Consider the following 72,089-nt stretch of genomic DNA (forward strand, 5'->3'; position numbering starts at 1 on the left):
TTGTCTGTGGTTAAAATATGGAGGAAAATGTTTACTGTAAAGGCCTTTAAGGTCTGAAGATGGGGATGTTTGTGAACATCTAGAAGAAAAAGAGGTGGAGATTGGGTCCATCACAGGATGCATTAAGAACCAAAAATCTTGATCTATCAAGCATTTGTCGTGTAACATAAAATTTCCACCAACTAAACTACAACTTGCTTCTCACACAAAAGCTATAAAAATATAAAAGAATTAGCAAAAACCTGTTGGCAAAATTATGGATTGAAATATCTTGAGTTCTGGTGCTAAGTTGTTCAATGATTTTATGATTAGCATTCTTCTTCTTTAGAACTTTTTAAACATGGTTTGCTTGCATCTCTTGAACACCTCTATGCTGCTGCTGCTAAGTCGCTTCATTCGTGTTCGACTCTGTGCGACCCCATAGACGGCAGCCCACCAGGCTCCCCTGTCCCTGGGATTCTCCAGGCAAGAACACTGGAGTGGGTTGCCATTTCCTTCTCCAATGCATGAAAGTGAAAAGTGAAAGTGAAGTCGCTCAGTCGTGTCCGACTCTTAGCGACCCCATGGACTGCAGCCCACCATGCTCCTCCATCTGTGGGATTTTCCAGGTAAGAGTACTGGAGTGGGGTGCCATTACAGTGATTTTGTTGAAGTTGTCATTTTTTAGGAAATGTCAAAATGACAGCTTGAAAATATCATTTAGTTTATTTAGACACTTCTAAAGCACATGGATGGAGAAATGTTTACTTTATGGATACTTACATCCTCTTCCTGGAGAAGGCAATGGCACCCCACTCCAGTACTCTTGCCAGGAAAATCCCATGGACAGAGGAGCCTGGTGGGCTGCAGTCTGTGGGGTCGCTAAGAGTCAGACACAACTGAGCAACTGCACTTTCACTTTTCACTTTCATGCACTGGAGAAGGAAATGGCAACCCACTCCAGTGTTCTTGCCTGGAGAATCCCAGGGACAGGGGAGCCTGGTGGGCTGCCATCTACGGGGTCGCACAGAATCGAACACGAATGAAGCGACTTAGCAGCAGCAGCAGCAGCAGCAGCACATCCTCTTCCTCCTCTTGATGGAAATTACTTAAGAATTCATGTCCTGGTGTCTAAAATAATTAAAATTACAAATACAGAAGAAAAACAGTTTTAATGGTCAAATTAGTTTCAACTAGACAGGTCCGTCTAGTCAAGCTATGGTTTTTCCTGTGGTCATGTATGGATGTGAGAGTTGGACTCTGAAGAAGGCTGAACACAGAAGAATTGATGCTTTTGAACTGTGGTGTTGGAGAAGACTCTTGAGAGTCCCTTGGACTGCAAGGAGATTCAACCAGTCCATTCTGAAGGAGATCAGTCCTGGAATTTCTTTGGAAGGAATGATGCTAAAGCTGAAACTCCAGTACTTTGGCCACCTCATGCGAAGAGTTGGCTCATTGGAAAAGACTCTGATGCTGGGAGGGATTGAGGGCAGGAGAAGGGGACGACTGAGGATGAGATGGCTGGATGGCATTACTGACTCGATGGACGTGAGTCTGAGTGAACTCCGGGAGATGGTGATGGACAGGGAGGCCTGGCATGCTGCGATTCATGGGGTCTCAAAAAGTCGGACAGGACTGAGTGACTGAACTGAACTGAATACACGTAAAAGCAGTAGGCTGAAAGTGTTCAAGGAAAAGGGAACAGTTTATGCAAAAGCCCTGAGGCGGGAAAGAGCTGGGCTGGTCCCAGGAACTGAAAGGACAAGAGGTTTAAGCTCTATGGGCGAAGGAGAGAAGGGAATGAGATAAGCCTGGAGGGGCTAGCGAAAAGCCACAACATGTGTGGCCTTGTAGGTTGTAGTAAGAAGTTCTTAAAACTTCACTTTCTAACTGGGTGAAGAGATGCAGGTTGGGGTGAAGGTGGTAAGAGATGTGTCAGAGAAGTCAGTCTCGAGGCTAGGTGTGATTAGACCAAAGTGGTAGAAGAGGAATATAGAGAAATTCATTTAAGATTTTTTGTGAAGGTAGAAACCATAGAGCTTACATATGGATTAGACGTAGGGGACAAGGGAAAGGGAGAGGCTTCCAGCTGGCACAATTACATGAAATTGAATATACCATTGACTGAGTTGGGAAGACTGGAGGAGGACAGGTTGAACTGGGAGAAGTTGAAAGAGAATCAGGAGTTTGACTGGGGCTGTGTTGGGCAAGAAGATCCAACCAGTCCATCCTAAAGGAGATCGGTCCTGGGTGTTCATTGGAAGGACTGATGTTGAAACTCCAATACTTTGGCCACCTGATGTGAAGAGCTGACTCATTTGAAAAGACCCTGATGATGGAAAAGATTGAGGGCAGGAGGAGAAGGGGATGACAGAGGATGAGATGGTTGGATGGTATCACTGACTCAATGGACATAAGTTTGGGTAAACTCCGGGAGTTGGTGATGGACAGGGAGGCCTGGTGTGCTGTGGTTCATGGGGTCACAAAGAGTTGGACACGACTGAGTGACTAAACTGAACTGATGTTGTGTTTGAGATGCCTGAGAGAGATTGAGAGAGAAATGTCAAGTAAGTAATTATTTGTACCATCTAGAGCCTACTGGATATATGGTCGATCAGTGTATATTAACAGTATTTAATGATATGTTAGTGGGACTCTGTATTTTAGAGATTGAAGAGGAGAGGGTAAGAAGACAGAGAAGGAATGGAGAAAGGAAATAGAAAGGAAAGCAGGAGGTGCAATGTACCGGAGGTCAAGAGAAGAAAACGGTCAGCTGAGAAGTGTGCAGCTCAAAAGCCACTGAGAAGTGTAAGGAGAATAAAGTGACTATTAGATTGGCCAACACCAAGGTCACTGGAGGCCTTAACCAGTCGTTTGGAGAGCATGACAGAGGTGAGCAATTTGAGACAGTATAAGCAGATAACTCTTGGGGGAGATTCAGAGAGCACATAAAAAGGAAATTCAAGAGGAAGAGACTGATTTGGGGAAGGGATATGGGCTGGAGATGAACTAAGTTTTTAGGTGTGGAGAGCTTCAGGTAAGTGTGGAACATCTAAGTGAAAATATCATACATAAGGCTAAATTATGACTTGAGAGGGAACTTTGGAACCATGTATGTGCAGTCAAAGCTGGGGAGCAGGCATCTCTGGCCCAGATGCCCTTTTAACATATCCTGTCCCCTTATACAGTCCCCGTTCAAGGTCCTGATGTAAAATAGGAGACTTAGCATCTTACTTCTCTTCTAGACCTAAGTCTTGGGAGACTATCGATGAACTCACCTAGTAACCACTGGCTCCTTCCTCTCTCCATAAGCCACCCTAGTCCTTTCTGTGACCCTTCTTCTTCTTTTTTTTTTTTTTTTAATAAGTGAAATTTCTAGAAGTAGCATTTCTGGGCCACAAGATACATATTGATCTGACACGTCAGAGGCATGATCGTGGGAGGTTGGAGATGGCTGAATGAAATATGCTGTCTCTCTCTGTTCCTGCTCTGAGTGGTACCCTTACTTCGGCTTGGTTTCTGTAGTCTTTGCTAAATAAATCAGGCTCTTCCTCTTTTTTAAGTCAGTGAGTGTGGCCTCTCGAGCCATTCAATGGCCCAAGAGTTTCTTTCAGTGTTGCGAAGGAGAGAATAGCTATGAAAATTAGAGGAAGTGGGAGGATTTTTGGAAGTGGAGCCCATTATGTATGATTGCTGAGAACTTTTCTCAACGCTTTGGTTTAGACTGTGTTTTAAGATTCCTCATGGGACCTCTTTCTTGTGAGAGTTGCATACAGGTTTATTTTACTGGCTTCTTTTCCTTTTTTCAAAATAACTTTAACACCCACCTACTCAAATAAGCTACCCGTCTTACATGAAATGACTCATTTGTCAATACTAAGTGCAGAGGCCAGTGTGGAGGCTGACTGTTTCATCAAGAACACAAAGTGTATTGTATTTCAGCTTAAGCATGTCAAGTAGTGAACTTTTTCTTGTTCTTAGGACATCCTTTGACTTACACTTGAGCTCTCAGTGTCCTGAGAGAGACTGTGGTGGTGGTGATGGTGGTGTCACTCAGTCATGTCCTGCTTTTGCAATCCTGTGGACTATAGCCTGCCAGGCTCCTCTATCCATGGGATTTCCCAGGCAAGAATACTGCAGTGGGTTGCCATTTCCTTCTCCAGGGGATCTCCCAACACAGGAATTGAACCTGGGTTTCTTGAATCACAGGCAGATTCTTTACTCACAGAGATACAAGGGAAGTTCAATGAAAAGGAGACAGGGACACAAAATGGGCAGAATGTAATAGAGATAGATGATTTATGGTGCATCAAGAAAGGACTATCTCATTGTATTCATTATTGTAGTAGTGTCCAAGGGCGATCATAACAAAGTACCACAAATGGGTGGCTTAAAACAACAGAGATGTGTTGTCTCCCAGTTCTGAAGGCTAGGAACCCCAAATCAACATGTCAGCAGGACTCTGCTCTCTCCTGAAACCTGCAGAGGAAGTCTTCTTTGCTTCTTTCCGGCTCCCAGTGGTTGGCTAGTGACCTTTGGCATTTACTGGTTTATAGCTGCAGAACTGAACTGAACTGAACTGAACTAGTCTCTGGCTTCATCACTGTGTGCTTCTGTGTTTGCCTGTGGCTGTGTCTTTCAAGGACACTATTAGATTGAATTGGCGGCCACCCTTCTCCAGTATGATCTCATCTTAACTCATTATATCTATTTCCAAATTTTTGTGGCCTTATTTCCAATTAAGTTCACCGTCTAACTTACTAGGGATAAAGATTTCAGCCCATCTTTTTTTTTTTTTTTTTTTTTGAGGAGACATAATTCATCCCATAATGCTCGTGTTCACAGGAAGGAAGGGAGGGAGAGGGAAGGGAGGAAAGAAAAGTGATAGTTATGGGTAATACACTGGAAGGCTAATGTTTACAGACCACTACTTCCCTACCCTTTTTTAACAAAAAATTGCTTCTAAGGGCCTCTGTTATTTGGGTAAATTGCCCTCTCTTCCTTTCTTCTGGTAGAAACTGTTATGTACTGAACAATCTTCTGTTCTTTGCACTAAATTTTGGGCAGTGGTTGTCAGACTCTGCTGGATATTCCAGATCACCTGGGAACTCGGTAAAAATAAACAGATATCCAGTCTCTATCTTATTTCAATAAGCCTACCTCTGTATCTTCTAAATGGTGCCCTCCAGTCTGAGAACCTCTGGCCTTGGGCATATATGGCTTGCAGTCTTTCTACCCCAATCTCTGCCAACATCGTGGATGCGTCATCATCCACACAGAAGACTCAGCTAACACCAGACTTTTCCTATCTTGACCTCTTCACCCTCAGTGACCTTCTAGTCCAGGCCTTTCTAGCCAGCCCCTCCCACAGCCACACGGTGTACCTCCTCAGCAGTATCACACTAAAGTGTGAAAGCAATGTCTCTTGCCTCCTACTGGCTTCCTACAATTCCTTCTTCAGCCCCAGGCCATCTGGTGGCCACTCTCTCTAGCCCATCTTGAAATCTGAGATAGCTCCAGATCGCCTATTCCCACAGGCCCACATCTGGTCCAGGAGCAATACTCCCCCACCTCTGGCCCACTGCTGGGAGATGGGCTTCCAGTGCAGCTCAACGGCCCCCACCACCTCCCATTTGGCCAGAGCTTCTTTTACCAGTCCTTATACTCTTCAAACTGAAGGAGGCATGTTGGAAGCTCTTCAGGTGCTTTCTTAAATTATCTCTCTCACTTGGTTTGAGAAGAGAGGAGAACCATTCCCTTCACCTAGGAGGGGGAGAAGAAAAAGCCAAGGTATTCCAATTCTTAAAAGAAAATGTCTCCCAATTTTTCAACTCCTGTGCTTATACATATGCCAGTTGAGTGGATTTAAGGTCACAAAACCAGTTTGACCCCCCCTTTACAAGTCCTGCATTGGTGATATAGCCCCTCATTATAGCACCTATTGTTTTCTTCTCAATCTTTAGGGCTTCAGCCAAAAGGAAAACAGAAAGAGCCCCTACTGAACATCCTGTTTACATACAGCACTGCTCCCTAATTTAGGAAATGGCTAGTTTGTTTGTTAAACAATTTTCACTGGGACCATTCCTTGATCTTAAGGGGACCTTTCCTTAATCCATGGTTCCCTTCACTTTCACCACAGGATTTGTCCTGCCTCCCTCCATCCCAGGTTAGATTTCATGGTTCATACTTTCAGTAATTCCCTTGTCTCCTTAACTCAGGGAGTTGGTGATGGACAGGGACACCTGGCGTGCTTGGTCCATGGGGTCGCGAAGAGTAGGACACAACTGAGCAACTGAACTGAACTGAGCTCTGGGCCCTCACTGCCAGCAATGCTGGTATCTTTCTTTGGCCAACGGGCTCTCTTACTCTCTGCAAGGGCCATTTCAGATCTTCTCCAGTCTCCTCAATCTCTAAACTCCTGCCTTGCTGCTCACTCAGAAAATATCTTATCTTTTATTTCTTAGAGAAAACAGAAGTCATTATACTGTAACACCTTCTCCCTAGCATATTTACCACCCAACTTACATGGGCACCCACAGTATTCTCTGTCCCTCCTGTTAAAATAGAGGTATTCATACTTTGGTCCAAGACCAATGCCTCTGTTTCTTCTTCAGATCTCATTCCCTCTCACTTTCTTAGGAAACATATCCATTATCCTTTCTTCAATCTGGATTCCTATGGTATCTGAATATATTAAAGTCTCCCCTAGATTAACAAACCTGCAATAGCTTACACTTATAAAGTAATTATTGTGTATCACTATTGTGCTAAGTACTTTATATATGTAACCTATTTATTTATTTTTTAAAATTTATTTTTTCTTTATTTTTGGCTGCACTGGGCCTTTATGACTGTGCTTGGGCTTTCTCTGGAAATGGCAACCCACTCCAGTACTCTTGCCTGGAAAATTCCATGGACGGAGGAACCTGGTAGGCTAGAGTCCATAGAGTCACAAAGAGTTGGACACGACTGAACGACTTTACTTTCACTTCAGTTTGGGCTTTCTCTACTTGCTGTGTGCTGGCTTCTCGATGTGGTGGCATCTCTTGTTGCCATGCCTATGCTCTAGGGTGCACAGGCACAGTTCATCCAAGGCATGTGGATTCTTCCCAGACCATGGGTCAAACCTGTGTCCCCTGCATTGGCAGGCAGATTCTTAACCACTGGACCAACTGGGAAGTCCATATACAACTTATTTAGTCATCATATTACCATGTGAAGTAGGTAGCATTTTTAACTCCATTTTTTTAAGAGGAAATCAATTCAGAGAGTACATAACTTGTCCAAGATCACACAGCTGATGGGTAAAGTGGGATTCAAACTGAAGCAGTCTAATTCCACAGCCTTTTCTATTCTCTGGATTCCCTGTTGGTTTGTTTTTGTCACCTATTGTTTCTCTTCATTTTCTTATTTCGTTGTTTCCTCCACGACCTGCTTCTTTTCCCGTCTTACTCCAATTTTTATTATGACAGATTTGAAATTACAGAAAGCTGCCAGAATAGTGCAATGGGTACCTATATATCTTTTATTGAGATTCACACACATAAATAGGTGTACACACACACGGAGAGGCAGTTACACAATGACATGATTCAAATTTCAATTACCATGGTATACTAACTGTAATTGCGTAAAGTACAAACTTCACTGCCAGCGCTTCAGTCTTCAAATAGTTACATAATTAACAGATGCTTGTAATGACCAGTGACGGGGCCAATCATGACACGTCTTTCAAATCTGTTAGAATGGTCACTACACATCTGTTACTCAGTTCATGCAGAGATAGCACAGCATACAATTGTACTGCTTCCTTGCCTCTCAGTGATAAATTCACATGACATTTTACAAAAAGGATATTGACCAAAAAAGATGAAAATGCAAGAAAGAAATGAAAAGTAATAATGCCAAAAGTGAAATTCAAATCAAACATAAATGGAGTTATGCAAGACTTAACTGGGAATATTGACACTGCTACCATTAGATATGCTCTGGAAATGCAGCCAGAGGAACTTAGTGAAGGCAAATCTATCTATCTCCTTAGTGAAGATTAATGAGGAAAGTGGTTGTGATGAAAAGGATGAAGATGTCCCAGGGAAGTGACAGTATCAAAAACTTCACATTATAGGAGCGTTTGGAAATATTTCACAACATTGTAAGTGAAAGAGATGAAAGGCGGCAAACTGACTCAAACTTAGGAGTATGACAATTTGAAAGACATAGAGAAGATTCTATATAGTTACATGATCAGAAGAACTGTTCAAACTACTCTTCAGTTTTTTATGAAGAAATAAAATACTTTAATCCTCAATATTTCTAGTGTTTTAAATTACAGTACCAGTAAAATAAAGTAAAAATTAAAATTAAAAAAAGAACAAAAAATAATAAATCATGTAAAGTAAAATAAAGTAAAAATTAAAATTTAAAAAAAATAAAGCATTAAAAAAATAATAAATAAATTACAGTACCACTTCATGGCAGATAGAAGGGGAAAAAGTGGAAGCAATGACAGATTCTATTTTCTTGGGCTCTCAAATCACTGTGGATGATGACTGCAGCCATGAAATTAAAAGATGCTTGCCCCTTGAAAGGAAAGCTGTGACAAACATAGATGGCATATTAAAAAGTAGAAACATCACTTTGCCAACAAAGGTCTGTACAGTCAAAGCTATGGTTTTTCCAGTAGTCACGTATGGATAATGGGAGTTGGTCCATAAAGAAGACTGAGTGCCAAAGAATTGATGCTTTTGAACTGTGGTGTTGGAGAAGACTCTTGAGAATCTCTTGGACTGCAAGATCAAACAGTCAATCCTAAAGGAAATCAACCTTAAATATTAATGATGCTGAAGCTGAAGCTCCAATAACTTTGGCCACCTGATGCAAAGAGCCATCTCATTGGAAAAGACCCTGATGCTGGGAAAGATTGAAGGCAAAAGGAGAAGGGGGCAGCAGAGGATAAGATGGTTAGATATCATCACCAGCTCAGTGGATATGAATTTGAACAAACTCCAGGAGATAGTAATAGACAGAGGAGCCTGGTGTGCTACAGTTCCTGGGGTTGCAGAGTCAGAGATGACTCAGCAACTGAATGATAGCATACTAAACAAAAAGTGAAAGTGAAAGTGAAGTCGCTCAGTCATGTCGACTCTTTGTGACCCCATGGATTGTAGCTACCAGATTCCTCTGTCCATGGGATTTTCCAGGCAAGAGTACTGGAGTTGGTTGCCATTTCCTTCTTTTCCTTTTCCTACATTTATAACTGAACATAAGAGTTTATAGTGTTTGGATATAACTGTTTAAAGGTCATAGAACAGTGATAATTTCCCCCACTGATCATTAAAAATACTTTTGCACAGTTTCACTTTACACAGTCATTTTTTAAAAAATTATTTATTTTGGTTGCACTGTGTAGGCTTTCTCTAGCTGCGGTGAGCAAGGGCTACTCTTCACTGCAGTGTGAGGGCTTCTCACTGCAGTGGCTTCTTTTGTGGCAGAGCACAGGTTCTAGGATACGTGGCCTTCAGTAGTTATGGCACATGGGCTTAGTTGCTCTATGGCATGTGGAATAATCCAGGACCAGGGATCACACCCATGTCCCCTTGCATTGGCCAGTGGATTTTTATCCACTATGCCACCAGTCTTTTTTTTTTTTTTAACGTGGTCATTTTTGAGTTTTGCACTACCAGGCAAAATGAGGACTGTGTATATGTATACTTTTTTTTTTTTTTTTTGCCTAAACCACTTGATGTCATGATGCTTCATCTTGTAAATAGTTCAACATGTATCTCTGTCTCTTAAGAACAAGGGCATTGTTCTACATAATCACAATACCTCTCTTACCACTCTCAAGAAGTTTGACATTAATAACATATATTCATTATGTATTCAAATTTTCCCAACTATCTGAATAATATTTTTTGCAGCATTTTTTAATATCTAATGTCTATATAAAGCTCAGACATGGCCTTTAGTTTCCTTTAACCTAGAATAGTTCTGCTGCTTTTGTTTTCTTTTCCTCTCATAACACTGCTATTCTTTACTGAGTTCTGCAGAGTGTTCCACTATTTGTGTGATTATTCTCTCATGCTTAGATTAAGACATTTATGTTCTAGAAATTGTTTCCTCCACCTACCCTACTCCCACTTCCCAACCAGGCCCCTGGTAGCTATGGGAAGGTATGCTGACATTTCTGTAATGTCCTTCTTTTCTTTATATTCCTTTCTTTCTCCTTAACCAAGTAACTAACCAGTCCTCTTCTCTCCAAAAAACAAAACCAAACTATTCTACAACTAGCTCGCTCAACCCTCCCACACATTCTTAAGAAGGACTGAAATTCCATCATGCACTTCCTCCATTCTATTGTTTCTAGAGCAGTTCCTCTTTTAACCCCTTGGGTGCTCAAATGCCTGCACATTCCAGTCAAAATGCACTCTTCAGAAAAGACTGAAAACTCTTTCACTAAACTTGAAATGACTACCAGTAGTTTTAAAAAGTCACATCTCCTAGAGGAGAGTTTTCCTTTTGAGAAATATGTTCAGTGCCCAGCCAGTTGCCAAGGCATAATAGAATCTCTAATTTTTTGTTCAGTTAAATTGCCATATAGCTCAGTAGGTGAACTAGAGATTTCCATATCAAACTCTGTCTTCATTAAAGCACTGCTTTCAGAGTGTTAACACTTTTTATTGATAAGTTCATATAGGAGAGAGCTAGAGTCTTGGATGATCAGGTGGGCATTTTGCAGATCTTTGTGATATTGTTGTTTTACCCTTGGCAAAGAAAATAATTCTTATAATTTTCATGGATAGCTTATCTCATGAACTATTTATTAACTTGAATTCAGAGAAGACAAAGTTTTATCTTAAGGTCTCATTCATCTAAAGCTCCAAACACATGCCTTACGCTATAATCAAAGGCAATATATTTGACAAGAATACTACATAGATGATGGTTTGTCTTCTTTTGTTCATCATATCAGAAGGTTTATAATGTCTGTTAGCAGTCATTTAAGTTTGACCATTGGGTTAAGCTGGTGTGTGATTTCTTTAATGGTCAGATTACTTCTTTACTTATTTTTTAAAAAATATTTATTTGGCTGCATCAGATCTTAGTTACATCATCTGGGATCTTTTATTGCCTTGTATGAAATGGCAACCCACTCCAGTATTCTTGCCTGGAGAATCCCATGGACGGAGGAGCTTGGTGGGCTACAGTCCACGGGTTGCAGAGAGTTGGACACGACTGAGCGACTTTACTTTATGGACTCTATAGTTGTGGAGTGTGCTGCTCCAAGGCATGAGTAATCTTAGTTTCCCAACAAGGGAACCCAAGTGTAGAACCCAAGTCTTCTGCATTGCAAGGCAGATTCTTAACCACAGGACCATCAGGGAAATCCCATCTTTCCTTTAGTTATTAATGAGTAATGTTTGGGCTTCTCTGGTGGCTCAGACAGTAAAGAATCTACCTGCAATGCAGGAGACCGAAGTTTGATCCCTAGGTCAGAAAGGTCCCCTAGAGAAGGGAATGGCAATCCACTCCAGTATTCCTGTCTGGAGATTTCCATGGACAGAGGAGCCTAGTAGGCTACAGTCCATGTAGTCATAAAGAGTTGGACACAGCTGAGTGACTAACACTTTCACTTTTTCTTTTTATCAATGTACAAGGAGATACTTGGAGACTATGTGAATGTTTTATTTTCCAACCTTTCACCCAGTAGTGTTAACATCCACTGATGATCTTTCCTTGTCAACTATTATATTAGTTGTTATGAAATGATGATTTTCTAATCCTGTCAATCCATCTACATTTATTAGCTGGAACCCTTCTGTAAAGAAGAGATTTCCTTCCTCCTCTGTACCCTGCCTCCACTCCCTGCCTTTTCTTCTTTCTTTCTTTTTTTTTTTTTTTTGAGTATTTTGATTGACTCATGGATTCTTTTTCATTCAATATATTATAATGAATTGCCATCATTATTTTTAGAATTCAAATTGCCCTGTTTCGGCCAGTAGGAGAACCTTTAAATCTGGCTTCTGTGTCCTTTGACATATCCCATTAGTTTGGAATGCTTATCTGGTTGCTTTTAATTGAGTGCCAGATATTGCATTTAGATAATTGTAAAAATAGTTTGAGGCCTACAATAATATTATCTTTCTCCAAGGAGGATTTATGTTTGCTTCTGGCAAGAGGTTAAGGCCGATAGCAATCCTAGATCATTTTAATCCAATTGCAGAACCTGAGAGGATTTGAAGCTAGGAGGGCTGGTCTATTTCTGGTTTACCCTCACTCCCCATGTAGTCCTTTGGGTCCCAACCCCAAACCTGGCGTCTCTCCTCTTGACCTTTCCTGAATTTCAGTTTTTATGCCTCGATCCCTGCTAGGCTGTCAAAAGTTCTCTTCAGCTTCTCAACCACCTCTTTGGGAAAAGTGGCTTGAAATGTTCTGCTCACCTCTGAGTCTTCTCTCAGGTCTAATTACCGTAATTCTTTATGTTAGGTATTGGAATAATTAAAAAAAAATTTTTTTTCCCAACTTTGTCTGTTGTCTGGGTAAGAGGGCTAGCCTGAATTACCTAATCTATTACTGGAAGTGGAAGTTCTCCTGACCCCAAAGCTGACTTTTAAAAACAAACTATGGTCACATCATTTTTCTAATTTAAACACTGAAGTGACTGCCTATATTTCTGCCGAATTCTTAATCAAGCCTGAAGGTCTATATCCCCACAGCATCTCTAGCCACTCTCCTTCTCACTTTCTACTTTCTAGACATACTTGCTCTCTTTGCATGCCACACCTTCACAATTTTGCCTTTGCACTTGCAGTTCCCATCTCCTGACCTCTGTTCATTTCTCCCACCCAACTCGCTCAGAGCTAGTTAATGCTTCCTTAATCTTCAGAGTTCAGTCATATGTTTCTTCATCAGTGAAGCCTTCCCTGGCTCCCCCAGCCTAGGTAGGTCTCAGTGATGACACCCTGCTGTTCTTCAAAGCATTTAGTAAAGTTTGTAATTTTAGATTGATTTGAGTGATTATTCAAGTAATATCTGTCATCTTCCATATCCTATATGAAGGCAGGAATCATGTCTGTTCTGCTCACCATTACACACCTAGCAACTATTTGTGGCAGGCATTCAACAAAATAGAAGAATGAATAAAATTAATTGTCAATCAACACTCCTTTTCTAGGTCACTTACATATGCAATTAGCCCACTTATTTTTTTTTACCAACGGGTCCACATACAGGATTTTGTTGATGCTGTTACAATTTCCTGGCGTTTAACTTTGAAGCCTGATAAACAGTTTCAGTTTCCTTTTCTCTTACGGTCACATTGATTTCATGTCTGTAGAAGATTCTTTTTAACCAAAGAAACATTTTGATGTTTTTTGATGACTTTACATAACTCTGAAACCAAGAGGTTTCCTTCGTTTCAGTGTAAACACACTGATGGAGAAATAACCAATTCAGAGCCTTGATTTCCAATTAAGTGAAGTCTTTAGAAAGTGAAAAATAAAAGTCAGAGTCTCAGGTAGGTGACAGAGTCAAAAGAATTCAGTTAATAATGTTGCAAATATTTTCTTTTGTTTAATATAGATTTCCCTGGTAAATTTTCATCTACTTTGCATTTGAAAATAAAAGACAGCTGCTTTTTAAAAGTTTGTAGGCAAGAAGTCAATAAATAATGGGAACTCTAATTGCTACTATAGGTTTTTGTTTTAAAACCGGACTTTGGCTTACATTGCTAGAAACTTGTATGCACCTGTGCCAATTTTTAAAAAATATTTATTTATTTGGCTGCTGCACTGGGTCTTAGTTGCGGCATACAGGATCTTTAGTTGTGGCATTTGAACTTAGTTGTGGCGTGTGGTCTAGTTCCCTGACCAGGAATCAAACCCAAGGACCCCTGCATTGGAAATGTGGCGTCTTAGCCACTGGACTACTAAGGAAGTCCCTCAATTTTTAAAAAAATAAATTTGTTTGTTTTTCATATTGTAATATACTTGACTTGACTTGGCTATTTTTCTTCCTCTAAACCCATAGAGCCCATACAAATGTCAGTTGTTTCTTTAGACTCAAATTAATTTCATAGCTTTCCCCAATGGGATCTTCATTAACAAAGTTAGATAATAAGAATTGTAAATTAGCTTAGATTTATAGATTTTTTTTTTCCTAACATGCCACGCTTGCCTCTACCTCAGATGCTATTCCACCTACCTGAAATGCTCTTCCCCTAATATCCTCATGGCTAGTGACTGTATCTTCCTCAGGCTTCTGCTTAGATGTTTCTCTTGAAGGAAATGCCTTTCTGAATGGCACATCATTTTTTAAAATGTCCTCATTACTTACTCAAACTATGTTTTTTAACATCTTACCCAGAGTGACTATATATCTTTATCCAGGACAGTCCTGGTTTTATTTGCATTCTCTTAACATAATTATAAATAATTACTCTCAATGTGTCCTTGTTTGATGCATTATGTGGCTTGTCTACCCTTGAAAAAAAAATGTGAAAGTGTTAGTCACTCAGTCATATCTGACTCTTTTTGGCCCCGTGAGCTATAGCCCGCCAGGTTCCTCTATCCATGGAATTCTCCAGGCAAGAATACTGGTGTGGGTAGCCATTCCCTTTTCCAGGGAAGCTTCCAAACTATTACCATGTCTTATTTTTATAGCACTCATCACTACCTGATACCATCTGTCTGTCTCCTCCTATTAGAATATTGATAGGAATTGAGCATTTTTTCTATTCTCTAGTATCCCTAGCACTTAGAAATGCTTAGAGCACAAATATTCAGTAAATGTGTTGAATGAATGAGGGAATAGGTCATTAAGTACATGCTAATGTTAAATGTTGAATCAGTTGGATCATAGAAAAAGCAAGAGAGTTCCAGAAAAACATCTGCTTTATTGGCTATACCAAAGCCTTTGACTGTGTGGATCACAACAAATTGTGGAAAATTCTTAAAGAGATGGGAATACCAGATCACCTTATCTGCCTCCTGAGAAATCTGTATGCAGGTCAAGAAGCAACAGTTAGAACCAGACATGGAACAATAGACTGGTTCCAAATTGGGAAAGGAGTATGGCAAGTCTATATATTGTCACCCTGCTTATTTAACTTATATACAGAGTACATCATGTGAAATGCCAGGCTGGAAGAAGCACAACCTGAAATCAAGGTTGCCAGGAGAAACATCAGTAACCTCAGATATGGAGATGACACCACCCTTATGGCAGAAAGCAAACAATAAAAGAGCCTCTTGATGAAACAAAGAAGAGAGTGAAATAGTTTGCTTAAAACTCAACATTCAAAAAACTAAGATCATGACATCTGGTCCCATCACTTCATGGCAAATAGATGGGGAAACAATGGAAATAGTGAGATACTTTATCTTTTTTGGCTCCAAAATCACTGTAGATGGTGATTGCAGCCATGAAATTAAAAGACACTTGCTCCTTGGAAGAAAAGTCATGACCAACCTAAACAGCATGTTAAAAAGCAGAGACATTACTTAGCTAACAAAGGTCCATCTAGTCAAAGCTATGACTTTTCCATTAGTCATGTATGGATATGAGAGTTGGACTATAAAAAAAGCTGAGCACTGAAGAATTGATCCTTTTGAACTGTGATGCTGGAGAAGATTCTTGAGACTCCCTTGGACTGCAAGGAGATCAAACCAGTCAATCTAACAGAAAATCAATCCTGAATATTCACTGGAAGGACTGATGCTGAAGCTGAAACCCCAATACTTTGGCCACCTGATGCGAAGAACTGACTCATTGAAAAAGACCCAACTCGGTGGACATGAGTTTGAGCAAGCTCTGGGAGTTGGTGATGGACAGGGAAGCCTGGTGTGCTGCAGTCCATGGGGTCTCAAAGAGTTGAACACGACTGAGCGACTAGACTGAACTGAATGTTAAATGCTCTCCTGTGAATTAGACAGGAGAAGCTAAGACAGTCTATGTTCAATGCACAAGTCCCAGCTGAGAGATTCTTGTTTGATTGGTCTTATGTAAAGAATATATATATATATATATATTCTTTATATATATAAACAGATATGTATATATATAGGTATATGTGTACACACACACACACATATATAATAAGTAGCTGAAGTGATTCTCAGGCCAAGTTGAAAACCTATGGTCTAGGTGTTATATGCCTAGAGGAGTCAGAGATGAAAGGCAGGTGGACTTTAGAGCCATCTCTTTTCAGTGAATGGCTAGCATGTCCAGTCTATCAAAATCAACACACTGAACTTGGATATTAGCATGAAAATTTATGCTCTGTACATGATCCTGCCCAGTGTGACTGGCCAGGGCTAATGAAGAATTAAATTCCTAAATTCTGTTTTTGTCACTGGAAAATGTTTAGTATAGACAGAGTACGGGCTTTGCAGGGCATGAAAAGAAATGGAAACTATTTATAGTCCAGAATGTCTTATGACAATATATAAGTGGGAAAAGGGAGGTTGTCCATGGAGAACTGATTCCGGGACTTGATGAAAATGAACACTTGGTCACAATTTATGCACTACAGGGAATAACTTTGTTATCAAACCTGTGCATACACGCTAATTATAAATTCACACAGTAGAAATGCTTTTAACTCAGATGCTGCTGCTGCTGGAGAAATGCTTTTAACTCAGATGATACTTGCATACAATTTTCAAGATTACTTGGGAATCTTTATTACTTGGGTATTCACTTTTTAAAAATATAAACTTTTTCCCGATTAAATTTAGGTGTACTTCAAGTATAAACAACTGAGTTGCTTAACATGCTAAGAAATAATATCAATAATACTAGATACAATAATTCTAGAAATCTTAGTAATTCTCTGACGATATGTAGTTCAGCTTAATTCTTCCTCACTATATATTCTTAGCACTTTGCATGTATAACTCTATTAAAGCACCACCACACTATAATGCATTTATTTGTTTTACTTTTTGGCCATACCCGCCAAGTCTCCCTTCCCTCCTAGCATATGTACCTTCCCAAGTCCACCCCTCTCCACCCCCCTGACATTCTCCTTTCCTCCAACCCCAGAGTGTTTTAAACTCTGAACTCTTAAAGCAGCAGTGTCTGGAACATCTTGAAAGTGCAGAATCCTCTGCCTTCTGACATTTCGATTTCAAGAGGTCTAGGGTGGGGCTGGGCAATCTGTAGCTGACTTTTCCAGGTGATCTGGGTGGTCAGTTCACAAACAACCAACAGAAAGTAGGACTTATCTTAGTCATTATTGCATAACTAGTACTTAGTATGTACACACCCAATAGAAGTGAATTGAATAAACTGAATGAATGGCCTGGTAAAAATGTGGGACTTCTCTGAAGGAATCATTTAATACAGATGAAAACCAATTAGATCAGACAGCACTTTGATTGTGTGCTGCATGAATTAACCAACAGGTCTAAAATGAAGGGGATTAAAGATTACACCTGGCTGTCATGGATTCTGTGAAGATAACAGTCCAGTAAGCAACTAAGCCTGTGCACCACAACCACTGAACCTGTGCTCTAGAGCCTGGGAATCACAACTGCTGAGCCCACATGCTGCAACTGTTGAAACTGTGTGCCCCAGAGCCTGTGCTTTGCAACAGGGAAAGTCACTGCAACAAGCCCACACACCTCAACTGGAGTAGCCCCTGCTTGCCACAACTAGAGAAAAGCTTGAGAGCAGAAACAAGACCCAGCATAGTCATAAATGAATAAAATTATTTTTTAAAAAAAGAACAGGTCAATAGATTATTAGGCACTTTACAAATAAAATTTGGATAAACACAATAGATTGCGATCTGGCATAAGCATTTTAGAATTCATTCTATTTTCTCTGTATCATTTTCCAGTAAGCCTTCACTTTTTCCCAGACAGAAGTATCTTGTTGCCTCATCAGAGGTGGAGAAAAGATGTGAGTTTCAAGATAAAAGGAGATTATAAATAAGAAATATTTTTAAAACTTGGAAATGGTCTGCAAAGTGAACATTCTATCACTTTTTGAAAATATGAATCTTAAGTTTACATTTATCAAAACATGTTCATGTTAAGCTCTAAGCCATCCTACCTCTGAGCTTTACATTAATTCACCCTTCATTCCTGCTGATGAAATTCTCTACTTTTAGTTGCTGTGACATATTGTCTAGTAGCATTTTCCAATCTTCTCCCACCAACACTATATTTAAGATCCACTTGAGGTAAATAAATTTCAGCTAGAATCTTTTCTTACTCTAGGATCCAAGAGTAGAGAACTGCCTCTCAGGAAAATAGGAAATCTTCCTTCAGATAAATTCCAAGAGTGGCCCATTAGTAACAACATCAAGATAGGGTTTTCACCAATAGGTTTCATGTTTTAAAACATCAGTAATTCAGTTGCATAAAAATAGTATGACTTTTCTCTCACTTTGAATATATCACATACATGTACTTTGAGTTAGAGAATAAGCTGTCCTTATATACACAGCCAGAAAAAATTACAGCTTGGACTTAGCACTCAAAGATAAGGAATTGTCAACCTGCCATTTATGCAAATTGGCTGTGTTCTCAGAACAAAATTGCTGAGAGCCAAGCCCTCTGTTTTCAAATCTCAGGTCTTCATTGTGCTTTCTGAGTCATGCTAGTCACTGTTTCCTTCTTGGACTGGTAACCAGAAATGATTGTCTTTCCACCAGAAGGTTGTTGGGGAATTAACTATTACTAATAATTGTGAAAACAGAAAGCAAGAAAGAGATATTAATACTTTACAGCACACATTCTGTTAATAAAAATGAAAACAGGAGATCTTCAGTCACTTGAAGTTTCAAGTAATCTCAGCTTTTACATGAATAAATTGTTCATTGGAAGTACTATACTGAACAGATCTGTCATACTAAAGTAAATCCAGCAGAAAAGAATCATGGGAATTAGCAATAAAAGGAGTACATGTGTGCTTGCTTAGTCGTGTCTGACTTTGTGACCCCATGGGCTATAGCCTGCCAGGCTCCTCTGTTGGAATTTTCCAGGGAAGAATACTAGAGTGGGTTGCCATTTCCTCCTCCAGGGAAAAGGAGTACATTGAAAAAAAATTGGAATATTTCAATCCTATAAGCATATTTAAAAACAAATGACTTAGGGCCACATATAGAAACTATGCACATACATCTGCCATATATATTGCATGTATGTTTGTTTCTTGTAGTTTTGAAGAGCATTCAAATAGGCACTTCTTCACGTACACGTACTTCTAATATTTAATCTAGTGACTTGAATGTAGTACTCAGTGAATAAATGATTTTTTTTAAGTGAAAAGAAGTTTTTTAAGTTAAGTTCAGTGACAAGACACCAGTTAAGTAAAACTTAGTTACTTGGAAAGTTAAACAGCTATTTGTTTCCACATGGAAAACTGCTTATAATATAATGTTAGGTAACATATGAATATACTATAATGTTATAATTAAAAAAAACTTTGAATAAAATAAGACAGAGTAACTATAGCAGGGCTATTCCAGGGCTTCCCTGGCAGCTCAGTGGTAAAGTATTTGCCTGCCAATGCAGGAGATGAGGGTTTGATCCTTGGGTTGGGACTATCCCCTGGAGAAGGAAATGGCAACCAATTCCAATACTCTTGCCTGGGAAATCCCATGACAGAGGAGCCTCATGGGCTGCAGTCCATGGGGTTGCAAAGAGTCAGATATGATTTAGTGGCTAAACAACAACAGCTATAGCAAAATGTGAAAATGGGACTTGGGAAGTTTCACCTATGGGTAGTCTTATGTCTCCTCTCTGCTTTCTTTTTCTTTAATAAACATGTATCATAAAATGTTATATAATATATGTACTATATAACATGTATATAATTTGGCATATCTGGAATTGGCAGGAAATGCTATAGGAGTAGAAATATTGCTTTGTGACAGTTCTTATGTTTCTGACATTCTAGGTCATGCTGCTGTCTAATTAGTAGAGCCTGCAAGCAGGAAGACTTAGTTAGAAGATAACTTGTGGCAGTCGCTGCTTTAGCCAAGAATATGTTTAGCTACATGTAACAGAAAACAAGTTTAACCAAATTGGGGGTTTATTTTTCAGATATAACAATGAGTCCAGGGGTAGCCACTCTAGGACTACTGTAGCAGCTTTAAGATGCCATGAATGACCCAGCTCCTCATATAATTCTGCTCCAGGGTCCTTAGCTTGTAGATACCATCTTCTTATTTTCCACATCATGTTCGCCTTCATTTTTGTCATGAGGTTCCAGTTCTATCTTCGTGTTAGTATTCTATCAGGAAGAAAAAAAAAGGAAGTAAAGAATTGGGGTATCTTTATACTAGGAAAAAAAAAATCTTTCTTTTAGAAATCATCACTCTACGTCTGGAACCATATCTCATGGCCACCTACACGTGTACAGGATCTAGGGAATGCATTTTGAGGCTAGGCATATTGCTAGCCCTTCTCAAAAAAAAAAAAGTATCAGAATATTTCTATTAAAAAAGAGGTAACAAGCAATGTCTTTCCTTTCTTCTCATATAAGGAATACTCAACCCCTCCCTAAGAGAAAAAAGAAATCCCAAGGTTTCTGCAATGAGCTTAGAATCCAAGATTCAGAAATCCCAATGATGTGGGATACTCTGCAGTAGCAATGTGTATCTTCATGTACTAGCATCAGTTTTTTTAAAAAGTTATTTGCAATGTAATGATATAAGTAATTAAGTAACGGTGAGAGTGGAAAAATTTGCTTAAAGCTCAACATTCAGAAAACTAAGATCATGGCATCTGGTCCCATCACTTCATGGCAAATAGATGAGGAAACAGTGGCTTACTTTATTTTGGGGGGCTCCAGAATCACTGCAGATGGTGACTGCAGCCATGAAATTAAAAGATGCTTACTCCTTGGAAGCAAAGTTATGACCAGTCTAGATAGCGTATTCAAAAGCAGAGACATTACTTTGTCAACAAAGGTCTGTCTAGTCAAGGCTATGGTTTTTCCAGTAGTCAGGTATGGATGTGAGAGTTGGACTATAAAGAAAGCTGAGCACCGAAGAATTGATGCTTTTGAACTGTGGTGTTAGAGAAGACTCTTGAGAGTCCCTTGGACTGCAAGGAGATCCAACCAGTCCACCCTAAAGGAAATCAGTCCTGGATGTTCATTGAAAGGACTGATGTTGAAGCTGAAACTTCAATATTTTGGCCACCTGATATAAAGAGCTGACTCATTTGAAAAGACCCTGATGCTGGGAAAGACTGAAGGCAGGAGGAGAAGGGGATGACAGAGGATGAGATGGTTAGATGGTATCACCAACTCAATGGACATGAGTTTGGGTAAACTCCGGGAGTTGGCAATGGACAGGGAGGCCTGGCGTGCTGCAGTTCGTGGGGTCGCAAAGAGTCGGACACGACTGAGCGACTGAACTGATAAGGAACATGAAGTTGTTAAAACGCCCATTCAGAAAAAGGAAGACATAAACACAGTGGTCACTGGTCCACAGAGCATCTCAAATCCTGTTGGCTAGAGCAAAGAATCCCTGCCAGTTAGTTAATCTCCTGGTCAGCTCCTGGTTCTGTTCTTCAAGAAGATCTTATTACTGCATTAAATTCCCGGGATCACATCTGAGGCAGACATTGTGGAGGAGATACATTTTCGGAGCAGTAAAATTTTAGCAGTACAAGGAGCCTAGACCCAAGATTGGTGAGTCCAGATTTTGGTGCCATTTCCCCCTTTGAGCCAATTGACACTCTGAAAACAGTAGAGAGGTTGAGAGCTAGTTAGAGTTCTCTGTTGCAGCAAAAGGAGTAAGTAGGGAATGGTGGGTAAAAACCAAGCTGGAATTCCAAAGGGCTACACCCTGGAAGTAACTTTTGATTATTAATCCTTGATTGGATTAAGGTGATCTGCTTTTATTCTAAGTATCTCCCAATATTCCCAGCCTCGCTATTCCCTCCCACTAGACTCTGAGCTTGGCTGTGTGATTTGCTTTGGCTCATAGTACATTACTAAGCATGATTCAACCAAAGGCTTGTGCATTGAGACTTGTCCCCTTGAAATGTTCCCTCTTGGAAACCCGAGAAGTTTCCATGTTGTGAGGAAGCCCAAGTTAGTCACATGAAGAATTCTTGTAGGAAAAAAAGCCAGGGAAGTCAGCCAAGAGCCAGAACAGACACATGACCCTCCCTGAACCAGGCCCCAGCCATCTGAGCCACCCCAACTGAGACTCCAGATATGGTGGAGCAGAGATGAGCCATCTGCCCTATGCCGTGACTGGATTCTTCAGCCAGAGACTCCAGAATCATAGGTAAATAAGAGTTGTTGTTTTAAGTCATAAGTTTTGGGGTCATTTGTTCACAGCAATAAGTAACTGAAACACTACTAAAAGAATAAAGAATGTATATGTATAACAAGTAACCTAATTGTTGAGAGACAATAGAATTTAAAATACTCCAAAAGGTATGAAAGGAAAAAACATAGAACAGATGAGACAAACAGAAAGCAAACAGTAAACTGGCAGATTTAAACTCAGATACTTGATTCTAGGAAACTCCACGTATGAGCAGGCACAGATCAAGATTTGTCTCAATACAATTAAAAATTTTTTTATTCATTTTTGGCTGCACTGAATCTTTGTTGCTGCACACGGGCTTTGTCGAGTTGCAGTGAAAGGGGGCTACTCCTCGTTGTGGTGTGCAGGCTGCTCACTACAGTGACATTTCTTGTGGAGCACAGGGGCTCTAGCTGTGCAGGCTTCAGTATCTGTGGCTTGCAGTCTCCTGGTTGCAGCTCAGGGGCTCGAGAGCCCAGGTTCAGTAGATGTGGCACATAGGCTTAGTTGCCCCCTTGCATGTGGGATCTTTCCACACCAGGGATCTAATCTGTGTCCCCTGGATTGCTGCTGCTGCTAAGTCGCTTCAGCTGTGCCCAACTCTGTGCGACCCCATAGACAGCAGCCCACCAGGCTCCTCTGTCCCTGGGATTCTCCAGGCAAGAACACTGGAGTGGGTTGCCATTTCCTTCTCCGTCCCCTGCATTGGCAGGCAGATTTTAAATCACTGGACCACCTGGGAAGTCCCTCAGTACAATCTTTAAAGTTTGGAAATTCTTGTCTTTTACTTAGTAGTTTCTGAATTCTGTCCATAACATTCTCACCTTAAAGACCCTGCCTTGATGCCATATGAAATAGGCCTGCTGGGGGAGCATATTGTTGTCACTGTGTTGTGTCTGACTCTATGACCCCATGGACTGTAGCCTGCCAGGCTCCTCTGTCCATGGGACTTCCCGGGCAATAATACTGCAGTGGGTTGCCATTTCCTTCTCCAGGAGATCTTCTTTACCCAGTGACTGAACTCGTGTCTCCTATATTGGCAGGCAGATTCTTTGCCATTGAGCCACCTAGGAAACCCAGGGTGCTAGGCGAGATACTACCCTTAATCTCTTCTTTGCTGATGTGTCACTCAGTTTGGTTTATAACAATTTAAGAAAGGCTTGGAACCATAGTATTTATTATCCCTTCTTATTTTTTAACAAGCTTGATAAAGTTATATTAATACTGACTTTTTCAGCCCATAATGCCTCCAAGCTATGGAATTAAGTCACTTTAGATTTCAGGTCACAGGTGAGCAACTCTTTGGGAGCTGTTTTCTTTTTCTACCGGCTGATGGGGATACAGTCATGATTAATTTTCACTGATTTTGACCAGGGCCTACTTTCTCCATAGTGAAGTGAAAGTCGCTCAGTCGTGTCCAACTCTTTGTGACCCCATGGACTATACAGTCCATGGAATTCTCCAGGCCAGAATACTGGAGTGGGTAGCCGTTCCCTTCTCCAGGTGATCTTCCCAACCCAGGGATCGAACCCAGGTCTCCCGCATTGTAGGCTGATTCTTTACCAGCTGGCCCACAAGGGAAGCCCAACTTTTTCCATATATAGTGATTATATGAATAGTGCTTCTTCCTCCACCGCTGAAGAAATTTTCAATAGATTGATTCACCATCCAGGATGTTTTACAATCCAGAAAATATGGCACATTTGGGATATACGGCAAATATTTTAGAGGCGAGTACATGGTGCTACAAAAGCTCCGTGAGGACAGGGAAGGTGTCTGGGCTGATCGGGACTGCTGTAGTCTAAACCTACACTTAGTCCTCAGCATACAATCCGCACTCGAAAAAATATTTGTTGAATGAAAAGACAAGTCATCATGGTGTTTGTATCCTTTAAAACACACATAAACGTGCTTATACCTCAACACCCCAAAACTAAGTTTCCTTACTGCAATGCTGCGAATGTTTCCCGTGAAACAGGAATGCCTGCAACCAGGTCGAGCAAGCGCTCGCCCCGGTGCGGTGCGGGCCCGCCCGTCCGGAACGGGGCGGGCGACCCCGTCTGGCCGCAGCAGCCATAGCAGCCGATCACCTCCTCTCGGGGTCGGCGGCTTCAGCGGCAGGAGGCCTCTGGTGAGGAGGCAAATAAACAAAGCCAACCGCACAAAAACGGGTTGTTCTGTTTCACATCCTCCCTCGGGTTTCCTCCGAACAAAGTGACCCTCCATCTGTCCGCAGGCAGGTGGAGTTCGCCCCTCCCACGCGGCGCGCGCCTCCCCTCCTCACAGCTGCTCGACCCTAGACGCGTGTAGACGCGGACCCTCCAGGACACAGCAGGCGGCGAAAGGACACGCCTCCTCCAGGGAGCACGCGGCCCCGCACGCACACCTCTCGCGCGCCTCCTCGCGAGTGAGCGCGCACGCGCACGTGGGGCGGGCCGCCTTCCCGGCACCCACTGAGCTCCCAGTCCCCTCACCCCACCCCACCCCCCTGCTGCTCAGGCTCCGCCTCCGCGACAGGGCTGCTGAGAGGAGGCGACCGGAAGCCACTTTAAAGCAGAGCTCGAGGTGACAGGCGAGCGAGCTGGTTCGGGAGTGCAGTCGCGGCTTTCTGCGCTCCCCGCGGCAGAATGGCCCGAGTGCCGCTCGCCGCTTCTCCAGCCTATGACCCCTAGACGCCGGAGCCCACCCTCCGCGCCCACCCCCTGGCGCGAACGCTGCCTGCGAACCGGCGTCGCCCGGCTCAGCTCCTGTGGTCCGTTCTCTCAGACAGCTCGTTTCAGGTAAAGGACTCGGTTCTGAGGGGCCGGTGAGGGACCCTTGCTGGGATGGTGGTCGCGGAAGGGGGTGCCGGCCTTGCTGCCTGCTTTCACAGATCTGGGGTGATTGGTGTTTAGACCACCTTTTTGTACCGAATTCACTTGGATCCAGTCAATATCAGGATGGCATTGATTTACACTTTTAGTCACTTCGGGTCTCTGGCAGGTGTATAAATTGGAGTGAGACGCTGGGTTTAGTCGAGGGCGCCGGCGGCTTCCCGTTTCCACTGTGTAGGAGAGGCTCGGGGGCGCGTCTATGCGGTCGCCCCTGCCGGGCAGACCCCTGGCGTTCTGAGGCGCACATCGCGGGGGAGAGCACGGCTGCTGAGGGGAGCCTTCCGGCAGACCCGCGTTACGGCTGCAGCCCAGAAGTTTGCAAGCTGCTTTCAGATTAACTTTAAAGTCCTCGCCTTCCTCCCCGCCAGCCCGAGAAACGCCCTCTGCGTTTCCTCCGCTCTGCTCAGGTCGGTCCTCCGAGCCCTCGAGCCTCGCAGGACATTCTCGCGAAGGTCGGTCGAGGAAAGAAAGAAATTGAGGCGCGGCGAGTGGCTTCTGGAAGGGGGAGGGCAGCCGGGGCGGGGGGTCGCTGGGTGGGTGGGAGGAGGCTGGCCCGGGGGTATAGGAGCAGGAGGGGGTGGGATCCTCGGGGACACCAGGGATCTGGCCGCGAATCGGCTGCGCCGGGCAAGAGTTCGTGCAGTCCCGGGCGCCGAGCTGCGCAGACCGCCGCGGCCGGCAGGAGGCGTCCCACGGACCCCCGGCCGAGATCCGAGCGCCGTTCTACGCCCAGGCGGAGTCCTGAGTTGGGAGCGGGGTGGTTTCCCCGACGGTGGTGGGGTGCAGAGTGCCTGAGAACTGGGGCATCACCCGGGGGCATCGTGAGGTGAATGGTGAAGCTCTAGGTCGCTGGCGGAGGGACTAGAGGAAGTGTCCTTCCAATCTTTTTTTTCTGTTATGCAAACTAATTGAGGAACTAGGTTCTAGTGACTTCCTCACTCCAGCCACTCCTCCAGTTCTCTGCCTCTTTCTCGGTTTTATTTCTGAGTTTGACAGAGGGCAAAAATAGGAAAAGTTGTGGCGTGTGTGTGCCCTCGTATAAATGAACTGGGTTTCGTGCCTGTTTTGCCTTGATTGGGTGTGATAGGAGTGGTTATTTGTGTGTGTGTGTGTGTGTGTGTGTGTGAGTGCGTGCGTGGGGGAAGGCACAGGCCAGTTTGGTGTGGAGAGGGAATACCACAATCTGTGCCAATTGTGCCTTAAGGCAAGAGCACCAAATGATGAATAATAACGCCTGGCTTGGCTGCTTTCCAGTTGATTTATGTCTTACGTCAAGTCCCTCCTTCGTGAAGCTTTCCCTAACAATGCCAGCTCACACTGAACTCTCCTTTTTCTACCTTTTCTTTTGTACTTGCCCTGTACATTAATTAACGCCTTGTTATATACTGTTTTTAATTTTTCTGAGTTTGATTTATTGTGCACTTTTTACACATGTAGACTTATAAATCCCTCCAATTAAATATTTTATTCTTTTTTTCTGGGAACTCAATTTTTTTCATTTTGTTGCTTTTCTTGACCCATAAAGGCTCACGGAACTTGCCATTTAATTGGTGCTTTTTCTTCAATAATTCAGCTAGAAAATATTATGGAGCACCCACTGTGTGCATTGTGCTAGGCACTGTACCCTGGATGCATACTTGGTGAAGTCATGAGCCCTTGCATCAAAGATTTCTTTCAGTCTATTGGATAAGGGAGAAGAGGATTAATTGCTCATCACCACCCCTTTTCCACCTGGCATAATGCTCAGTAAATATTTTCAGAATTAGTTAATGAATGCTAGATTGTGGAGGAGACACCATGCATCATTTTACAAAGTTTTCTTTGCTTTTTAAGTTCTAGTTTTTTTCAATAGGTCTGATTCTTCAAAGAAAGCACTTTTTAAGTTCCTGAGTAGTTCATTAGGAATCTGAAATTTGGTGTATTTTGTTTTCTTGTGTTATTTTTCTGTGCCTTCTTTTTTAAAAAAAAAAAAATTCACATATGTAGTTTTTCTGAAGACAGAGAGGCCCCTTTCTGTATTAGGAAGTTGCTTTTGGTTTCTAAAACAGTGTGCATTGGTTGTTGCTGATATAGCTTCTGTTGCTAAATAAACCCTGGTATTCTTCCACTAGTAGTGGTAATGTTTTGGGGATTGCAAAAGTAGACCCTTAACATCCTTAGGGAATATATTGGAACTTTCTGCATCTAGACATGAACAGGTTCCTGGTTTTCTCCCATGTAATATTTCAGTTGAGAGCCTGCTTCCTGCACATAGCCTCATACCGCAAATTCACTCACAGTTAATTTGCAGTTTTTCCTGCATTTGACAATTTTTTTTTTTTTACAGTTTTTGTCACCTCATGAGACAGGAGATACATAAATAGGTGTGAAGAGAACCACAAAGCAATAGAGATGTGGTTTCCCCACTGTCATAGATGCACATATTTCTACCCCTCTCTCCACTCCATCCTAGACTTAAACTGTAAAAATTCATATCCCAGCAGAATTACAAATCATTATCTGTTAAGTCCACAAATAAATGGAGCCTAGTGGAAGATGCTCTCTCTCTTTCATCTGTACCTGTTTGTGGGCTTTTGAATAACCTTGGCTCCTTTGGAGCCTTGATTCTCAACAAAATTAAAAAGTGACATGTAAAGATGAAATATAGTATAGGAGGAAGGATTTCGGGAACTTAGAGACTAAAACAAAACATGTTGATGAATGAAAAGGATTCCATTGTTGTCAGCTTGTAAATGATCTTCTTTCCTTTCCTGGTAGGATTTTTAGACTGAGGAGCAATTGGAGCTAATCTGCATCATGGAAGTGGAAACCACTGAACCTGAGCCAGACTGTGTAGTGCAGCCTCCTTCTCCTGATGAATTTTCATGCCCAGTGAGACTCTCTGAGAAGATCACTCCATTGAAGACTTGTTTTAAGAAAAAAGATCAGAAGAGGTTGGGAACCGGAACCTTGAGGTCTTTGAGGCCAATATTAAACACTTTGTTAGAATCTGGCTCACTTGATGGGGTTTTTAGATCTAGAAACCAGAGTGCAGAAGAGAGCAGCTTACATGAACCTATGGTGAAGAAACCCTTGGAAATCAATACATCGTGTCCACCTACTGAAAACAGTATGTCTGTCCTGATTCCTGATGGGACAAATGTTGGGGCCCAGATGCCAGAAGCCCATCCTCCCACTGATGCTCCGGAGCAGGTGGTTCCAATCCAGGATCATAGCTTTCCACCAGAAACCATCAGTGGGACAGTGGCAGATTCTACAGCAGGGCACTTCCAGACTGACCTTTTGCACCCAGTTTCAAGTGATGTTCCTGCTAGTCCTGACTGCATAGACAAAGTCATGGATTATGTTCCAGGGGTTTTCCAAGATAACAGTTTTACAATCCAGTACATTTTGGACACCAGTGACAAGTTGAGTACCGAGCTCTTTCAGGACAAAAGTGAGGAGGCCTCCCTTGACCTTGTGTTTGAGCTGGTGAACCAGCTACAGTACCACACTCACCAAGAGAATGGAATTGAAATTTGCATGGACTTTTTGCAAGGCACTTGTATTTATGGCAGGGATTGTTTGAAGCACCACACGATCTTGCCATATCACTGGCAGATCAAGAGGACAACTACGCAAAAGTGGCAGAGTGTATCCAATGACTCCCAGGAACACTTGGAAAGATTTTACTGTAACCCAGAAAATGATAGAATGAGAATGAAGTATGGGTATGTATTCATAACTACTCTAAAGCTATTGTTAAGTCCTAGAGAGAAGGTAAAAAGGCTAAAGGCTTAGTAGGGTGGTTTCTTTCAGTAGTAACCTAACAGGTTTTATCCTCTTTTTCTACTTTTGTTCTTTTGGCTGTGTGCTATCCTGATTTTTCATGGCAGTTGAATGCAGGCTATTTATCTAACCAGACAATGAAGGTTTTATGATTTGAACAATTCAGATGTCACTCTGCGCAATATGTGTGTGACTGAGAAGTTGCATATACATTGAATATTGTGAATCAAATACTATTTTAATCACACAGGAGAGCTTGCTTTTGAAAGAAAATCTATGGTGAATCTTATAAATTATGAATACTTAATTTATCTAATTTTAAAGTTTTGCATACTGAGAAGTTGCTATATTTTTAAAAGAAAGTAGTGGTAGTTGGAGGTTTTCATGACCCTCTTTTCATTTTGAATAGTTCAGAAAATTTTTCTGTGAATGACTCTGAGACCCTCCCAAACTTCTGAATTATGCCCAAACATGTTAAGTTTCTTTTTTAGTTTCCTTAAAGCTTTTTATCATTAATTTTATTATTCTATTTATCTTACAGATAAGTTGTTCCACAACTCAGTATTTTTTTAAACCTGAAAGAGTCTTTTAACAGTGAGTGAAGGGAAAATCTATGCTAATGGACATATTTATTTGTCATTTACATAAAAGCAGTTATCCTCATGTTTTTGTGGGCAAGACCTATATTGGGTTGACCAGGAAGTTCATTTGGAAAAAAGATTGTATAGAAAAACCTGAATGACCTTTTTGGCCAACTCAATAAATAAATTGGTTCTTTTAGTATGGATATCCAAGCATTATTCACTGATAGGGGAACTGAAATTTCCACATCTGCGTTCTTTAATGAACTTGGAAATAGAGAAATAATAGTTGCTACATATAAAGTTGCTAGTGCCAAAACGGTTGTATAATAAGCACTGATCTTTGTATTCTTAAGTTGTTTCTCTTGTAGTATAAAGGGACTTAAAACAGGCTGACTATCCTAACTCAAAAGTTCAGAAGAACTTTTTGGAGAGTCAGTTTTATTCACTGATAAATTAACGACCCAAGTGTCTGGAGAGTCTGAAGGCAAATGGTGGCAGTGAACCATTTCCATGTTGTCCAATTTTATTAGTTTTGATGTTAAGCTTCTGTGTTCTAACAGTGCCACAGCATTGTTGGCATCACAGTAACCTGGCCTTTATTTAACTTCTCTTGCTCCCCTGTAGTATTAGGTAAGTGGTTTTCTTTGAATATTTCAGTACACAGACCCGTCTGTCTTTTTAGCAATTTAATTACATGAGACTGGAATTTTGCATCTTGTGTTTCAAAAGCTACCTGTGGAGCAAGATGAGAAGCAATATAAAGCCCAAGTTTAGAGACATTGTTATGTAGAAGACCTCTTGGGATAAAAGTAAAGCTTATATCAAGAATACAGTTTTCCTGATCGTAAATGTATTCTCTTGATAATATAATGCACTCAAGATCCCGTCCTGCTTGGGTAGCAGAATTCTTAGATCCTGTAACTACTTTTGACTTATTTTGACTTATTTTTTTAAGCCAGCATTGAAAGAGAGAAAAATGTTTTCCATTTTGCCTTAAAAATCTTTTTAATAAGGTATTGTCCAAAATCTCTGTTGCCTGTGAGCTAGCAATTCTAATTGGTATGTCAAGGGTAATTAATTTTATATACTCTCAAAGCCACTCTAATCCTTCCATCTCCAGATTGCAAAACTGTACATAACAGTGGCCTCCCACTTCACTCTTATGAAGCAGATTTCCAGTCTGCTGAGTACTTGAGCATCTTGGTACATTAAGTTTCTGTCTATTTGAATTGGTTGGGAAGAAACTAGCAGGATTATTGTCCAACACATTATGTTCTCTTACTATGAGCAAGACAAGACAGGTATTTTGATCCCAGAAAATCCAGGAACTCTTAGGACAGCAGCGTATTGAGTATTTTATCCTTTGGTAGACTTTCTTTACTGAAAAATAGACATAGAGGAAAGCCCATATGCATTCATTGTTGGATCAGTTATAAAGTGGTTACCGTGAGTGCTTGATTTCCAACCCAGTGTAAAGGAAGTAAGTATTGATTTGATACTTCACAGAAAAAGTTTGAGAGAATTATCATTATAGTTACTGTTGCTGGCACTGTATTGTTACTGGTGGTAAGTGGTCCTGCCTTGATAAAAATAGCCAAAAATATTGTTAATTATTAGTAAAGTGAAGTTCGGCGTGGACTACAGTAAGAAATGTTGTAAGATTGTAGATAGCTAAGTGTCGAAAATGGGTTTTTGGGAAGTTGACCTGTGGTCACTGCAACCTGGTTTTCCTTGTATTCCAAAGCGATGTTGTGTTTCCTGGCAACAAGATGCAGATAACGGCATGTTGAGCCTTGCTGAGAGATTCACAAACAAGCTGGAGCAGCCCAGGTTCACATGGTTACCACATTATTTGGCTAAAGCTATTAATCTCTGTGGTCAGGCCTGTAAAGCTGGTCTATCTGTGCAGATTGCACATAACCAGGAAGTGTGTGTTCAGCTGTGTATATGCCCAAGTCAAACCTGGCAGTCTCTGGATTCAGGAATAATGAATGGCAGTTGTTTATCCCAGTTGTTTTCAGCAGTTTATATGACTTGGTAAATCATTCTTATATACTATACCCATAATAGTTCATTGTGTGGAACTTGGGGAAAGTTCATAGTTCTGCGTCTCTAGCAAGATAAGAGTTCATAGTTTCAAACTGTGTAGATGAAATTCTTTGGTTTTTGCAAATGGATTTAACATCTGACTTAAATGAGATGTGCAGTGTTCATTTTATTCTTAAGAGTGAATGGAAGGAAAGTTGAGCTAGATAAGTTCACAGGTACCTTCCAACTATTAGGATGCTTAGCTACTAAAAACACGTATGAAAATGGGATTTCAATAATAAAAGTGCTTATTTGGTTCATTATAATGAAATTATTTTAACTATTCTTTTCCAATTTTGCCTTCACTCCAAATTATATTATTCCACTTTGCTTTCTCACTGCTTTTGTACATCTGCAACATCAACTGAAAACTAGTTGTATGTATGAACTCCCCATATTTAGTTGTCCCCATAACTCCCCATATTTAGGCTTCTTTTGCACACAGGATGAGCTTTGGAGAATTTCCAAATCCAAATACACAGTTAAGAAAACAACATCGAAAACATGTTGTGTTTTCCATTAAGAAAACATAGTCTTTGACAGTTTAGGCGTTTATCCTTAGTAGAAAATGATAACTAAATGGCAGGACTAAGCGGTTTTAAAAGGGTCTCACTAACTGTGCAGAGTACCGTTGTGGAGGATGTGCAAATCTCCCTTTAGCAACTGAGATCGCCATTAGTTTTCACATTACATTCATTTTAAAGTGTGCCAGAAAAAAAAAAATAAATAAATAAAGTGTGCCAGAATAGTCTCCTAGTTATTATCACCCTTAAGGAAGAGGCACTGTGCTGACCTTATTTTGGAGGTAACCTATAGTTGAAAATATGACCAGTGATTATTTCTAACTCTGAATTTCCTGAAAAAGGGAAGGATGAAGAAGAAAGTTGCAAACACTGACTCCATGGTTAATTTTTGTCAGAAGATAGTGTTCTTTTCTCCTCTTTAGAATTAAAACATTGATAAAAGAAGTTTGGGGGCTTAAGCCTAGAGTGTTGTCATAGCTGTAGTTCATTAGTTTTGAGTGATTTTGATTGCCATTGCTCTTAGAAGTTTGTTTCTATTTTTTAAAAAACTGTCCAAGGGCCAGTACCATTAGAAGACTTCACAGGAACTGTGTGAAAGAAGAATTGCTTATTAGTGATAATGAAGAGCACATGCTGTTCTTTTCTATATGACTTGCAGAGTGGATTATCTAAAGTAGACCAAGCTCCTGACTGAACTCTACTGGAATAGTTAAATTAGCCAAGTTAGCTCTGGCCTGCACAGCTGTGATGATGTATGAACTAACTCATTATGTGTTATTGATAACACAGAGAGAGGAGAACAGCTGAAACTTACTATGCCTTGTGACTTTTTGGTATTTCTTGAATATACACAGCTGGATGAGTTTGAATTTATTTAAAAAATTCCTGCCGAAGAGAAAGAGAGAGCTCCATAAGCAAGAACTGTGTTTGAAGTGACTTTCAAAATGTGTGCCTTGTGCTTCAGGAGAAAGCAATCCAGTGAATTATTTTCTGTACCTCTTTATGATGCTATTTACATATGAAATAAAGCTAATTGGCTTCTGTCTATACTAATCCAGGGAAGTTACTGGGTCTGTGTAGCGCCTTCATGGGAATCAATAGCAATCATTCATTTATTCCCTTTCTGGTTTTGTCAGTAAGCAGATTAGACTTTTTGAAGCAGCTGTCACCTGGCTTCAGGTTGGGGTCAGTCTGTTCCTGATATATTCATGGTCATGAAAATGAATCTTGTAGAGAGCAAAGATGTTTAACTTTTAAATCAGACAGTTGGAGGAAATAACTTACAAGGTTATCTGATAGTTCCTAAAAATAATTGCATGATACATTATACATTTTCTTGTTGAGTTGACTCTAAAGCTTTTACTTTTTATTATGAATAGAAAAAGTAATAATTGCATTCAACATTTAAAACTTCATTCTGTATATATGAACGTGCAGAAAATGCAACTTTTGAGTGATTACTCTGTTCCTGTAAAACTACTCCCTATTTATTGTTAGACTAGAATTTCTAGATTCTAGCTTTGCATTCTACCATAAAGCAAAGGTAAATTCATAAATTTCTTCTGGGTGCATCTTTGATCTTCGTGATTCTTAGTTTCATATTGGGTTTGGGGACTATTTCTAAAGGGTGTGAAGCAGTAGGTAACCCTTACAAACCTTGCCTACTTAGGGAATTTGAATAAAATGCAGCCATTTAAGATTGTGACTGTTTGCTTGTGGCCTCTTGTATCTTATCCCCTGATTTGAGACCACCAGATTCTGCATACTTTGTCAAAAAAATAATTTTTTTCACATTTAAAATTAGGACCTGAGATCCTCTTAACCTAGGTCAGTACCCTTTGATAATTACCAGTATCCTGTTAGTTGCAGTTGGCTTCTTGTGAAAGGAAAGCTTATTTTTGAGTTACAAGATGATTCTTGGTTATTCTGGAAAAATTTTTTGTAAGGCTGGTTCAGATTGGACATTGGTAAGTTTTACAAGAAACTCTCTTTGTAAAAGCAGTAGAGTTTCTCTTTTAAATAAATCTGAGAATATTAAGCTAAAAGGAAGTGAATATGAATGATGTTTTAATCTTTGGAAGATAGCAGAGTGCTGAGGGTTGAGCCATTTTGTGTTTCACTCTGGGCTTGAAATCCATAGGTAACAGCTTAAGATCTTGAGGTGAACTGCACTTTGCAACACCGTCAGCAGAAACTGTAGAGAAGAATAAAATATTTCTAATTAAAGTTCACCATTTCTAGGAGCAAACAAATCATGTTTTTAGATATGAAGGGACTCCCGTAGCAAAACAAAATGTTATTTTTATATTTATAGATTATTTATGGCAGTGCTTTCTAGGGACCAGGGATCATACTGCACAGACTCGCCTCTATTTAAAATCCCTGTAAGTGTTAAACATAATCCAGCTCAATCCCCAACACATTAGCTGAAAGCTTCAAATTTCTAATGTAGATTAATTCCTTGTTAATAGGAGGATTTGAAATTATAAGGGATAGTTTCTGAGATACATTTTGAGATCTTCAAAAATGAAGGATTTTATGTAAAAATAAATTCCACTTACTGAGCTTGGTAGTTTGATTTAGATTTGATTTGTGCAAAAAATAGTAGTGTTGTGCTAAATAAATGTGACTAATTCTGTGAGCTGGAGCCCATTTTAGAAAGTTGATTATATTAGTAAACTTCTGATTATGAAAATTCCAGGTTTCCTTGCTGACCTAGCCAGTTGGTGTTGCTAAGACAAGCACAGAAGGGAGTTAACTAAGCACTTCTGTTTGCTGTGACCACACAACAAAATATGTCTGTCTCCTCGATCTTTGTCTGCTCGGTGCTGTTTACTCACTGGTAACACCCACTTGACCAGTAAAGAACCTTTGCATGGTCATCACAATGAAAGGATAAGCATGTTATGAGAGTGAGAATGCTAGAGCAACTGTTCTGTTTCATGTTCTACAGAAACCAGTGATTTGTGAATGTGTGTACCACAAAATGTGTAAGGAGTGCATTAAAATCCCTCGTGACTAAGTTGTCTGAGAAAGAGTTTGGGAAATTTGTATTCTGTATGCAAATAGATATCATTTGTTTTGGTGCTGTTGCCTCTGAGCATAAGGAAGGATTTGTGAATAGTCTTATGTTGAAACCTAGCACTTCTCATAATGATTGGAAAATAGTTTAGGCCACATTTACAGTAATTTCTCTTCATTAATTTTTTCCCCTTTTTGGATTAAGAACTTCTTAAACTGTTGCCTTCTCATTTGACATATAGCCATAAAGTTTGTGTGATTTTCTTTGCTCTGTGTTTTTACCAGCACTGAATAGTCAGTGAAGAATGGCAGGGGTAGGGTCCAAGAGTGAACTTTGCTTGCAGTGAACTTTCAGAATCTTGCCTGCACCCTGTGTTCTTCACAGTTCCTGCAGCTGATCTGGGCGTAGGGAGGGGAAATGGCACAAACTACTCTAAATAATTTCCTGCTGCGGTTGGTCTTTGGTTTCTGACTGTCACCTGGCTTCGCTCTTTCATTTCCAGGCATTGCAAGAATAAAAATAAGCACAGGAGAAATACTAGGTTTGCCTTCCAAGGTAATAAAAGAAAGACATCTTTGAATGGAGGGCAGAGAGTGTAAAACAGAAGAACTTTGCTTTCTGATGTTACGATCGTCCAAATGCTGCCACTCATCAGTAAATAATGCCACTTATGTGAAGTGTTCCATAGTTAATTTGTTACTAAAAAATAATTTTTAATTTGGTCATTTATCAATTAGTTTGTACTAACTGGGGGGAAAGGCAAAATTTTATTTTTTTATTGGAGTTTAAATGTTTTACAGTACTGTGTTAATTTCTGCTACACAACAAAGTGAATCAGCTACATGCAAAATTTTAAATAAAAACCTTTCTCTAAAGGAGTTAGTTATAAATTTAAAAGTCAACTCAGAAATAAACTTAATAGATTGTACCTAGTCTAGGGGCTACTAGGAGATAAATTTTATGATTATTTATAATTAGCATTTCATTTATGAGTAAACAAGTTCTAAATTGATGTTATTTGAAAATAATTATTTTTAAGCAGTTTGCATACAGTTGATTTTATAATTATGTGGAAAAGTTTTATAAGTAAATAAAATTCAGCCTACTTTAAGTATTGTCAGATTTCATAACCACAGAACTTAATCAGTTGAGTACATGGCAGACATTTTTTATTTTCTACTTTGAGATTAGAAACCTCTTGTTTTAAAAATACTTCACTTGACAAGGGGATATTTACTAATCTTTATAAAAAATGATAACTACATAATTTAAGGTAGTATAAGACATGATACATTTCTTTTTAATCTGTTATATGTTTCCTATCCCAGCTGTTCTTATAGAAATTGTTTCACTTCCTCTTCAGACCATGATTGAGATGTCTCACTTAAGTTACCTTCTGAGAGTCTTAGGACATGTGACTGAACTGGGATAAAAGTTAAGGCTGTATGACATTTTTGATGTCTTCAGGGTGTGAAATTTAGGCCCATGCCTCCATAAATAGATATCTGCAAGATCTTCTGATCTCAGAATATAATTTTTATTTATGAAAGATTTTAGGCTTATCCACATATTATTAAAAAGTTCTCTTGAATTATTTGGCTTTGAACTGATAGTTTTGTAATTTAAGAAAAAGCCCAACATAACAGTATTTTAGTAGGTTCTTTCAAGTAGCTATTGTAATTTGCTTTCAGGGGTTGCTTGAGGTAGAGAGGGCTTATGATTTGTTAGGGGTGTGGCACCCCACTCCACTACTCTTGCCTGGAAAACCCCATGGACAGAGGAGCCTGGTAGGCTGCAGTCCTTGGGGTCGCTAAGAGTCTTGACACGACTGAGCGACTTCACTTTCATTTTTCACTTTCATGCAGGAAATGGCAACCCACTCCAGTGTTTTTGCCTGGAGAATCCCAGGGACAAGGGAGCTTGGTGGGCTGCCGTCTATGGGGTCGCACAGAGTCGGACACGACTGAAGTGACTTAGCAGTAGCAGTAGCAGTAGGAAACACTTAGGTGTACTCAGATCTGGTCCATGTCCTGGCACAGAGTTCTTTGAGAATAAACTGTTGTGTGTCTGTTTAGTTCCCCACATGCTTTTGGATAATATAGAATTATAAAAACTTAAAAAACAAGGTATCCTTTCATATAGACAGCCTACCTGCCTGCCTTTTTTCTCCTATTTTTTATCCTCTCATTTTTATTTCGCTGTGTTCACTTCTAGAATCACTTTAACACCACAGATTAGATGTCTGACAATTTGTAAATCAAGCATGTGGTTTAGCACACAGATTATCCACTGTGAGGATAAATCCACTCATTAACTTACTGCCGTCTCATTCACCTGTTTCCAAGATGTCCTAGGAGGGACCAAGAGAGCAGCACACGCAGCTAGAAGTTTGCTCTAAGAAAGTTGATCCCTGGATACTCAAAGCCCTGTGAATCTTAAAGTGGGAAATATTTTTACCTATCCCCAAATCTTTTGAGGTAAATATATCATCCAGGTTTAATGTTAATTGTTTTACAGGGTGCTCTAAGTCTCAGCAATCCTGCCTTGAATAAGTCAGGGTCTCCTTAGAGGTGGGCAGAGTTAATTGCGAGTCAACAAGTCAGCTTGCTTGTAACTACTGAGGGTCATACGCAAAGTAACGTTAAAGTAAAAACAAAGCAAAACTCTTGAGTTCTGATGAGTTCTGATTTGTAGGTACGTCTGTATTTATAACTACTTCTGGATACAAGGGGGAAAACCCAGTTGTTACCAGGACCCAAAGTCATACTGTAGAAGTTAAGTAGAGAAGTTTAACTTCTGGTAAACAGTGAAAGATGTTGCTTTGTATGTAGGCAACATACAAAGATAGATAATTTTTATTGCCTCCCCAAATAACTTCCTGCTATGTATTCAAGTCAGTGTTAGCAAAAATCTTAATTAATGACAGAATAAATGACAGTTATTATGCTTCTAAAGCAGAAAGAGTACATGGTCCTCTGAAGTTTAATAACTATACTGCTTTCACAGCGTATTTTGGTATTATATATGCCATGGCTTTGATTCTCATCACCTTGTAACATATTTGAAGGAATCTATAAGCTGCCAGATATTCCAGCACTGCTAAATGAGTTCCTGGAAACATCAAAGCCAGGTATCAAAAGCCAGCTATATTTCGTGTGCCTGTGGAATTTCTTTAGCAGCAGCAAACATACCCCATCTGTCATGCCTGTCTCAAGTCTGTAGCAGAAGAGCCTAAATAACTCTCTGTACTGCATTTGATCTTTATCCTTCTCTCATCGTGACCTTCAGCTGGGGTGACATTTTCCTTTTATATCATAGTAATAAATAATTGTGTCTGATTAATCCAGCTGGTTAGGGTGGGTGTTGATTAGTTTGAGGTCACAGGTTTATCCTTATAGAAACCAGTTAACTTTTATAGGCAGGAAGCCAAGGTTCCGAAGTCTAACTTATCTAGTTAAAACTGTACAGAGTAAGGTCCAGAAAACTCACTTAACTGACATTTACTAAAGTCTGAGTTCTGTATCTTATTTGCATCATCTCCCCACTTAAATGTGTTCCATCTTCTGTGATTCTAGTCTCATGTAATGGTACCATTAATCCAGTCACCAGATCAGAAACATGGGACACATCCTGGACTCCTTCCACTCCATTCAGCCCCTCCATGCAGAGTCTAACTCTTCAGTTCAGTTCAGTTGCTCAGTCGCGTCCAACTCTTTGTGACCACATGAATTGCAGCACGCTAGGCCTCCCTGTCCATCACCAACTCTCAGAGTTCACTCAAACTCATGTCCATCGAGTGAGTGATGCCATCCAGCCATCTCATCCTCTGTCATCCCCTTCTCCTCCTGCCCCCAATCCCTCCCAGCATCAGAGTCTTTTCCAGTGAGTCAACTCTTTGCATGAGGTGGCCAAAGTACTGGAGTTTCAGCTTTAGCATCATTCCTTCCAAAGAACACCCAGGACTGATCTCCTTTAGAATGGACTGGTTGGATCTCCTTGCAGTCCAAGGGACTCTCAAGAGTCTTCTCCAACACCACAGTTCAAAAGCATCAATTCTTTGGCGCTCAGCTTTCTTCAGAGTCCAACTCTCACATCCATACATGACTACTGGAAAAACCATAGGTTTGACTAGATGGACCTTTGTTAGCAAAGTAATGTCTCTGCTTTTGAATATGCTATCTAGGTTGGTGATAACTTTCCTTCCAAGGAGTAAGCGTCTTTTAATTTCATGGCTGCAGTCACCATCTGCAGTGATTTTGGAGCCCAGAAAAATAAAGTCTGACACTGTTTCCCCATCTATTTGCCATGAAGTGATGGGACCAGATGCCATGATCTTAGTTTTCTGAATGTTGAGCTTTAAGCCAATTTTTTCACTCTCCTCTTTCACTTTCATCAAGAGGCTTTTTAGTTCCTCTTCACTTTCTGCCATACGGGTGGTGTCATCTGCATATCTGAGGTTATTGATATTTCTCCTGGCAATCTTGATTCCAGCTTGTGTTTCTTCCAGTCCAGGCATTTCTCATGATGTACTCTGCATAGAAGTTAAATAAGCAGGGTGACAATAGACAGCCTTGACGTACTCCTTTTCCTATTTGGAACCAGTCTGTTGTTCCATGTCCAGTTCTAACTGCTGCTTCCTGACCTGCATATAGGTTTCTCAAGAGGCCAGTCAGGTGGTCTGGTATTCCCATCTCTTTCAGAATTTTCCACAGTTTATTGTGATCCACACAGTCAAAGGCATAGTCAATAAAGCAGAAATAGATGTTTTTTTCTGGAACTCTTGCTTTTTTGATGATGCAGCGGATGTTGGCAATTTGATCTCTGGTTCCTCTGCGTTTTCTGAAACCAGCTTGAACATCTGGAAGTTCATGGTTCACGTATTGCTGAAGCCTGGCTTGGAGAATTTTGAGCATCACTTTACTAGCGTGTGAGATGAGAGCAATTGTGTGGTAGTTTGAGCATTCTTTGGCATTGCCTTTCTTTGGGATTGGAATGAAAACTGACCTTTTCCAGTGCTGTGGCCACTGCTGAGTTTTCCAAATTTGCTGGCATATTGAGTGCAGCACTTTCACCACATCATCTTTAAGGATTTGAAATAGCTCAACTGGAACAGTCTAACTCTTAAATACTCTCAAATCATCCCCATTGTTGCCTCCTCAGTTCTCTGCCATAATTTGTCTCATTTGCAGTTCTAGTAGCTATAGATGGCTAAGCATACAATAATAAATATTTATTATAAACATGTTAATAAATATTTAGCAAATAAGTGCCTATCTCCATCCTTCCCCTACCTCCCTCTACCAAAATAAGCAAATCAGCCCTCTCCACCACTGCTGTTGGAGTGACTTTTATAAAAGGTGAATCTGACCCTTGTTGAAATCCACCGGTGATTCCTGTAGCCCACAGAATCAAGTCCTAACCTCTTAACCCAGCACACAAAGCTCTTCATTATCTGGCCCCAGCCAACCTGTTCAGTTCAGGCTTATCTGTTATCATCCCGCTCACACACACAGACACCCTGGCCTCCCACATGAACTGCATGTGCTGCTTGCTCTGGCTCGCTTGAGCCGCGCTTGGTTGGCTTCTGCACGTGTCAGTCACTCTGCATGTGGTGTCCTGCCTCTCATGGTCTGCCTGGTGGCTGGCCAGACTTGGCTCTCGTTTCACCTACTCTAGGACACCTCCCTTGACCACCTTCCGTGACCCTTTTCCCAGCAGTTAGACCTTTTGCCTCCGGATTGTTCCCAGACCACTTTTGTGCCACACTTTACACTGTGCCACAGAGTTTGCTTGTCTCTTTCCCCACTGACTTTTGGGCATTTTACCTTTTTCATCTTATCCTGGCCACAGCCCAGCACTTAGTCATTGTGTCTACTTATGATTACTTTTGTTTATTGTCACGTTTCTTTCTTGGTTTTGAACAATTTGTAAATAGAGAAATTGCCTAAAATGGTTATATTCTCCTGAGCTCCCAAATGCATATGCATAATCCCAAGAACTATTTATCCAGTGAAGGGATTCTGTCCTAATTTCTGGTTTATTCAGCAACTATTTCTTTAATCGTTTTGGTTTCCATTACATTACATTCTGTCATTTATATGGCAAGCCCTTTTTACTTTTTAGTATCTGACATACACATTCTAGAACAAATGATGGTGTAGGTGTTGGTACACTGTGCGTTGATAATATGCTGGAAATGTTGGTATATCAAGATATTCGTTGAGTGGGAAGAGAGATTGTTAGTAAGCATCTAAATTATGAGAATGGGTGTTCTCTTCAGAATTTTAAATTAATTTTGCAAAATTAATTTTTACATTGGTAAGTGTGCTGGTGTGTTTGGTGAAGCATGTTGACCCAGAATTGTTAATATTTCTTCAGTCCAGCCTCCTTCCCATTAAAGCGAAAATCAGCCATAGGTTCACAGTTTGTTTTTCTAATTTATTGTGATAAAGTTTTATTTTGGGTGGGTCCAGATGGCTCGATGCAGCCACATGACACCTCTCACCGGATCTAAAGCATACTGCACAGCGGCTCTCTCCCGTTCTCGCTCTTCTCTGGCCATCCCTCAGGCAGGCTGTCTTTAAGTCAGGCAGGGTTCCCATCTGCCAGGATGGCTGCACCCTGCTTTTAGGAAGCTCTGTCTCCTCTCTCCAACCCTATCTCTAGCACTGTCTCTGTTGCTCAGTTAATACACATCCTGTATTGACCACTTTGACCTTTTACCTCTATCTGCTCAACAGTCTAAATTCCAACCTTTTATTTAAGACTCTGAGACCCTAGACTTGCCTCCTTAGCTCGTGGCCTGACATCTCACATTGTGCCATGTAGTATGCTGTTCACATTTTCTCATCTCTTACATATCCCTGTTGAGAAGGTTTCCTTTTCCAATTCTTGCCCTGTTATTCCCTGTCCCTACCCTTCAAGCAAAACACTTGAACAACTTTTTTTCTTCCATATAACCTTCACTTTCTGGTAATTATTTCCTGTTGAAGTGAAGTGTTAGGTTATTTAGTCATGTCTGACTGTGATCCTGTGGACTGTAGCCCACTGGGCTCCTCTGTCCTTGGGATTCTTCAGGCAAGAATACTGGAGTGGATTGCCATTCCTGTCTCCAGGGGATCTTCCCAACTTAGGGATCAAACCGAGGTTTCCTACATTGTAGGCAGATTCTTTACTGTCTGAACTACCGAGGAATCCCTATTTCCTATTAAACTGTTCCTAAAATTCTTTCTCTTACAGAAAGCTATCTTGGGTTGATACTGTAAAGCGTAAAGTAAAGCGTCTTACTTTTCTTTACCTTTATCCATTCCTGGAGCAGTAGCCACCTCCGCTCCCATAATGCTGCATGCTTTTTCTTTGTCCTCTCATTCCCAGAATGTACTTGTGTTAGATAGGCAGATGTACTGCTTCTTTGGTTTTAGATTTTGTTAGTTTTTTCTCTCTTGAAGCCAGGGACTACATCTGTTTGATTCTTTGTGTATTGCCTAAAACAGCCCACCCTCGCCATTTCCATACACACGACTCATAACCAGTTTCTGATAATACAAAACAATGGTTTGATAAGAGTGGTGAATGTTGAACATTTGGCTTTCATGTTGGATGAATTTTATACTGATGCAGATTGAAGAGAATAAAAACTCTTGGCTTTGGATTTTTTAAGCATTCCCTGTTTAAGGGAGAGCAGGTGGTAAAATTAATCTTATAAAAAGATAATTTAATGTTTTTCAAATTTGTTATTTTGTCTCTGTCAAGTCTAGAAAATCATATTGAAACTCAAATAGAGCTAAAACAGTACTTTGATACATCAATCCACAGAATAGTTGATTGTAGTAAATTAGGATTTGTCATAGAAATTTCATAATGCCCAAAAGACTGAAGTGCTCAGAGAATATAGCAAAGGCTGCAGGTTTAGATGTCTTTCTCATGCAAATCATTATCTATGAAGTCTTAATAACGTAGGCATAAACAGAAATTGCTAGAGAGATGTCCAGAATAAAATCTGATACTTTAACAGCAAAAAGCATTGGCTGTTTATAGTATAGTGTATGTTAACATATTAACTGCACTGCTGAGAACTCCATAAAGAAACTACTGAGGATTTGTTGACTCATAATTGGAAACAGTTACTGGGAAATAAAGCAGGGAAATCTGTTTAGAAACTGGAAGTGAATTTAGGAAGAAAGAGGTTAATATCTCTCTACTCAGTAACATCAGATTCTCCTAAAATTAAGGGAAAATTGTTTAAAGCAACTTGATGTGAAGTTTCAGTATAGGAGTTCCAGTTTTCAATATTTTTCTTTTTTGTAGAGTTTCCCAGAAACATTTTTTTAAAATTCTGGATTATGTATTCCTATTTACCATAAATAATTTTAAACAAAGTAGTGTTCAAATGTGATATAAACTGCATTTTATTATCTTCCCATTTCACACTTAAAATTATATGTTCTTTTTAAGACTGCATCCTGCTAGTTAGGATGAAATTAGGCATTCTAATCCTCACTTGAAATTAAGTAAGAAATTAGGATTTGGGGAAGCTCTTCAGGAATTTTTAAAGGAACATAACTGCTTTTTACAAGTTATGTGCTCCATGGCCGCATCAGTTCGTATATGACTTTGAGTTTTTTGGTTTTTGTTTTTTTCCCAAAGAGAAGCTAATTCACAAATTATGAACATTGGGGTGGAGGGTAGGAAATACTTTCTTTCCCTCACATTTGCCAGGAGTGTTCAGTGAGAGATGTTAATAGGTATTCATGGTAAAAGGGAGAGTATTGTCATAGGTTTGGAAGAGTACTTTCTAGCCCTCATCATGGCATTGATACTTCAGATCTACCTTCACATATTTAAGGGACAGAGGAGTAGCTGCAGTAAGTAAATTGTTTAACTCTGTATAGACAACTTCTTCAGACTTGACCACAGAATGTTTTTTTGTGCAGAGTACCTATCTAACAGTCCTTGGAACAAGTGTTCTAAGAGCAGAGTCTGGAGTTTCACAGTAACCAACAAAACCCATAGGTCAAAATTCATACCCTTTTCAAAATCCTAATTTATGACAAGAAACATGTCAATTATTGGGAATATCTGTCCAAACACCTTGATTTCATATGAGCCAGTTTTGAGTGCCACTGGATCTGCAGTATCTGGACGTGTGTTAAAGACATTCATTTAGAAACTTGTGGAAAGAATGAAACAATGCATTTAAAAACTTAGTCACTGCTTATAGCTGTGATGTTATGTTTTCTTAGGGAAATTTTGAAATATACACAACAAGAAAAATGAACATTTTGCCATTAATGGTTCAGATGAGTCAAATACTAGATGAAGTCCATTAAAAAAGAAACACAAGTTTTTTGTACCACCCTTTATAAATCTAAGTGATTCTCATTTATATAGTGGGACCATCCCCCTCCCCAGTGAAGTATGGATGTGGCAGCAGCAGACCATAGAACATGACAAGACTGTTCTCATAGCTGAGCGTTAACGATAATCCAGACTATGTTTCCTCATCATATTTTGTTAACCTTTTTTTTTCCACCCGCAGAATAAAAGATGATGTTAGGTAGATTAGCAGTACTTGCCTCATTTGAGGTCATTTTATTTTTCCTATCTTTCATCAGGCAGTATTGTGTATTCCTGTGTTTGCTTAGGTGAACTGATGCCTCTGAAAAAAAGACAGGCTTCAAGAGAAGTTTCTTTTGTTTCTCTCTCTGCTTTTCATGTCAGCTTTGTCCTAGAGCTGACTCCCTGATTGGCTGAGACCAGGTTTGGCTCATCCTACTGTGGCGGAAAGAGCAGGACCATGTTGATTGGTTCAGGCCAGTGATGCTGTAGGATAGAATCGATCCCTGCTCCCTGGCTTGGACGTTTGGGTCTTGTTAAGAAAAGACATAAAAGAAACGGGGAAACCACTCACAGTGATATCTTTTTACTCCAAACAAAACAAGCTTTGAAAACTCTGCAGTGTGCTGTACTAGATATTTGTGATGTCATATGAGATGTTTAGGTATTTCTCTTTTGCAAATGTACTGCTATTAACAGTTCATTTTTTCTTGGGTCTTTTTAGAGGACAAGAATTTTGGGCAGATTTGAATGCCATGAATGTGTATGAAACAGCTGAATTTGACCAACTACGAAGGCTGTCCACACCACCCTCTAGCAATGCCAACTCTATTTACCACACAGTCTGGAAATTCTTCTGTAGGGACCACTTTGGATGGAGGGAGTATCCTGAGGTATTTACAGAATCCCTTTCCAAAAAGTGCATTTAAATTTTTTTGTCTTTCACTGTTCCTTTCTGACAATGACTAGACAGAACCACAAACCAAAGAGCTTATGGATATAAAATTGAGTCTTGTTGACAATGAGTAATACTTTTCTGTCTTGATTTTTCTGGAAATGTATTTTTTTACCATTAATTTCCTGGAGCCCATAAATGAAATACCATGGTTATCAGAGAGAAAATGCTTTTCCCAGTATCCTATTACAATAGGGACCAAGTATTTACTGTGATAAGTATTCAGACTCAGTGCCAACTTTGGAGTAATTTTAATGAGATGAGCACTAGTGTAATGTTTGGCTATATCTGGCTCCTGGTGATTGGATCATGTGTTACACTATTAGCATTTTAGAAGACTGGGGAAAACAATTGCCCTTAAGCCCCTGGAAGAAGTACTTGAAAATGTTTATTGAACCATGTGGTCAAGCAAATCAGTCATTTAAAATTCTATAACAAGTGCACACGTATCCGTAGTCTGAGATGGTAAGAATAGTTCATCCATTACACAGTGAGGTTTTAAAATGATGGTACTTTACTTTTCCTCTGAATGAGAATTCTGAGTCACAATTAATTGCCCTGAAATGGATTTAAAGATTAATTTCACATTCCAAAGATCTGACTTCTTTAATTGATTAAATTCATTTCCAGCATTACAGAAAGGGAGAACTGACTTATCTACCTTAGATTTTCTTTTAAGGAAACAGCAAAAGAAAACAACCTAGTATGTTAATTAGTATAAAACATAATATTGAGTTAAAATTTCTTATTCTTAAGTAGTCAATAGTAGCTAGTATCTTCTGAAAAGAATAAGCTGTTTAAAGTATATTTGGATAGTCCAATGTGTTGGACTGTCTTTGTGTTTTACCTCTTGAGAGGTTTCTTGGGTTTGGAACTTAATTGATTTATGTGAGCAGTATATACTACCATCTTTAATCCTCTAATGAAACTCTCTTAAGGAATAGAAACAATAAAATCTCCAGGACATTTGTAGGGCCTCTAATTAGGATAGACTAACCCTTCACATGTTTCATAAGGTGGGAGATCCATGGAAGCATCTTTCTGTTCTGCATCTTAGAAAAAAAATAAAATTCCTGCCTATAACAGGAAATAATTTGATTCACTGTACTTTTTGGCACTCTTCTGATGTTAATAGCAAAGTTAACTGTTTTTACCTTTTGTTACATTAACATTTTTCCTATCTTATAGTGACTGTTTATTGCTTAACTCACTGTGTTTTTTCTTTGCCTTCTGTTTTCTCCTCCATAGTCTGTTATTCGATTGATTGAAGAAGCCAACTCTCGAGGTTTGAAAGAAGTCCGATTTATGATGTGGAACAACCACTACATTCTCCACAACTCATTCTTCAGAAGAGAAATAAAAAGGAGACCCCTTTTCCGTTCCTGTTTTATACTGCTTCCATATTTACAGTAAGTGTGCAGCAGAAATTCTCACCATTTTATGTAAATGTATAACTTTTAATGCCAAAAAGACTTTAAAAGACTAACTTGATTATCTCTAAAATGTGAAATTGAGTTATTCTTTTAGTTTAATTCTTCCAAAAATAGAGTTCAGATGAGCTATAATTAACCCAGCACTAAAAGAATGAGCATCCTCTTGCATTTTTTTGGACTAGAAAGCAAAGTAAACATTTTTCCACAACTAAAAGTAGTTCTATCTAGATTAAGTCAGAGTTTGCATTTGCCTCTTTTCATGGAAGATTGAGATACCCTTCCATGTTATGGGACTGTTTTCTAGGCCAGGTAAACTGCCTTGGCGAGTAGAAATTGTCCCTCAAGGTAGTGTTCTCCATTCGTCTCCCTTCAGTGAATTTGCATGGAGAGAATTCACCTTTTCAAGCAATTTGCATTCTCATTTGCTCAGTAAGGCCCATTTTCCTGTAACACTCATTGAAAGTACCTGTCATAATTCTAGGTTTGAGACTGAACTCATCCTTCTGAATTAAAGGTGCGCTCTCCTTCCAGTTTCCCCAGTGCCATTTTGCTTTTCTCTAGAGAGCCTACTGGCCCATCTCCATAGATGGCAAAAGCTGGGGCACACTGCCATTAGCAAGGCCATCTCTGAAAGGTAGTGTCTCTAGGGAAATCATTATCTACTGTAGTCAGATAGATCATATTTAGAGCTTGATTTTTAAAATACAACTTGGTTTACTTGGTTTTGTGAACTGGGGAGATCTAGGGTAACAGTGGTTGGCATCTTATATTCTTACTAGTAGTTTATTTCAAGTCTGAAGTGTGTTTTTCGCATGTCATTATGGTAGTCTTAATGATTCTAATTCTGAGATTGCAAAGGGAACATTAAAAACAAAATATAAACAAAAATCCTTGAAATGCTTAGTACCTAAAAGCAGTTTGTCAGTAAGGCAGATTTTAGAAATATGTGTTTCTAAACTTGAGGTAAATATGTGCTTTCTTAGTTTAGGTGTGAAAATTTTACCCTGTGTTTTTTTTTTTTTTAGAAACTAATAAAAATGCCGTTCTGTAATTGCACTAGCACAGCTGGGGACAGTGTCAGCGTCCAGTAGCTAGGAACATACTGTCCTCCTAGTGAGACAGTAGAGCTCATCAGTGAGACCCGCAGCTTGGCATGCTGGGCCAATCAAGCATGATGCAGCTTACGAGTGGGAGGAAGAATGCTCGTTCAATGCTGCATTGTTGGGAGAGTTTTACGGAAGAGTGAAAATTGATTTGTTTCGATCCTAAGACTGGCAATTACGGAATACCCTTCCCTTCACCTTTTTTTAATCTTAGACTTGTTTTGTAGAAGTATGAACTGTAAAAATAGTATGAGCAGTAGTAGAGTTAATGCCACAAATACGGCCTTCCTATTTATAACGTTGGCTTACAAGAGAACAAAGAAAGTCACTCTTTTCCCTTTCAAAATTTCCTATTTTAGTCTTCTTATCTGGAACAGTAATCATCAGGTAGAAAGTAAGAGCTTAGCAAATCAAAGAGATTATGCAGACACTTCAGTGGGAAAAGAGTAGAGTAGCAGCAGGTTCACCAAGGTGTGATGGTGCATGCAGCCATTGAGTTCCTGTCTGCCCTAGAGTCCAGGGCTGGCCTAGAGGGGAGAAAGAGGAGGACCAATTCAAAAAACAGATTTCAGAAATGGATTTCTGGAGAGACTATGATCTTAGTTAGGAAGAAAGTTTTGTTTTGAAGTGTTAGTAAGTGTAGAAGGTCCAGGAAAATCATAGGTGTCAAAAAGGCTGTAACTATCAGGGGATCAGAGATACCTAAGAATTGGGAATGCTAGAGTAGGGAGGTTGGGGCGGGGGTGTGCAAGCTTAACTCATGAGTTTCCTGCAAAGTTGGCTCTTTTTAAAGGGTTTCCCTGCCTTTTCCCCCTTCCAGTTGTATTAACATTATTGACATAAAACACTGTATAAGTTGAAAGTGCACAACGTAATGACTTTATATATATTGCAGAATTATTACCACAATCAAGTTTAGCTAGTGTTTCTCATAGTTAAAATTTTTTCCGTGTGCTTGCTGGTTTTTAATAGGGCTAGTAAAAGCAGTACTACTTTGCCAACAAAGGTCTGTCTAGTCAAGGCTATGGTTTTTCCAGTGGTCATGTATGGATGTGAGAGTTGGACTGTGAAGAAAGCTGAGCGCTGAAAAATTGATGCTTTTGAACTGTGGTGTTGGAGAAGACTCTTGAGAGTCCCTTGGACTGCAAGATCCAACCAGTCCATCCTAAAGGAGATCAGTCCTGGGTATTGATTGGAAGGACTGATGTGAAGCTGAAACTCCAATACTTTGGCCACCTCATGTGAAGAGTTGACTCATTGGAAAAGACTCTGATGCTGGGAGGGATTGGGGGCTGGAGGAGAAGGGGACGACAGAGGATGAGGTGGCTGGATGGCACCACCGACTCGATGGCCGTGAGTTTGAGTGAACTCCGGGAGTTGGTGATAGACAGGGAGGCCTGGCGTGCTGTGATTCATGGGGTTGCAGAGAGTCAGACATGACTGAGCGACTGAACTGAGTAAAAATCTTATTCTTGAATATTCTTAGAATACTTGAGCTAAACACACAAATACCAGTGTTTGAAGTTTGGAAGTCCATTTCAATTGACAGGACATCTGTCCTGTGCAGTCACCTCATGGTCTTGATAAGGCCTGAGACCCAGAAAGCAGCGATCCTCAGCCTTTCTGGCACCAGGGACGGGTTCCATGGAAGACAGTTTTCCCACAGACTAGGGGTCAGAGGAAGGTTTCTGGGTGATTCAAGCATGTTACATTTATTGTACACCTTATTTTTATGCTTATTATAGCAGCTTCACCTCAGATCATCAGGCATTAGCTCCAGGAGGTTGGGGACCCCTCCCCAAAAGGATAAAATTAATTTTTACTTCATCACTGAAGTTAGGAAATGTCATTCAGAATGGCCAGGGGAGGGAAGGAGAGTGATAAACGGTGACCTTAGATTAGGAGAATTCATTCTTCAGAGGTCCTTGAGTACATGCTCCATGGCCTTTGCGTGACTCTGGCTCCCTAGAGAAGGCTGGGTCTGTGGGAAGCTTGCAGTGTGTCGTCGGAACACCTGTGAGCTGGATGTGAAGCTCCCGCTTTGTGCGCTGGTGTCCTGGCGGGAATGGCAGGAGGGGAGGCGCCATCTCTTCTGGTGTTGGTGCCAGGTTTTCAGTACGGCTGCGACCACCTGTAACCTGTTCTCCTCCTTCAACCCAGAAACTTGCGTTGGTAACATCAATAACAATACTGGGGAACCTGGTGGGCTAGGACTTAGACTCTTCACAGAGCAGGAACAGAGGGAACAGCTAAAATAAGGAGATTACAGTCTGTGTCCTGCCATTCCTCTAGAATAGTGACAGCTTTTTAAGGAGTTACGTACCTGTCAGAACTTGATTAAAGCAGTGGGGCCTCTCTTCAGAAAAATGTACCAGGCAAGGAAGGCTCTGGAGGAATCTGTCAGGTCTTTGTGAAAATGCTCCAGAAGATAACTGGCAGGCCTTCTTTGCCCTGAATCTGAGTGTCAGGGTTAGGATTCCCTTTATCTCTGCTTGTTTCCTTTTGCTCTGTTTTGAAAATGGCCAAGAAATAGGATTTAAATCATTTAATCAGGCAGGAATAAGTAACTGCTTGTCTAAACTCATCCTTTAACAGACCTGAATTTAAAGTTCAAGGATATTCTAGTGTCTAGAGCTTAAGGTAATTAGCTCTATTTTAAGCACATCTAAAGCTATAAAATTTGAATTGTATTGATGGTTTTGTTGTTAAATGTGATATTTAAAACAAGCAATGCCAAATAAATGTTAGCTTTCTTTTGATACCTACTCCATGATCTGTTTTTATACAAAAACTAAAAGTATAAGCCTTTTTTTTTTTTAAATATTTTCTGTCATCTCCCTGTAAGCTCCCTCTTACCCACCTGCCTTCCTGTCTCCATTCACTATGCTTCCCCATCTAAGTAGCCTTTAGTAGTGATATGTTTTCTGCTTAGTACAACAAAGTTTGAGGAACACATAAAATTGTTGTTACCTTGAAATGGAGTGTAACTATATAGGCAAAAGAGGAATCCAGGACTCAAAGAAAAGATATTTATAAATTGGCGCTTGCTTGCTTGCCTTGCAGGAGTACATTCCAGAGTTTTCTCCATAAGGAAGCCGGAGGGGAGCTAATAATAGGTTATCTGTACAGTGTTCATTCTAACATTTTTTTCTTTCCTTTAATTGATAGCATTTTCTATAATTTTTAAAAATATTTTATATTGGAGTATCAGCCAGTTGTTTTCTAAATATGCATTTAAGCTATTCAGATGATAATGTTAGAGCAGTGTAATGTGAGTTGGACTTATGCTGAGGTTTTATATGGACATTCCTCCCTCTCCCTTCCAGGACACTTGGTGGTGTTCCCACACAGGCTCCTCCACCTCTTGAAGCAACCTCCTCATCGCAGATCATCTGCCCAGATGGGGTCACCTCAGCAAACTTTTACCCTGAAACTTGGGTTTATATGCATCCTTCTCAGGACTTCATCCAAGTGCCTGTTTCTGCAGAGGACAAAAGTTACCGAATTATCTATAATCTTTTTCATAAGACTGTGCCTGAGTTTAAATACAGAATTTTGCAAATATTGAGAGTCCAAAATCAGTTTCTTTGGGAAAAATATAAAAGGTGAGTCAGCAGTATGAAAAGTTCAAAAGAGGTTTTCTTGATGTAGTTAATGATAAATGCAGAACATAATAGTAAAGATTTGCATAGAACTTAATGTCATATTTTTTCTTATATTAATTCATAATTCTCATAACAGACCTTCCAAGTAGGATTATTACAGTCTGCATTTTACAGAAAGAAAAGTAAGTCACAGAAAAGTTCGATGACTTGCCACAGGTCATACAGCTAATAAGATATGGTGCTGGAATTTGAACCCAGGCAGGCTAGCACCAGAGGCCTTGTTATTGATCACTTTATGGTGCTGTATTTCAGGTCAGCCACAAATTAATGTAATTAGGTAGGGGGGAGCTTGCATGTAGATTTGAGGAACCTCAGAATTCAGGTTGGTGGAATTAGGTAAGGAAGTCACCCCGAGAAGGTAAGCTATGAGAGCTAGATTTGAAATGAAAGAACAAGTGAACAAATGTTTGGTGGAGCAAAGAGGGAAAGGGCTTTTGTCTGCTGTGCAAAAGAGAAGTTTAAACTTGCAGGATGCTCTTTGATGATATTTTTGCCCTTGAAGGCAATGTTAACATTTCCTCCCCATTGAAACCATAAAGAGAATATCATGCCTATTAAACTGATCTATACCTTCCTTCTTCTGAATTCCCTGTCCACTTTTTGCATTAGGAAAAAGGAATATATGAACCGGAAAATGTTTGGCCGTGACAGAATAATAAATGAGAGACATTTATTTCATGGAACATCCCAGGATGTGGTAGATGGGATCTGCAAGCACAACTTTGATCCTCGAGTCTGTGGAAAGCATGCTACAATGTTTGGACAGGGCAGTTACTTTGCAAAGAAGGCAAGCTACTCTCATAACTTTTCTAAGAAGTCCTCCAAAGGAGTCCATTTCATGTTTCTGGCTAAAGTGCTAACTGGCAGATACACGATGGGCAGTCACGGCATGAGAAGGCCCCCTCCCGTCAACCCTGGCAGCGTCACCAGTGACCTGTATGACTCTTGTGTCGATAATTTCTTTGAGCCTCAGATTTTTGTCATTTTTAATGACGACCAGAGTTACCCTTATTTTGTTATCCAGTATGAAGAAGTCAGTAACACTGTTTCCATCTGAAAAATCTTGGTACTGCTAAATTATTTGTATAAACTCAATCCAGCGTTTGTAGCAGGTTTTGGATGGGTGGGCAGAGTAGGGAACAGCACTGGAAATAGGGCAGTTTTAAGACCATTTTTTTAAGTGCTAGAAAGTGAAAAAAAAGTTTTTTTAAGAAAAACACAAGTTTTAAAATGACCACTTATTCTTTAATTATTTACTAATTGTTGTTAGTGTACTCAGTGTGGAAAAGACTACGGATTGCATACTCTTTTCATTCACACCTGTACATTATAGGCAGCAATGTTATTAGAAGCATTTTTAATAAACGGAACAGCCTAACTAAATGTGGCTTAAGCCTGGTAGAAGTTTGGCCAAATGGAGGCTGTGAGCAAATGTGAGGATCCAGTTTATTTACAAAGATTAAAACTGACTGGAACTAGTACTACCATATTTACTCTGTCCAAAGCACTGCTGCTGTGGTGTAGGATGAGTTTATGGCATTCTGGTGGGTGGAAAGAAATTTCTGTTTCTATCAGTAGGACTGAAATATGTCACCCTACCACAGAGTTAAATCAATGACTTTAACTGTTCTGCAGAGTTTGCCTGAGAACTCAGTTCTGTTTAGGGAAAGTAAGAGGAAAAAAAGAACCATTTGAAAAATTTGTCACCAGCAAAATTTTTCATTAACTAGTTATATAAAATATGGTTCTTCTGTTAAACTTCAGCCTTAAAAAACTCAGTCTGTCATTCTCGTCCACCCCAGTTTGCAGGAGTTGGGCACCTGATTTGGTTAAAGCCAGTCTTAAGAATTAAAAGTATTACTTTTAGGGTTCCAGACGTAGGCCCTGACTGAAGGTTTTAGAGAAAGAATTAATACATCTGTAACTGAATTGGTTAGAGTTTACTACTGTACTTTGCACAAAGTAGATCTCAAAAAAGTATTTGTTGACATGGAAATATTAAAGGTGGACCCCCACCCCTCTGCCTGCTTTGCCAGGTGTAGCTGGGTTCCCTGGTCAACTCTGTATCTTACACTACTTCACAGAAACACAGACTTGGAAATTGTGCCACTGACCCAGCAGGAGCAGTGTTAGGAGACCGGGCCTCTGCCTGAGCTGAGAGGTAGCCGCTCGGTGTACTTTGCCTTAAGCAAAGCAAACAGACCTGAATTTACAAAAGTGGAAGTGGTTGTTCACAAAAGAATTCACTATGGAATTCTTTCAGATTCCAAGCTCTCCTAGTATGTTTGCAGTTATTTCATTTATACACAACTCTTCAGGAACTTCTGTGTTGTTCAAAGCAAGATCTATCTATCCTGATGTCTCAGTGACTTGGCCTGTTTAAGCACTTACCAGGGCTTCCACACAGTTATTTATTTTGCCCTTGTTGATCTTTTTGTTTGCTGCCATTGGCATGAAATAGCCAGCTGAGGCTGGTATAGTTGTCCTTTCATTCAGTTGTAACTTGTAAACCAGTAATTCCCAATCTTTTTCAAGTTAAGACATCTTACTGTTGCTTATTTGGTTTTATGAAACTTGTTCCTTTTTTTCTCCCTAAAGGAAAAAAAAGCTTTATGACATATTTATTTTTTTAATAAAACTAAAGCAAAAATAAAAGTTCTGGTAATTCTTTAAAAAAACTTTGTTGTTTTGGTTCTCTTTAAGACAGCCGCATTATGATCTGTAAATGCTGGTCAGTTGAGTGAATGAATGTGTGATTGAATGAATGAGTGAACAGACCTAACCAGAGACTGCTGCCTAAACACTTGTGCTCTGAGAAATCAGCAAAAAAGTGCATTATCTGGCAATTGACTTAAATCACAAGAGAATAGTAAATATTTTGCAGATAAGTGCTTGAGGGAAAGGGTAAGTTTTATATTAGCAAACAGCAAAAGTAAAAAAATATATATATATTACCAGGTTGTCCCCTTCAGCGGGTGTTGAAGGAAATATAAAAAGGAAGTGTAAAAATTTCATCCGCTCTCAAGCACCTTGCTGCTGCTGTTTGGCCGCTCAGTTGTGTCCCACTCTTTTGCAGCCTCATTAACTGCCCACCTGGCTCCTCTGTCCATGGAATTCTCTAGACAAGAATACTGGAGCAGGTTGCCATTTCCTTCTCCAGGGGAATCTTCCATACTCAAGGATCAAACACCTGAGTGGGTCTCCTGCACTGGCAGGTGGAGTCTTTACCACTGAGCCACCAGGGAACCCCCTCAATGCCTTAGCTGCTTTCAGCTAACCTAAAGTGACCTGACTGGTAAACATAAGCCTCTTTGATGTACTTTCTCTCCAGTGTGTTTTTAAATTCATGTATAGTATTGTATGTTTTAACTAAGCAAAGACCTGTGGAGTCAGACCAAATTTTGTAATGATTCCATGGATTTAAAACACTGAAAGGGATTCAGCAAATCTGTCTCCTTCCTGGTACCACTGTAATTTATACCATTTTAGAAAGCTGGAACTGTGGTTAAGATTTTTAGGAATCTGCAAACTAATATTCCAGTGTCATACAGTTCTGTGGACGAGAAAGTTTACATGTGTAAGGTTAATAAATATTGGGCCCTTTGTATTTATAAATTCTAAAGCCCAATCCACCTTTTTGCTATAAACCTCCTTCAGTAAATGGTTTAGATAACAAAAATAATCATTAGGGCCTGAAATATTGATCTTTGAGGAAAAATTTTTATGATACTAGGTCTGAAAATGACTTTTAAACATAATGCCCAAACAGTCACGTATGGTCATTTTAAATCAGAGGGGTTTCCATTAATTAAGGAAGGTAAGTGGTTTTGTGTAGTCAGTTTTCTCATCTTTGTAGGTTTTCTTCCTGACTACAAATGATAAGAATGTTCTTTGAGACTTTACAATCCAGTTTTTATGCTATACAAACCAATAATATTTATATACAAATTAAAAGCCAGAAACAGTACGGAGGTTCCTCAGAAAACTAAAAATAGAATTAGCATATGATCCAGCAATCCCACTCCTGGGCACATATCCAGACAAAACCAATTCAGAAAGAAACATGGCACCCCTATGTTCACAGCAGCACTATTCACAATAGCCAAAACATGGAAACAACCTAAATGTCCACTGACAGATCAATGGATAAAGGTGATGTGGTGTGTGTGTATACACACACAATGGAATACTACTTAGCCATAAAAGAGAATGAAATACCCATTTGCAGCAATATCGATGCACCAGCATTTATCATATTAAGTCAAAAATACCATATGATATCATTTAATGTTGAATCTAAAATATGGTACAAATGAAAAACTCATTGGTGCCATGTGACTCACAGATAGAAAGTAGATGTATCGTTGCCAAAGAGGAGGGGAGAAGGGAGAGGGACGGAGAGTTTGGGGTTAGATGCAAACTAGCATATATAGGATGTACATATATCAACAAGGTCTTACTGTATGGTACAGGAAACTTTCCAATCTCCTGGAATAAACCATAATGGAAAAGAATAAAAAGAATGTCTAAATGTGTATAAGTCACTGCTGTACAGCAGAAAACAACATTGTAAATCAACTATACTTCAGTATTAGAAAAAGCCAGAAGCATTTTCCTTAGCAATGATAGTGTCAGGTTTTAAAATCAGACTCATCTAGTTTATTGACTTAGGTACTCTTATTGCAGGCAAAATAAATAAATAAGACTACTTTTCCTTAGCTTGCTTACCTTACAAGCTATCATCATCATAGGCAGAAAGAAGATGCTATTGAAGAGTTTCATCACCATTATTAGCTGGTCTTTTATTGCTTTACTCACTCTTCAGCATATATTTTGGGTGACTAATGCCCGCCTAGAACTCTCAGATGGCAGCTCTTTTAAGGCTTTGAAGTGAAGTGAAGTCGCTCAGTCGTGTCCGACTCTGTGACCCCATGGACTGTAGCCCATCAGGCTCCTCCATCCATGGGATTTCCCAGGCAAGAATACTGGAGTGGGTTGCCATTTCCTTCTCCAGGGGATCTTCCTGACCTAGGGATCGAACCCAGGTCTCCCGTACGGCAGGCAGATGCTTTAACCTCTGAGCCACCAGGGAAGCCAATCTTAACATAAATGTGGAAGATTTGTATGTTAGAATATTGCTAAATTCTCCAAACCAGAGCAGATAGCCACCCACTCTGATGATGTTAGAATTTTAAGGGCTTAATTGTACTTAAAGTGAAGTTGCTCAGTTGTGTCTGACTCTATGTGACCCCATGGATTGTAGGTTCCTCCATCCATAGGATTTTCCAAGCAAGAGTACTGGAGTGGGTTGCCATTTCTTCAAGAGATCTTCCTGACCCAGGTATTGTAGGCATTGTAGGCAGACGCTTTACTGTCTAAGCCACTAGGGAAGTCCTAATTGTGCTTAAGTACCTAATTAATAAGATGAAAATGACCAAAAGCTCCTATGAATTCAGTGATCTTTTAGAGCAAATTCATATTAACATGACAACCATATCTACATTTTATGTGTAGGATATACTTAATTTCTCAACAAGATTTAGGGCTCATGAGTATTAATGGACTCCTTACAATAATTCCTACATGCTGCTAAAGTTTACAGCCAATAGGCTGGAAACAACTGGGTTGGACTATTTCTAAATTCAAGTTTTATAACTGTTTATCTCCTCAATTATATCCAACCCTAAAATTTAGCCTTAATCAAATCAGCTCAGAGGCTCAACACAGTGTTCAGAAACCTCTCTTACAGGTTTTAGGTGCCAAATTGTCATTGGTTGGGCCTTCTGTCTACATACATCAGCTGCACTTCAGTGTTTCACAGCACATTAAGTACAGTATTTAACAGGTCTGAGTGGCAAGAGTACACTAAAGAGATGCTATCCAACTATATGAGACTGTGGGACTCTTCCAAGCTAATATGAATTCCTTATGCTGCCACCAGTTTATAAATTTTTTTTGAGCAGCAGTGATGGATTTGGGGCATTAACCCACACTTTTCTGACAAAGGTCCTGCTTGAAGGTTTGCATTTCAAAGTATCTTTCTTATGGGTTTAAGTCATAATTTCTAAGCTGAGTGCAATAAACTATTCTACTTCAGAGTAGCAACCGTAAATTAAATGAGAATTACTCTAAATGATCTAAGCCAACTGAATGCAGTAACTACTAGCTTTAGTTCCAACCACTCATAAATGCAGCTGAATTTCTTCTAAATGTAAATTTCTACCCATATGAATGCATTTTCTAAAAAAAAAAAGTTTGTAGTCTCATTTATAATTAACTTTTAGGCATATATAAGTCAGTGCTAGATAGGAATGGGAATGCAGATTTTGTGAACATTGTTACTCAATTTTGCAATGAATTACTGTCACAGAGAGCAGTGGCTTAGTCACAAGCCTATCTAAGAAAGTTACACAATCTTAATGTTTGCTTGTGGACTGAGATATAGAATGTAAAGCCCCAACCACTAATGCTGAAGAAGCTGAATGGTTCTATGAAGACCTACAAGACCTTCTAGAACTAACACCAGAAAAAGATGTCCTTTTCATCATAGGGGATTGAAATGCAAAATAGGAAGTCAAGAGATACGTGGAGTAACAGGCAAGTTTGGCCTTGGAGTACAAAAATGAAGCACAGTACCTGGCTCGCGGTATACTATCACATTTTAGCTAGTGGGAGTAAAACAGAAGTAGTATTATTGTAAGCTGGATAATGGCCCCCAAAACATCCAAGTCCTAATTCCAGGAACCTGTTCATATGATATATGGCAAACAAGGCATTGCAGACATGATTTAAGGCCTTGGGATGGGGAGATGATTCTGGATTATTCTAGAAGCCCAGTATAATCAAGGGTTCTTCAAAGAGTGAGGCAGGGGAATTCCCTGGAGGTCCAGTGGCTAGTGGTCCACTGAAAGGTGAACACCCCAGGTCAGTAGGTGTCCAATACGCTACTGGAGAAGCACAGAGAAATAACTCCAGAAGAAATGAAGAGGCTGAGTACAAAAGAAATGATGCCCAGTTGTGGATGTGTCTGGTGATGAAAGTAAACTCCAATGCCATAAACAATAATACTGTATAGGGAGCTGGAATGTTAGGTCCATGAATCAAGGTAAATTGGGAGTGGGCAAACAGGAGATGGCAAGAGTGAACATCGACATTTTAAGAATCAGTGACCTAAAATGGATGAGAATGGGTAAATTTAATTCAGATGACTGTTGTATCTACTACTATCTACTGTGGGCAAGAATCCCTTAGAAGAAATGGAATAGCCCTCATAGTCAACAAAAGAGTCTGAAATGCAGTACTTGGATGCAAACTCAAAAATGATAGAATGATCTTAGTTCATTTCCAAGGCAAACGATTCAATATCATAGTAAACCAAGTCTATGCCCCAACCACTAATGCTGAAGAAGCTGAATGGTTCTATGAAGACCTACAAGACCTTCTAGAACTAACACCAGAAAAAGATGTCCTTTTCATCATAGGGGATTGGAATGCAAAAGTAGGAAGTCAAGAGATACGTGGAGTAACAGGCAAGTTTGGCCTTGGAGTACAAAAATGAAGCAGGGGAAAAGCTAACAGAGTTTTGCCAAAAGAATGCACTGGTCATGGCAAACACCCTCTTCCAACAACACAAGAGAAGACTCTACACATGGACATCACCAGATGGTCAATACTGAAATCACATTGATTATATCTTTTGCAGCCAAAGATGAAGAAGTTCTGTACAGTCAGCCTAAACAAGAACTGGAGCTGACTGTGGTTCAGATCGTGAACTGCTTATTGAAAAATTCAGACTTAAATTGAAGAAAGAAGAAAAAACCACTAAACCATTCAGGTATCACCTAAATCAAATCCTTTATACAGTGGAAGTGACAAATTGATTCAAGGGATTAGATCTGATAGAGTGCCTGAAGAACTATGGATGGAGATTTGCAACATTGTGTAGGAGGTGGTGAGCAAAACCATCCCCAAGAAAAAGAAATGCAAAAAGGCAAAATGATTGTCTGAGGAAGTTTTACAAATAGCTGAGAAAAGAAGAGAAGCAAAAGGCAAAGGAAAATAGGAAAATATACCCATTTGAATGCAGAATTCCAAAGAATAGCAAGGAGAGATAAGAAAGACTAGAGATCTCTTCAATAAAATTAGAGATACCAAGGGAACATTTCAGGCAAAGATGGGCTCGATAAAGGACAGAAACAGTACGGACCTAACAGAAGCAGAAGATATTAAGAAGAGGTGGCAAGAATACACAGAAGAACTGTACAAAAAAATGCTTCACAACCCAGATAATCACGATGGTGTGATCACTCACCTAGAGCCAGAAATCCTAGAGTGTGAAGTCAAGTGGGCCTTAGGAAACATTATTACAAACAAAGCTAGTGGATGTGATGGAATTCCAGTTGAGCTATTCCAAACCCTTAAAAATGATGCTGTGAAAGTGCTGCACTCAATATGCCAGCAAATCTGGAAAGCTCAGCAGGGGCCACAGGACTGGAAATCCCAAAGAAAGGCAATGCCAAAGAATGCTCAAACTACTGCACAATTTCACTCATCTCACACGCTAGCAAAGTAATGTGCAAAACTCTCCAAACCAAGCTTCAACAATACATGAACCATGAAATTCCAGATGTTGAAGCTGGATTTAGAAAAGGCAGAGGAACGACAGATCAAATTGCCAACATCTATTGGATCATTGAAAAAGCAAGAGTTCCAGAAAAACATCTACTTCTGCTTTATCGACTATGCCAAAGCCTTTGACTGTGTGGATCACAATAAACTGTGGAAAATTCTTAGAGATGGGAATACCAGACCATGTGACCTGCCTCCTGAGAAATCTGTATGCAGGTCAAGAAGCAACAGTTAGAACTGGACATGGAACAACAGACTGGTTCCAAATCAGGAAAAGAGTACATCAAGGCTGTATATTGTCACCCTGCTTATTTAACTTATAGGCAGAGTACATCATGCGAAATGCTGGGCTGGATGAAGCACAAGCTGGAGTCAAGATTGCTGGGAGAGATATCAATAATCTCAGATATGCCGATGACACCACCCTTATGGCAGAAAGCAAAGAACTAAAGAGCCCCTCATGAAAGTGAAAGAGGAGAGTGAAAAAGTTGGCTTAAAACTCAACATTCAAAACACTAAGATTATGGCATCTGGTCCCATCACTTCATGGAAAATAGATGGGGAAAAAATGGAAACAGTGACAGACTATTTTTGGGGGCTCCAAAATCACTGCAGATGGTGACTGCAGCCATGAAATTAAAAGACACTTGCTCCTTGGAAGAAAAGCTATGACAAACCTAGATAGCATATTTAAAAGTAGAGATATTCCTTTATTGACAAAGGTCTGTCTAGTCAAAGCTATGTTTTTTCCAGTAGTCATGTATGGATGTGAGAGTCGGACTATAAAGAAAGTTGAGCGCCAAAGAACTGATGCTTTTGAACTGTGGTGTTGGAGAAGACTCTTGAGAGTCCCCTGAACAGCATGGAGATCCAACCAGTTCATCCTAAAGGAAATCAGTCCTGAACATTCATTGAAAGGACTGATGTTGAAGCCGAAACTCCAATACTTTGGCCACCTGATGCGAAGAACTGACTCATTTGAAAAGACCCTGATGCTGGGAAAGATTGAAGGCATGAGTAAAAGGGGATGAAAGAGGATGAGATGGTTGGATGGCATCACTGACTCGATGGACATGAGTTTGAGTAAGCTCCAGGAGCTGGTAATGGACAGGGAAGCCTGGCATGCTGCAGTCCATGGGGTTGCAAAGAGTTGGACACAGCTGAGCGACTGAACTGAACTGAACCTCAGGATGTGCTGAGACACCATAGGCCTTGAATTTGTGGCAGTGAGATAAAACTACTTGGAGATGACAAACTTAAATTGTCTTATTACCAGCAAACTAACTCAGTTAGCTTTCTCCATTCATGCACACAAACATATCATGTATGTATGCTAGGTTATTTCAGTCATGTCCAACTCTTTGCGACCCTGTGGACATTAGCCTGCCAGGTTCTTCTGTCCATAGGATTCTCCAGGCAAGAATACTGGACTAGGTTGCCATACCCTCCTCCAGGGGATCTTCCCAACCCTATTAAGGTACTAACAGGTAGTATCTGACTGAGAAACTCAGGAATACCCCATCAAGAGTGTGACGTGTTCTGCTTTGGATCTATCACTTCACCTTCCCACAAGGTCTCTGAGAAAGTATTTGCCAAAGGAAGCAAAGCAAAGAGATTATTATCAGCCAAGGTCTTGACTCTAATCTCCAATACAGTAAATTGGACTAAAGGTTGAAAGGCAGAGGCTACTCTGTCTATCAATAGTTTTAGGACCAAACACCCTGGATCTAGCAGGATATATAGAAGCCGTGCTTCAACTACTCTCTACACCTAATGCCTTACTTAAGTAAAGCCAAGCCTTCACTTCTATGACACAAAGAAAAACCATTTCTAAGAAGAAAAAATATTCATTATTTAGAGCAAGGGCTGCCAAACTTTTTTGTATAAAGGGCCTGATAATAAATATTTTAGACTTGGTGGATCACACAGAATCTCACAGCTATTGAACCCTGCCATTGTAGCACAAAAACAGCCACAGATGATGTGTAAGTGAATGAGAATAGCTATGATCCAATAAAACCTTATCCTAGCCTCAGGTCACCTATGCTGTATAGCACTTTTCACTCAGTGTAATTGAACCAAAGTTAATTTTATTTCTTACTTGAGATGTCCAGGTACTGTATCAAATTTTTGTTTCTAACTCCTACTGTAGCTGTGCTAATTACAGGGAATGTATTATTACTTATTAATATTTTTCCCCTCTCTATCCTATATTAGACCATGTTCAACTCAAAAAGAAGACTGAAAACCTTTAAGAAGGTTTTCATGTTCTCATGGCCAACATTACTTATAAAGGCCTGTTTTCCACTTTGGGGGCAGCGGATCATGAGGCCACTATTGGAAGGTGTCCATCATTGCACTGATAGACACCCCAGTTGAAAGGAAATCCAGTTGTTGATGTTCTATGAGAAACCTCCCATTAGGCCATGAATAGGTGAGAAACTAACTGGATCCACGAATGGCAGGTGGTCAGTCCCTTACCACGGGGACTGACCCATGGTACCAAGGGGATGGAAAACTTGTCTGACTTGGGATTTTTGGTCATAGGATGGCCAAGCACCTAAAGAAGTCCCTAAAGGCAAGAGGTCACTTATAATAACTCATCCCCCTTTTTAAAAAAAATTAGAGTTGTCTAGATGGTGGTGGGGTTCCCTAGAGCCAAGAAATAGCCCAGGGAAGTTCACTCTGGAGACAATGGGAGACAACAAGATGGAAAGGGTAGAAACTATATTATAGAACTATGACCATATGTTTGATACGGCTCAGGATCAGCGCCAAGTCTGAAGAGGCCTCAATCTCTGATCTATAAGACGTCAGGAATGGGACATTGGTTTTATTCTGGTCTTCTATCCAGAAATGGAAGAAAAGGGTATCTGATGAGCAAAAAAGAAACAAAAACAAAACAAAATAAATGCTGGAAACTCACAGACATACCTATAGATAAAATAAAGACCTCTAGAGAGCTCTGATGGCTTTTCATAGAATTGCCACAGGATCTCAGAAAAGTCAAGTTGGTAGTGACAGCTATGGTGGCAGTGATGATGATCATGGGGGAGATGATGGCAGTCCTTCGTGTTGATGCTGACATGGTGTTGGTAGTGGAGAAAGTGACGGTGATGGTGGCAGTGGAGAGAGTGATGCTCTTGGCCAAGGAGGTCATGTAGGTCATGGTGGGGGTGATAGTGATGATAGCTTTGTTGCTATTTTTAGTGGTGGTGGTTGAAAGAGGGGGCAAAAATAGACATCCAGTACTTGATTTAGAAAGAAAGTAGGGGTAATAAATTATATAATGTCCAGCTCCATTATAAAGACTCACAAGGAAAGTAAAAAAATTCTGACCTTGATCCCTGCCTCAGAATTCAATCTGATAACTTTGAAGTCAGAAAAGAAAAACAGTAGATTCAAACACTGCTTTTAATTGTTTAGTAAAAAAGAGAGACCTATGGCAATTTTTATTTATTTTTTTAATTTTAGGAAGATATATTAAAAGAGTCTTGATTTTGAAAGTGAAGCTTTTTCACCACCTCCACTCATGGTGAAAAGGGTCAGGGCTGCCTTACTGTGTAACTCCAGGAAGTGTTACTCACACATCTGTGTGAATAGCACCCTGGAGGAGTTTAAAGCTCAGAGTGCAGCTATGCTTAAGGCATTGACATGACACAGTAGCCTGTAGTGGTCTGAGAAACTGGGGCAACGATTCAAGGAAGAGCTAAGAAGGCAGAAAGTTCTCAAAAGTTCTTAGTGCTAACAACAGGGAGACAGACCAGGCCCAAAGCCACAAGAATCAATAAGAGATTCCCAACAGTGGACAGCAGTCCATGAACTTCAGAAGGACATTGTGTGATATCAAAATTTTAAGTTGATTCCCTTATTAACACAAGGTAAATACAGGGTAAACTGTATTTTTTTGAATTGTGGTGCTGGGCAGATTCTTGAAAGAACTTTGGACTGCAAGGAGATCAAACCAGTCAATCCTAAAGGAAATCAACCCTGAATATTTATTAGAAGGACTGATGCTGAAACTGAAGCTCCAATACTTTCGCAACTTGATTTGAAGAGCCAATTCATTGAAAAAGACTCTGATGCTGGGAAGAATTGAAGGCAAATAGAGAAGAGGGTGGCAGAGGATAAGATATTTAGATAGCATCACTGAATCAATGGACAATGAATCTGAGCAAACTCAGAGATAGTGATGGACAGGGAAGCCTGGCGTGCTGCAGTCCATGGAGTCACAAAGAGGCAGACACAACTCAGCAACTGAACAACAACAATAGCAAACTGTACTTACCTTTTGTTATCCACAAATCTTAAGGAAAATCTTAGAATAGTCTTGAATCTCAAGGAATGCTGGAAAGGAGATTATGTCCACTCTTGAAAGTCATGTAGAGAAGGAATAGGATGAAAGACTACAGGTGATGGACAGCTGAGCCAGGATAGAGACATCAGGCAGCCACCAGAGAAGTGTAACCACCCAAAGAACGTAAGCACCTCCTACCGAAATTCAGGGGCATATGCTGGTCTTCTCATAAATAAGTAAGGTGGGAGGAACTGAGTTATTTATTGTGATATGGAAGAAAAGGGTGATCCTGGAAGACTGGAGAACTTGGAAATACTTAGGCACAATGATAATGTCTACTGATGTTTACTGAACATTCATGATATTTATTGAACATTTACTACATGGTACACTCTATTAAATGCTTTGTGGGCCTTATCTCAATTTACAGTGAGAAAATAAGACCTATAATAGATTATTTAGATCATGGGAATGCAGCCCGTGAGTGGCAGAGTCCTATTTAAACCTGTCTGGTAAATTCCAAACTCATACTTGAAAATCACTGGTCTCCAATTATTGTGATGATACATTCCCATAATTAAAAACTTTGGGGCATGCACTATAATCTATGTATATTTATTTATTCATAAATTATATACATATATGTATATACCTTCTCCACTAATAAATTATATGCATTATAAAATAAATATGAAAATAGAGAAAGATGAAGTAAATAATTTTTTTATGTTTTAAAAACAAGAAATGTAGTGTTTTTATATTTATTAAATGTACATACATATTGTTGCTCTTGCTAAAAAAATAATAATATTAATAGCTGGTAAAAGTATATCATGACTATATCTAAATGGAAGATGCCCATCAATGACAAAGCTTACTAAATCATTATAGTAATTTTTTCATTCTTAACCATAGTTTTGGAATGTTTATTAGCCACAGTAATCATCAAAGAAAAAGATATAAAAGAAATCCAAATTGGAAAAGAAGAAGTAAAACTGTAACTGTTTGCTGATAACCATGACACTATACATAGAAAATCCTTGCAGGATACAACATTAATACACAGAAATCTTTTGCATTTCTATACACTATCAGTGAAAGATTAGAGAGAGAAATTAAGGAAACAATCCCATTTGCCACTGCATCAAACACATTAAAATATCTAGGAATAAATCTACCTACGGAAGCAAAAGTCCTATACCCTGAAAATAAGAATGTTGACGAACGAAATAGAAGATAACACAAACAGATGGATACACCATGTTCTTAGATTGGAAGAATCAATATTGTGAAAACAGCTATACTACCCAAGACAATCTACAGATTCAATGCAATTCTTATCAAATTACCAATAGCATTTTTCACAGAACTAGAAAAAAGATTTTTTTTTTAAATTTGCATGGAAACACAAAAGATCCCAAAGAATCAAAGCAATCCTAAGAAAGGAAAAAACAGAGCTGGAGGAATCTGGTTCCCTGGCTTCAGACTATCCTACAAAGCCACAGTAATCAAAGCAGTTTGGTACTGGTACAAAAACGGAAATATAGATCAATGGAACATAATAGAAAGTCTAGAAATAAATGCATGCATCTATGGTCAATTAATCTAAGACAAAGGAGGCAAGAATATACAGTTGGAGAAAAGACAGCCTCTTCAATAAGTATATTGGAAAAACTGAACAGCTACATGTAAAATAATGAAATTAGAACATTCTCTAGCTTCTCAGGTGGTGCTAGTGAAAAGAACCCGCCTGCCAATGCAGGAGATAAAAGAGACACGGGTTCAATCCCTGGATTGAGAAGATCCCTGGAGGAGGAAGTGGCAACCCACTCCAGTATTCTTGTCTGGAGAATTCCACAGACAGAGGAGCCTGGTGGGCTACAGTCCATGGCACTGAAAAGAGTCAGACACGACTGAAGCCACCTAGCACACACGCAACATCTAACATACACAGAAATACACTCAAAATGGATTAAAGTCCTAAATGTAAGGCTGGATACTATAAAGGTCTTAGAGGAAAACAGGCAGAACACTCTATAAATTGCAGCAATATTTTTTTGATCCACCTCCTAGACTAATGAAACCTAAAAAATAAACAAGTGGGACTTAATTAACTTAAAAGCTTTTACACAGCCTTGGAGACCATAAACAAAACAAAAAGTCCCCAGAATGGGAGAAAATATTTGCAAATGAAGCAGCTGACAAAGGATTAATCTCCAAAATATACAAGTAGCTCATGCAGCTCAATATCAGAAAAACAACCCAAAGAAAAAAATTGGTAGAAGACCTAAATAGACATTGCTCCAAAGAAGACATACAGATGGCCAAAAAGCACATGAAAAGATGCTCAATATCACTCATTATTAGAGAAATGCAAATCAAAACTACAATGAGATATCATCTCACACTGATCAGAATGCTCATCATAAAAAAATCTACAAACGATAAATGCTGAAGAGAATGTGGAGAAAAAGGAACCCTCTTGCACTATTGGTAGGAATGTAAGTTGACACAGCCACTATGGAAGACAGTAGAGAGATTCCCTTAAAAACTAGGAACAAAATTACCATATGACCCAGCAATTGCAGTACTGGGCATATACCCTGAGAAAACCATAATTCAAAATGACACATGTACCCCAGTGTTCGTTTTTTCACCCCAGTGTTCATTGCAGCACTGTTTACAATCATCAGGACATGGAGTCAACCAAGATGTCCGTTGACAGATGAACGGATATAGAAGATGTAGTATATATGTACAATGGAATATTACTCAACCATTAAGAGGAATGAATTTGAGTCAGCTGTGATGAGGTAGATGATCCTAGAGCCTGTTACACAGAGTGGCATAAGTTGGCAAGCAAAAAACAAATATCGCATACTAACACATATCTGTGGAATCTGGAAAAATGCTACTGATGAACTTATTTGCAAGGCAGCAGTGGAAAAGCTGACATGGGGAACAGACTTGTGGAGACAGCAGGGGAAGGAGAAAGTGGGACGACTTGAGAGAGTAGCACTGACATATATACATTACCATGCGTAAAACAGATGGCTAATGAGAAGCTGCTGCACATTTCAGGGAGCCCACTCGGTGCTCTGTGAGGACGTAAAGGGGTGGGATACAGGGGTGAGGGAGGGAGGCTCATGAGGGAAAGGATATACGTATACTTATAGACTGTGTGGATCACAATAAACTGTGGAAAATTCTGAAAGAGATGGGAATACCAGACCACCTGACCTGCCTCTTGAGAAACCTATTTGCAGATTGGGAAGCAACAGTTAGAACTGGACACGGAACAACAAACTGGTTCCAAATAGGAAAAGGAGTACGTCAAGGCTGTATATTGTCACCCTGCTTATTTAACTTCTATGCAGAGTATATCATGAGAAACGCTGGGCTGGAAGAGGCACAAGTTGGAATCAAGATTGCTGGGAGAAATATCAATAACCTCAGATATGCAGATGACACCACCCTAATGGCAGAAAACGAAGAGGAACTAAAAAGCCTCCTGATGAAAGTGAAAGAGGAGAGTGAAAATTTTGGCTTAAAGCTCAACATTCAGAAAACGAGGATCATGGCATCTGGTCCCATCACTTTATGGGAAATAGATGGGGAAACAGTGGAAACAGTGTCAGACTTTATTTTTTTGGGCTCCAAAATCACTGCAGATGGTGACTGCAGCCATGAAATTAATAGACGCTTACTCCTTGAAGAAAATTATGAGCAACCTAGATAGCATATTCAAAAGCAGAGACATTACCTTGCCAACCAAGATCCATCTAGTCAAGGCTATGGTTTTTCCAGTAGTCATGTATGGATGTGAGAGTTGGACTGTGAAGAAAGCTGAGTGCCAAAGAATTTATGCTTTTGAACTGTGGTGCTGGAGAAGACTCTTGAGAATCCCTTGGACTGCAAGGAGATCCAACCAGTCCATTCTAAAGGAGATCAGCCCTGGGTGTTCTTTGGAAGGAATGATGCTAAAGCTGAAATTCCAGTACTTTGGCCACTTCATGCGAAGGGTTGACTCATTGGAAAAGACTCTGATGCTGGGAGGGATTGGGGGCAGGAGGAGAAGGGGATGACAGAAGATGAGATGGCTGGATGGCATCACCGACTCAATGGAAGTGAGTTTGAGTGAACTCTAGGAGTTGGTGATGGACAGAGAGTCCTGGTGTGCTCCAATTCATGGGGTCGCAAAGAGTCGGACATGACTGAGTGACTGAACTGAACTGATAGCTGATGCATGTTGCTGTAGAGTAGAAACCAACACAACATTGTAAAGCTATTATCCTCCAATTAAAAATAAATTTAAATTAAAAAAATTTTTGTATGGAAACACAAAATCAATCCTGAGAAAGAAAAACAAAGCTGGAAGAATCTGGTGCCCTGGCTTAAGACTATATTACAAAGTCAGATCAATCAAAACAATTTGGTACTGTTACAAAAAACAGAAATACAGATCAATGGAACAGGACAGAAAGCCCAGAAATAAGTGCACACATATATGGTCAATGAATCTGCAACAAAGAAGACAAGAATATATAATGGAGAAAAGAGTCTCTTCAATAAGTGGTAATGGGAAAACTGGACAGCTACAGGTAAAAGAATGAAACTAGAACTTTCTCTAACTCCATACAGAAAAATAAATGCAAAATGGATTAAAGACCTAAATGTAAGGCTGGATACTATAAAATTTTTAGAGGAACACATATGCAGAACATTCTTTGATATAAATTGCAGCAAAATCTTTTGTGAGCCACCTCCTAGGGTAATAAGAATTTTAAAAAACAAGGTGGACCTAATTAACTTTACAGGTCTTGCACAGCAAAGGAAACCATAAGCAAAAAGGCAACCCACAAAAAGGGATAAAATATTTGCAAATGAAGTGACCAATAAGGGCTTAATCTCCAAAATATATAAGCAGCTCATGAAGCTCAATATCAAAAAAAAAGCAAACAACCCAATCAAAAAATGGGCAGATCTATATAGATATTTCTTTAAAGAAGACATGCAGATAGTCAAAAAATACATGAAAAGTTACTCATTATTAGAGGAACACAAATCAAAACTATAAATGAGATACCACCTCACATCAGTCAGAATGGCCATCATAAAAAAATCTATTAATAATAAATGCTAGAGAGGGTGTGGAGAAAAGGGAACATTCTTACACTGTTGATGTGAATATAAATTGGCACAACCATTATGAGGAATACGGAGATTTCTTAAAAAAAAAAAAAATTAGACCTACCACATGATCCAGCTTGCACAAGCTTCTATCCCCATTCATCAGAGGGGAGACAGAAGAAGTGAGAACTGCATTCCCACAGCCTCCAGAATGAAAACCACAATCACAGAAAGCTAACCAAAATGACCACATGGATCATAGCCTTGTGTAACTCAGTGATGCTGGGAGCCATACTGTGCGGGGCTACCTGAGATGGACAGGTCACGGTGAAGAGTTCTGACAAAACGTGATCCACTGGAGAAGGTAATGACTCCAGTAATCTTGCCCTGAGAACCGCATGAACAGCATGAAAATGCAAAAAGATATGACACAGACGACGAGCCTGTCAGTTCAGTAGGTGTCAGAGAAATAGCTCCAGAGAGAAGAAAAAGGTTGGGCCCAAGTGGAAATGATGCTCAGCTGCGAATGTATCTGGTGGTAAAAGTCAAACCTGATGCGGTAAAGAACACTCTTGCGTAGGAACCTGGAATGTTAGGTCCACTATGTGTGCCAAGTCGCTTCATCTGTGTCCGACTCTTTGCAGCCCCATGAACTGTAGCTGCCAGTCTCCTCTGTCCATGAGATTCTCCAGGTAAGAATACTGGAGTGGGTTGCCATGCACTTCTCCAGGGGATCTTCCAAACCAGGGGTCAAAGCCACATCTCTTACATCACCTGCATTGAGAGGAGGGTTCTTTACCACTAGCGCCACCTGGGTAAATTGGACGTAGTCAAGCAGGAGATAGCAAGAGTGGACATCAACCTTTTAGAAATCAGTGAACTAAAATGGATGGGAATGGGTAAATTTAATTCAGATGACCATTATATCTACTACTGTGGGTAAGAATCCTTTAGAAGAAATGGAATAGTCCTCATAGTCAACAAGAGAGTCCAAAATGCAGTACTTGGGTGCAGTCTCAAAAGTGAAAGAATGATCTTGGTTTATTTCCAAGGCAAACCATTCAATATCATAGTAATCCAAGTCTACGCCCCAATCATTAATGCTGAAGAAGCTGAAGTTGAGCGGTTCTATGAAGACCTACAAGATCTTCTAGAACTACACCAGAAAAAGATGTCCTTTTCATCACTGGGGATTGGAATGCAAAAATAGGAAGTCAAGAGATACCTGGAGTAACAGGCAAGTTTGGCCTTGGAGTACAAAATGAAGCAGGGCAAAGGCTAACAGAGTTTTGCCAAGAGAAGACACTGGTCATAGCAAACATGCTCTTCCAATAGCACAAGAGATAACTGTAGAGTTGTTGGACATCACCAGATAGTCAATACTGAAATCACATTGATTATATTCCTTGCAATCAAAGATGGAGAAGTTCTATACAGTCAGCCAAAACAGGACCTGGAGCTGACTGTGGCTCAGATCATAAACTCCTTATTGCAAAATTCAGCCTTAAATTGAAGAAAGTAGGGGAAACCACTAGACCATTTAAGTATGACCTAAAACAAATCCCTTATTATTATACAGTGGAGGTGACAGATAGATTCAAGGGATTAGATCTGGTAGAGTGCTGAAGAACTATGGACAGAGGTTCGTAACACTGTACAGGAAGCGATGACAAAAACCATCCAAAAAGAAAAAAATGCAAGAAGGCAAAACGGTTGTCTGAGGAAGACTTACAAATAGCTGTGAAAAGAAGACAAGTGAAAAGCAAAAGAGAAAGTGAAAGATATACCCAACTGAATGCAGAGTTCCAGAGAATCGGAAGGAGAGATAAGCCATTTTAAGTGAACAATGTGAAGAAATATAGGAAAACGACAAAATGGGAAAGACTAAAAAATTGGAGATATCAAGGGAACATTTCATACAAGGATGGGCACAATAAAGGACAGAAACGGCAAGAACCTAACAGAAGCAGAAGAGATTAAGAAGAGATGGCAACAATACACAGAAGAACTGTATAAAAAAGGCCTTAATGCCCCAGATAACTATGGTGGTGTGGTCACTCACCTAGAGCCAGACATCCTGGAGTGTGAAGTCAAGCAGGCCTTAGGAAGTATCACTACCAACAAAGCTAGGGGAGGCAGTGGAATTCCCTCTGAGCTATTTCAAATCCTAAAAGATGATGCTGTTAAAGTGCTGAACTCAATATGCTAGCAGATTTGGAAAACTCAGCAGGGGCCACAGGACTGGAAAGGGTCAGTTTTCATTCCAGTTCCAAAGAAAGGTAATGCCAATGTTCAAACGAATGCACAATTGGGCTCATTTCACATGCTAGCAAGGTAATGCTCAAAATCCTTTAAGCTAGGCTTCAACAGTATGTGAACTGAGAACTTCCAGATGTTCAAGCTGGATTTAGAAAAGGCAGAGGAA

The 72,089-nt window shown here is 39.9% G+C and overlaps 1 protein-coding gene across 1 annotated transcript; it reads left to right on the top strand.

Moving 5' to 3' along the window:
• Positions 1 to 24,784: 24,784 nt before the first annotated feature.
• On the top strand, positions 24,785 to 53,511 carry LOC120868677 (TCDD inducible poly(ADP-ribose) polymerase). The gene is made up of 6 exons (XM_040247472.1): positions 24,785 to 25,038; positions 27,889 to 28,841; positions 45,178 to 45,346; positions 46,657 to 46,817; positions 51,271 to 51,549; positions 52,219 to 53,511. Exons 2-6 carry the CDS (start codon positions 27,928 to 27,930, stop codon positions 52,664 to 52,666), a joined length of 1,971 nt encoding a protein of 656 aa, XP_040103406.1. The 5' UTR covers positions 24,785 to 25,038; positions 27,889 to 27,927; the 3' UTR covers positions 52,667 to 53,511.
• Positions 53,512 to 72,089: the final 18,578 nt, after the last annotated feature.

Source organism: Oryx dammah, unplaced genomic scaffold (genome assembly GCF_014754425.2).
Source record: "Oryx dammah isolate SB20612 unplaced genomic scaffold, SCBI_Odam_1.1 HiC_scaffold_2, whole genome shotgun sequence".
Lineage (NCBI taxonomy): Eukaryota > Metazoa > Chordata > Mammalia > Artiodactyla > Bovidae > Oryx > Oryx dammah.

What these genes read in the sequence shown, in the direction of transcription:
- LOC120868677 (XM_040247472.1), top strand. Translation starts at nt 27,928, where the DNA reads ATGGAAGTGGAAACCACTGAACCTGAGCCAGACTGTGTAGTGCAGCCT. An exon ending in AGAATGAGAATGAAGTATGG is followed by an intron (nt 28,842 to 45,177) that starts GTATGTATTCAT and finishes GGGTCTTTTTAG; the next exon opens with AGGACAAGAATTTTGGGCAG. An exon ending in GATGGAGGGAGTATCCTGAG is followed by an intron (nt 45,347 to 46,656) that starts GTATTTACAGAA and finishes TCTCCTCCATAG; the next exon opens with TCTGTTATTCGATTGATTGA.